This window comes from Oryza sativa, chromosome 6 (assembly GCF_034140825.1).
Source record: "Oryza sativa Japonica Group chromosome 6, ASM3414082v1".
Lineage (NCBI taxonomy): Eukaryota > Viridiplantae > Streptophyta > Magnoliopsida > Poales > Poaceae > Oryza > Oryza sativa.
The window spans coordinates 1,424,857-1,496,945 of NC_089040.1; the positions used below are offsets into that span (position 1 = coordinate 1,424,857).

The following is a 72,089-nucleotide window of genomic DNA, read 5'->3' on the forward strand; positions in this document are numbered from 1 at the left end:
GAGAGGTCGTGATTCTTTGTCTTGTGAATAGGACAATAGACACCACGAGTTGGAAAAACACGCTGAACTCCACGCTCCTTGTAGGCGCGGATCTCGGCGCGGGCGTTGAGGAAAACTGAGCAGGCTTGCAAAGTATGTTTCCTGGTTTTGTGGATAGGGCACCAGGACCCTGTCGCTTCGGAAGTTATTCTCGTCGGCTTGTGTTTCTTGTCGGAACGACAAGGTTTGGCCGCATTAGAATTCTTCTCGAGCTCGGATGTCGTCGATGTTCCATTCTCCGCTTCGGCGGGAGGATCTTTCGACGTGGAGTCATCTTGGGTTACAGCCACTGCGTTCTCGTTTCTGGTCCTAGACGGCCCAGCTGAGATCGGCGTCGTGGTGTAAACCGGAAAGACAATCTCGCTGACTTGAGTCGACGCAAGCGTCGTTGAGGCAGGAAGCCCGTAGTTAAGGTTGGCGTTGGCGCTGTTGTCGACGAGGCTGGATGATATAGTAGTAGAACCTTGAGCACCAAGTCCCCCTACCTGGTGCGCCACTGTCGTCGGGTGATACCCGTAGACCGGATATAGAGAGTATTGGGGTACGCTGGTACAAGGGTCTACGTAGTACGACATCAAGCAAACAGAAGACGAAGATTATACTGGTTCAGGCCCCTTGATAGGTAATAGCCCTAATCCAGTTGGTATGGGATTATATGATGGAAAATCACAGGTTACAAAGGGAACAAAGGAACTCGATGAAACCGACGAGATCGTAATCGAGTTAATTCGACTAGACCTCTCGGCGATCTGGCTTCCGCGGGCTCCGACTTCGTAGGCTGTGGTGGTGTTGGCTATATGCGATTCGATCTCTTAGGTCCTCCCAGGGGGTCCTTTTTATACCGCAGGTCAATCAGTCTCCAAGCAGGACTCGGAGACGTCGAACCGCACACGGTACGTTGACAACCTAGTCTTGTCCGAGTAGGTCTCTTTACATCTGCCAATTCCGCGAAGGATTTCCTTAACTCATACAGAGTATGTCCATGTATGCACGGGCATGCCATATCGACATGTGACATACATCGAAGGGTAAGGGGTATCCCTAACCCGTAACCCTGACACATATATCATAACAATACACAATGACGTTTTAAAAAAATAAAACATGAATTGTATTGTAATAATAGAAGCTATATATGAAGCCGCATTATCATCTATTTTGTATATACAAAGAGTTGCATCTAATCATTTAAAACATTAATTTTATTCGATGATAAAACTAGCAAATTCCACGGGAAGGTGCGGGGTGCCAACTTAAATATTATAAATATTATTATATTTTTCTATAAACTTAGTCAAACTTAAATTAGTTTGACTTTGAATAAAGTCAAAACGTTTTATAATCTGAAACGGAAGTATTTAGAGAAGAGTGCGTAATGACTCTATTTTGTGTAAACTTTACCATGCAAGGCAGTGTAGAATTTGATTGATCCTATTATTGGTTGCAAGAAGAAGATTGAAAGAGTATTTTAGATTATATGCATGTTGTTATATAAATAATCCAATTATTTTAGGTAAAGCAAGCATCAGTAAGGTTGTCATCGTTGAGGTTGGGTCATTACATTGAAGATGTTCCAATTTTCTAATTGTCTTAGCTATAACAATCCATACAAACGTTGCCATCGACATGGTTATTCATGAAAAATGTATATTTTCATTAGAATTTTTTTACCCGTTACAACGCACATGAATTTTATATATATATATATATATATATATATATATATATATATATATATATATATATATATATATATATATATATATATATATATATATATATATATATATATATATATATATATATATATATATATATATATATATATATATATATATATATATATATATATATATATATATATATATATTAAAAGTAAATTTGTTTGGTGCTTCATGGTGCCCGGGCTCCATGATTCAAATTGAGTATATACTCAATTCAAATGAGTATGAAATTTTTTTAAATGTTTAGTATTAATATTAACTACTTTACTAACTAGTTCAAAACAAGTTTGAACTAAATTTAAACATGTTTTTGTTAGATTTTGATTCTAGGTATATAGCATTCAAACATATAATTAGTTAGGTATGTAATATTGGATTGTGAAATAAAGTTAAATTTGAGTTGTTTTATTGTTAGGTATAGGTATGAATCGAATTTTTACAACTAGGTATATACACACAATTTGAAAATTTTGAAAAATTTGAATGAATTTGTGTATTTTATATTATGGTGCCCCATATGAGCGTCCTATATAGTAAATTTGTTTGGTGTATATATATATATACATATATATGCGGATTTGAGCTTGAGTTCACATTTACCTATAATCTCTGCCGTTCGACTGCGTTCAGATTCGTGCGTGTATTGTTTTTTGAGGGGAGCGACCGGAGTTGTTAGGGTGAGGGTACATATGGTTAACGTCAAAAAAGGACATATTCTCTACATGTAGATATACACTAAAACATAGTAAAATCCCAAAATGCCCTTTGCTGCTATCACTACTTGCTTAGACAGAGGCACAGAGCTAGGACACTCAAGAGAAAGTGCCTTCCACCTGCTCGCCTGCTTCACGCCAGCTCTGCTCGCGAGTCGCGACTGCTTCACGGCAAGCGTTCGGTCACGTGGGATGTGAGCAGTGAGCCAGCTACAATATCAAAAATTCAAAACTGTACGTATGATGCGATAGCATTGTGGATTTGATGTAGACAACACAAGCCGAAAGTAATTAACGTGACAGTATGCAGCTCATCAATGCATTGTCACCTTTGCATGAGCACACACATTGTGTTTTTGTCTGCTGGAGTACAAGTGAAAGTGACGAGTAATTTTTTACTTTGGCTGTGTGTTTTAGTTCAGCGCAAAGTTTAAAATTTGATTGAAATTGGAGATGATGTGACTGAAAAGTTGTGTGTGTATGACAGGTTGATGTGATGGAAAAGGACTGAAGTTTGGATCCAAATTTTGAATCTAAACACAGCCTTTGGTGCTTCATTGTAAAGCCATAGTGCCAGATCAATATTTACCGTCGAGCTAAAAATTCTCATATTAATAAAAAAATAACTACTAAATTAAGAGTTGTTATACCGAAATATACCGATTGTTATAGTTGTATATAAAATATAATAATATCTATAAAAATAAAACCTATCAAATATATATAAACCTATATAAATAAAATATAAGGTTGTGTTTGTTCATGAAGAACGTAAATGACAGTGAATATGAAGAGTTGAATATGAAATTTTAACCTTGTAAAAATAAGAGTTTTATATAAAATCTAAATATAATATAGTGATAAGAAATAAAACTTTGGAGTTCTAGTAGCACGTAGAACTGTATGGACAATTAATGTTATATTTTATAGTGCATTTATATGTTATATTTTAGAGTGGGAAAATATGCCCCTCCTCCCCTGACCTTTTGGGTCACCTGGCAATCGTACATTTTTTTTTTGCCAGTCCTGAACTGTCATCATCCATTGTACCTTCAGGCGGGTGCGCAAGGGCATCAGTGGAAAATCAGCAATATCATATATATGTATATGGCCTAGAGGGTAGGTACATTTCCCAAGCCGGGTTAGCAACTGAGGATGAGCCCTTGTTAATGCGAGGTGAGCACGTGTCACTCTGGGTCCTAGGGTGCACGTGAACTCGCGTCCAAAACTTCCAATTCCTCTCTCTCTCTTTATATATATATAAACCGGGTTACATTGATAAGGGACAGGTATGGAATAAAATTAGATATAATAAATTATGGCAATGAAGTTGCTAATTTTGTTTCATTTGAAAACATATGCTGGATTAAATCGGTACAACTGTATTTACTGTAATACCAATCGGGACTAAAGATCCCCGGGGGACTTGACAGTCTCTGACAAGCGGCGAACCGGGACTAAAGATCGTATAGTCCCGTTACACTTATAAACTGGGACTAAAGATCATCTTTAGTCTCGGTTTTTTATTAAACCGGGATTATTGTGAAATTTGGCCGGCCGACCAAATATCGTTTCTCCAGTAGCGATTGCAGGGAATAAAAGAATCAAGATCGTCGTTTTTCTTTTACCTCGTTTGATCTTTTTTTAGGGTTTAAACCGGATTACCAGAGGCAGAGGGAGGCTGCCGCTCGCCACCGCCTTAGCCTCCGTCACTACGTTGTTGCATGTCGTTGCCGCATACAGTGCGCTCTCTGATCTCGGATGACGCCGGCAAAGATTATGATGCCGGCCACGCCCACGGCCGCCACCGCCTTTACCTTTTCCGATCATAACTCGATCGATCTTATGGATGAACATTTTCGATCATAAATCGATCTCTTGCTGAATCAGCTGATATTCGGATCAGACAAATCTCTACAGCTAGTCCTACGATAGATCAGCATTTGGTCTATCATGAAAGATGGATCGAATTTGTTGTTAGCAAATAAAGCGACATCGAATTCAAGCTGATAATCATAAACCTTGCATAATACAGGGCCTTGTACATATTGTTGGTTCTGCCAATGGTAAGAAATTTTTTTTTGGTAAAGCCAGCCATAGGAATAGGCTCAAAGAGGATATTTTAACAATTCATGTTCTTACTAACATGTAAATCTCAAAAAATTAACATAAATAACATAACGGGAAATTAAAGGAGATGGGGATGACTTACCTAGTACTAGATATGTGGATGAACTACCGATACGGTACCTATGTACCTTCAACTAATATTCTAGACAATTATACCCTTTTTCATCTATAGCAAAATTGCCCTTTTATCCTTCCCACCTAAGTACCCATATGAATACTTAAATACTTTTTACATGGTACCTTTCATCGTGGAGCGTTGGATTTTTACTATTTTTTGAATGCAAACCCGGTAAAACTTCTCATTCGGTCTATCGTGTCATGGTGTCTGTATGGTGTTGCATATATATGATCGAATCGATCTCTTCTCTACTGCGTACTCCGTCCATCCAAGAACATAACAACAACGTATAACTGGAGGATATATATATATATATATATATATATATATATATATATATATATATATATATATATATATATATATATATATATATATATATATATATATATATATATATATATATATATATATATATATATATATATATATATATATATATATATATATATATATATATGAAAATACAGATTTGCACTCGAGCTCACATGCACCTACAATCTACACCATTGATGTGTTTCAAGATTTGCGCTGTAAAATGTACCTAACCTTGACCAAATGAATTCTTACTGTAGAAAGAAAAGATTAGGTTGGTACACAACACATATAATAAGTATGTTGCATTTTTTTACCAAATATTTTTTTCAATAACAATCATATATGAAATTTATGCATGTTATTTCTCTATCCCTTATTTTTTTATAAAATGATATTTAGTCAACATGAGAAAATGTTACATCTATTATATCACCAAATTATCATCTTGCAAAAATGATATATCCTACCATCCAAAACTACATAAACGAGGTAATTATATAAACAAGGTAAATTTGATCTGATAATTTGATAACCTCAATGTTTTACATATAAGAAAAAAATTACATCAACAAGGTATTTTGCACTTGTAAAAAATATTGTATAAAGTAAACATCATGTATGGTACATTTTGTTAGTACCTAATGTACCTGCCCTAAGATTCGTGCACCCTATATCTATATATATAGGGTGTAGATTGTGGGTTCTCGAGTGCAAAAAATCTAACTCATATATGTGTGTGTGTGTCAAAATTTTCTACAGGGCATAAAAAATGTGTAATTAGCTCATTGACATCGCAAGAACGAGAATTTGCTGTTCGGCATAAAAAAAACGTGTATTTAGCTAGTGGACAATCATAGCCTTATTTTATTATTTCCGGTGGATTTGGAGAGAGAAACACTAGTGAGAATACGATTTTGCCCCTGCCATCGTTCCACTTACAGAAAAAGGAGGAGCCCATGGCGTTTGTGGCTGCGACTGAGGACGAGGATGAGGAGGGGCCGATTGGTGCTGGGCCGGGGGCCCACAGAGGCGGAGGCGGAGGCAGTGTGATGCCTGCTGGTGGTGGAGCCTGCAGGAGTTGCGGGAAGTTGGCGTCCCTGAACAAGCTGGTTTGCTGATCGGCACCAGCAGCCGCGGTGGCGTTGCGGCTGTTGGCGGAGGTGTAATCGCACGCTGCTGGTGGTGGTGGTGGTGTGCTACGGTGCTGCCATGGCACGCTGCCGCTTCTGCTGTGTTGCCATCACTGCGTGTAGCCAATCCCAGTCCCACCGGTCGGAGTCGGAAGCAGTGGAGGAGAAAGCGCTGGCGACTGAGACTCCAGATCAGTCCTCGATGCTTTACGGGCGAGCTGGGGCGGAGGAGTTGATCATGGCATCTTCGGCCGAGGAGTTGGTCATGGCGTTGCCAGCAGAGTACTTGGTCAAGCGTCCCCGGCGGAGGACTTGGTCGTGGCGGCACGATGCATACTTGACGTCTTGACGTTGTAACAGCGAACAACACCATGAACTTGGGCTCCGCATCCGCCGGCGACACCACGATCAAGTCCTGCAGGCTCATCCACCAGCAGGTATCGTGCCGCCTCCGCCTTTGTGGGCCCCCGACCCCGCACCAACCGGCCCCTCCTCGTCCTCGTCCTCCGTCGTGGCCACCGGCGCCATGGGCTCCTCCTTTTTCTGTAAGCGGAACGATGGCAGGGGCAAAATTATACTCACCAGTGTTTCTCTCTCCAAATCCACCGAAAATAATAAAATAAGGACGAGTGTCCACCAGCTAACTACACATTTTTTGTGATGCCCGACAGCAAATTCTTGTTCTTACGGTATCCACAAGCTAATTACACGTTTTTCGATGCCCTGTAGCAAATTTTGCCAATAAAAATTTTATAGTGGACCACCCATTGAATTGACCTATTACATATAGATGGACCACCTTTACTCTAAATTCTAGCTACGCCACTGGTGGATGGCCTCCTTCCTCGTCGAGCCACCGCCGTGGAGCCACATCGACCAGCGTGGGCGGCGGATCCAGCCGCCAAACGGCCGTGGGAGCAGCACAGGCGGCGGATCCGGCCGCCGGACGGCCGCGAGTGGTGGATTCAGTTGCGACGACGACGGATCCTCGAACCCCCTCCCCTCTCCCGATGATGCGCCGCTAGTAAAAATTAATTTTCGCTGGCGGCCGACTGCCCGCTAGCACAAATGAATTATTTTCCCTGGCCTTTGGTTGCTGGCGGTATAGCCGGCCGCCAGCGAAAACCTATTTTGGCCGCAAGTGAAAACAGTTTTTTGTTGTGATCCTTGATCTTATGAATTTCATAAATAAAGCATAATTCATTTGCATAGTTATGAGCACTACGATCTAATTAGTGTTAGAATAATTGGGCTAGGCCCAACTTATAATATTAAATCTCAAAGGCCCATAATAAATGTTGAGGATAATAATACCACCTTAGGATTTAAGCGAGAAATATCTCAACCTAAATAGGGAGTTATTGGAGGCTCCCTGTTGACCAGTTGAGGTGGGGGTCGGAATGCCACACGCGCGCGCCGGGCCGGGCTGTGGGCGTGGCTGGCTGGCGGCGTGCGTACGTCACGTCGCTATCCTTTTGCAGCCACTAACCCACGTTCCCACGATTCCCTCCGCAACAGCGCGTCCACGTTCTTTCTCCTGATAGATAAGGAGCCCGCGAGCCCGATCCGTCTTCTTCGCTTCTTTCCCGGTGTTAGTTTCTCCTTCTCCGCGCCTGAGTTGCTCTCGCTTCCCCGCTTCTGATCTCTTGCGCGCACGAGAGATTGGAAGGAGCAGTGCCTCCGAAACCACACCTTCGCCTGAGATCTGCACCGGGTAGGCGGGTGATCAGGTTTTTGGGGAGTGCCTCCCGCACGACTGCTCGTCGCCATGTCTGGAGTTGCCGCCGCCACTGCTGGCGGAGGTGGTACGCCGCCGCCGCCGACAGGAGCTGGATCTGGATCTGGATCCGGAGCTGGTGCGCCAGGAGGTGCCGTGAACGACAACAACAACGGAGGCAATTCTGCCTCACCATCCAGCGGAGGGCCATTCTCGGGGTATAATCTTCTCCTCCTGCTACTGTTGTTAGCGCTATCGCTATACTATGTGCGCTATGTTGTTGTTCCTGTTCTACATGATGCCTCTAGCATATTATCGCGTTACTGGTATGTTCCTGTTTCTGACATTCATGATGCGCATAGTATTCTACTGGTTATGTTAAGATCACCCTACACTGCTTATGCCATGATCATTGTTTCAATTTCTTGGATTAAAATATGCCGATTAATGACTATATTTCCAACAATCCAAAAACCTGATAGGTCTTTTTCGGTAGTTGGCTTTGCTGCTGCACTGAAACCACATGCTTTTGATGGTTCAAACTATAAGAGATGGAAAGCACGTGCACTATTGTGGTTGACAGCGATGCAGTGCTTCTATGTTTCACGGGGCAAACGAAGTGAACCACCTCTTTCTCCTGAGGAAGAGGCCAAGTTCGAGGCTTCGGATTGCCTGTTCCATGGAGCATTGATCAGTGTACTTGCTGACAACATAGTGGACGTGTACATGCACATGCCTTCTGGGAAGGACATGTGGGATGCACTTGAGGCCAAGTTCGGAGTCTCTGACGCCGGCAGTGAGCTGTATGTCATGGAGCAGTTCTATGACTACAAGATGGTCGATGACCGTTCTGTAGTAGAACAAGCTCATGAGATTCAGATGCTGGCTAAGGAACTTGAGAACAACAACTGTGAGTTGCCGGACAAGTTTGTGGCGGGTGGCATTATTGCCAAACTACCACATTCTTGGTCGGACTTTGCCACTTCTCTAAAGCACAAGAGACAAGAGTTCAGTGTTCCTGATCTCATTGGCTCTTTGGTTGTTGAGGAGAAGGCGAGGGCAAAGGACGTCCGGGGCAAAAAGGTTGAGGGAGGTTCTAGTGCCAATATGGTACAGAAGAAGAACCCTCATGCATCCCACAACAACAAGAAAGTCAAGCCTGATGTCAAACCCAAGGCTGCAACCAATTTTAAGAAGAAGGGCAAGGGAAAGGCAAAGGGAGACTGCTTTGTGTGTGGCAAGTCTGGGCATTAGGCCAAGGACTGTCCTGAGCGCAAAGACAGGAAGTCTGCCAACATGATCATTAGCGAGGGCGGAGGAACATCAGGGTACGGTAAAATATTACCTACAGTTCTCTCTGTTTTTCATTCACCTGATTGGTGGGTGGATACTGGTGCTAATATTCATGTATGTGCTGACATTTCTCTGTTTTCTTCTTATCAGGTCGGGAGAGGTTCCTCCTTGTTGATGGGAAACGGGTCGCTTGCGGCTGTTCATGGTGTTGGTACGGTCGATCTGAAGTTTACTTCGGGAAAGACCGTGCAGCTGAAGAACGTGCAGCATGTCCCTTCAATAAAGAAGAATCTAGTTAGCGGCTCTCTATTGTGTAGAGAAGGTTTTAGACTTGTGTTTGAGTCCAATAAATGTGTCGTATCTAAATATGGGACTTTTGTTGGAAAAGGTTATGACAGCTGAGGCTTGTTCCGCTTTTCTTTGAATGACATGTGTAATAATCATAATGCTGTGAACCACATTAGTGAGAATGATGAGTCTAATGTGTGGCATTCGCGACTCTGTCATGTGAATTTCGGTTGTATGACGCGCTTAGCTAACATGAGTTTAATTCCAAAATTCACTTTGGTCAAAGGTTCCAAGTGCCATACTTGTGTTCAATCGAAACAACCTCGCAAGCCTCACAAGGCATCTGAGGCGAGGAATTTGGCACCTCTAGAACTTGTTCATTCCGATTTGTGCGAAATGAACGGCGTGTTGACTAAAGGGGGAAAGAAATATTTCATGACACTGATAGATGATTGCACTAGATTTTGCTATGTGTATCTATTGAAAACAAAGGATGAGGCATTGCATTACTTTAAAATCTATAAAGCTGAGGTAGAAAACCAACTTGAAAGGAAAATCAAACGGTTGAGGTCTGATAGAGGTGGGGAGTATTTTTCTATTGAGTTTGCATCCTTTTGCGAAGAGTTTGGAATTTTTCATGAGATGACGCCACCCTATTCACCCCAATCAAATGGGGTGGCCGAAAGAAAGAACCGTACTCTAACTGAGATGGTGAATGCAATGTTAGACACTGCGGGGCTTTCCAAGGAATGGTGGGGTGAGGCAGTTTTGACTGCGTGTCATGTCCTGAATAAAATTCCAATGAAGCATAAGGAAGTAACACCATTCGAGGAATGGGAAAGGAAGAAATTAAATCTCTCATACCTACGAACATGGGGCTGTTTGGCCAAGGTAAATGTACCTATAGCCAAAAAGCGGAAACTTGGACCAAAAACTGTTGATTGTGTGTTTCTTGGTTATGCTATCCACAGTGTGGGTTATAGATTCTTAATAGTAAACTCTGGAGTACCCGACATGCATGTTGGTACAATTCTTGAGTTCAGAGATGCTACATTCTTTGAGAATGAATTTCCTATAAAATATACACCTAGCACTTCTAGTAAAGAAACTGTCATGCCCCATGAGCACTTTGCACCGATAGAACACAGTGATCAAACGCCTGAGGAAAATCCTGAGGAGGACAACATTGTAGATACTCGCAAGAGTAAGAAACAAAGGGTTGCAAAATCCTTTGGAGATGACTACATTGTATACCTCGTGGATGACACCCCAAGAACCATAGAAGAGGCATATTCATCTCCTGACGCTGACTACTGGAAGGAAGCAGTACGCAGTGAAATGGACTCGATTATGTCTAATGGTACTTGGGAAGTCGTTGAGCGTCCATATGGGTGCAAGCCCGTAGGATGCAAATGGGTTTTCAAGAAAAAGCTTTGCCCGTAGGATGCAAATGGGTTTTCAAGAAAAAGCTTAGGCCTGATGGTACAATCGAAAAGTACAAGGCAAGGCTTGTGGCCAAGGGTTATACCCAAAAGGAAGGCGAGGACTTCTTCGACACATACTCACCAGTTGCTCGCTTGACCACGATTCGAGTATTACTTGCTCTAGCAGCCTCTCATGGTCTTCTCGTCCATCAGATGGACGTTAAGACAGCTTTCTTAAATGGAGAGCTGGAGGAGGAGATCTATATGGATCAACCAGACGGGTATGTACTAGAAGGTCAGGAGGGAATGGTGTGTAAACTATTGAAATCCTTGTATGGCCTCAAGCAAGCACCTAAGCAATGGCATGAGAAGTTTGACACCACGCTTACATCTGCAGGCTTTGTTGTGAACGAAGCTGACAAATGTGTATACTATCGCTATGGTGGGGGAGAAGGGGTGATCTTGTGCTTATATGTCGATGACATACTGATCTTTGGGACCAGCCTTAATGTGATTGAGGAGGTCAAAGACTATCTGTCCATGTCACGCCCGGAAATTCACTAGTAATTTCCGAACTTATTTGTGCATAAAATCCTCGTCCAGGAATCAGCCGAGGTACACAAACTGACAATTTTAATATACAAACCCATCATAATAATAACGTTACATACTTACAAAAGAAAAGAAAACAGCAGCGGAATTAACGGTCTAGCGATGGCTTCAGCTCCACTCCCACAGGCAGCTCAACTGGGGTATAAGCCAAACGTCTTCTCCTTCTGGATCCTTTATCTTCAACTGAGGTTTGATGATTATTGCAAGAATGAGCATATGACATACTCAACAAGCCACACAGCAAATATGCAAGTGCACAAGGATTCCAAAGGATGGCATAATATAGGCTCATTTGCAAAAGCAGCATTTAGCAAAGATTTAAGATAAGTAAAACAGTAGAGTAATTAATCATCAATTTTAATCAACACTGAACAGCACACCCATGCTGCTTAGGCCCAACCAAACCTGAACAACCAACCCCGGTCGTACAGATCAAACCTCCAAACCAGGAATTATCCATTCCAAACCAGGAGTCAAATTAATTATCACATTATTAACATTGATGAGTAGTGTGAGACTAATCACGAAAAACATTGCTCAACTCGCCCATAACCGCGGGCACGGCTATTCGAATAGTTTTACTCTGGCCAGAGGTGTACCACTGTACCCACAAGACACGATTCCACACATGTTGCCATGCCCCGAAATACCACTACGGCATTGCAAAGGGGGAAATCGTGACCATACCCTTTGCACAACACAACTCAAAACAGTGCACCGTTCCTGGATCATAATCTCCCCCTCAAAACCAGAGGCAATGGACTCTCCAGCGACCCCCACGGACTTCTCGCCGCTTCACAGTCTGGCACACTATAATGAACCATGCTATACAAAAGGTAAAGCCGTTGCCCATGCTGGCTTGTGGTTGGCACGGTAAATGTTTCACAACAGTAGCTCGCGAACCGGTCCTTAATTGTCATGAGCACAACCATCAAAACCATATGCTCACAACCCACCTTAACCAGATTTTAATTATCAATTAATTAACATCACACGATTAACCATCGTGAGCGACCATTAAATATAACCATAATAATAATATAATATAATATAGTTTATAATTAACCCCTTTAGTTAGCTAATGTTTCTAAGCATAGCTAAGCAAACTTACATATAGCATTTAGCTGAACCAATCCAATATATAAGGTTCATGCTAATCAAATTATAACCCATAGGAAAATAAGATCATCTTCGGCCATTAATTAACGGGGAAAGGTTCACCACCCGATGACATTCAAAAATAATGCATAGTTGAAATAAAATAATAGCTTTAAACGGGTTCAACATGCTCAAAGGGTTGTTTGGGATCTGTGTGACTTGCCTTGCAATAATCGGTCTTCAATTAATCTTCTTGAATACTTCCGGCGTACTCGCGAACCTTCGCAATGACGGAAACGACTAACTATCACGCAAAACGAAGAAAAAGACTAATAAAAACCAAATAAACAATACATAAAAAGTAAACAAACATGTAGATCATAATTTTAGATGAATTTAGCAACTTGAACCACTCAAAACCGAGTTACAATGATTTAGTTATGATTTTCAGAAGATTTAATCGATTAGAAAAACGGGAAAAAGAAAAACCGATGATGTCATGATGACATCATCAATGGCCGGACCAAGATGGCGACCTCGCCGGAGATTGGATGGTCGGCTGCGACTTTGGAGGACATGAACACGTAGAGGACGACGAGACGAACTCAACTGTGCTCACCAGCACGTCTACCGACGAACGACGACGGCCGACGACGAGATGAACGACGGCGGCAGCTCGGACCTCGCCGGCGACGGAGCTCCGGTGGTCGGCGACGGCGGAGAACGGGCGGCCGGGCTTCCCCTCACCACGGCGCACCTGAACGCGGCGGCGGCAAGCGGCGACGACGACGGAGATGGCGGCGCTACCTTGCCGGAGATGGCCGGCGGCAACCGGTGAGCTAGGCGGTGGTGGCGGCGAGGCTACGGGACACGGGAGACCACGGGAGAGGGGGCAAACGAAAGAGGAGGACTAGGGGGTCCTATTTATAGCCTTGGATTGAAGAGGTCGGACTCCTCTCGCAAGAAATCGATCCGGGAAATCAAAAACTCGGTTTTGGAGATAAACTCAAAAACGAGTTCGATTCGGATAAGATACTCAACGAAATGCTCCTATTCTTGAGGGGAAAGGTAGAGGAGAACGAGAGGATAAAAACCCCTCAAACAATCGGAAGAAAAGGGGAGAGATTGGGGAGGAAACGGCGCGGCAAGGCGGCTCGGCTCAGCTACAGCCGGCGGCTGGAGCTGGAAGATGAACAGTAGCGTGGGGAAGGGAAAGTAGACTTCTTGCCGGGCTTTTCTTTTCTCAGCTTGATTAGAAGAGGGAGCAAAACCGGACTTTGGATGAGAGAAGAAGAGAGGATGAAGGCTCGGGTTGGGCCGGCGGAAGAGAGAAGAAGGAAAGGAAGGAATGGGCCAAAAATGGCCCAAGCTGAGGAGGAGGATTTTTATTATTTTTTCCAATTAAATTAATCAATGAAATGATCTTTGAATTGTTAAAAATACTTCCTATGCTCAAATAATTCCAAGAAAAATCTTGAAAATACTTGGACACTCAAAGTACTTAACAAAATTATAATCAGACCATTTAATGATTAATTTAATATGTGGATTATTACTGAAATGTTCTTTGTATTATTAAAATTAGGAATTGAGCTCCGAAAAATCCGAGAATATTCCAGAGAGTATAATTAACCATGGAGAATTTAATAAAAAAAATTAAATCCATCCATGCTTTATATTTAGGAAATTTTATTTCCCACATTTAACTTCACTTGTAAATTAATTAACATTTAATATAAATTCTAATAATAATTTATTAAATAATCTATAAATCCTGAAACAAAAATCAGGATGTGACAGTCCAAGAGTTTTGAAATGAAGGATTTGGGAGAGGTTGATGTTATTCTTAACATCAAACTACAAAGAGGAGATGAGGGTGGGATTACACTTGTGCAATCCCACTATGTGGACAAGGTTTTGAGTCGCTTTGGATATAGTGACTGCAAGCCAGCTCCTACTCCTTATGATCCCAGCGTGCTATTAAGGAAAAACCGAAGAATAGCAAGGGATCAACTGAGATACTCTCAAATCATTGGTTCATTGATGTACTTGGCTAGCGTAACGAGGCCTGACATCTCATTTGCTGTAAGCAAGCTGAGCCGGTTTGTCTCAAATCCGGGAGATGATCATTGGCAGGCTCTGGAAAGAGTAATGCGCTATCTAAAGGGCACTATGAGCTATGGAATTCACTATACCGGGTACCCAAAAGTACTAGAAGGGTATAGTGACTCAAACTGGATATCTGATGCTGATGAGATAAAAGCCACAAGTGGATATGTGTTCACACTTGGAGGTGGCGCTGTTTCCTGGAAGTCTTGCAAGCAGACTGTCACGCCCGGAATTTCTATCCAAAATTCCAAACGCTTACATGTGTGTTAAACCCTCGTCCAGGAATCAGCCGAGGCACACAATGACAATATTGATAATAGAGTACAAATGAATAACTATCGAATATTTGCAAATAATAAATTATTACAGAGGTGGATAGTTCCTCTCAATCAAAAATAACATTCTACGCAGCGGAAAAAATAAAACTATAACAATCTACGGAACAGCGATGGCAACTCCACTCCATAGGCATCTTAACCGAGAACAAGCCTAATCCTCCAGATCATCACCTTCACTGAAGTACTCCTCTTCTGATGAATGAATATTGAAAGAATGAGCATATAATATACTCAACAAGCCACACAGCAAATATGCAAGTGCACAGGATAACAAAGGATGGCACAATATAGTTCATTTGCAGAAAACAGAATTTAATAAATATTTAAGAGAATAGTAAAACAGTTGTATAATTAATCAATATTAAATAAACACCATACAACACACCCGTGTTGCATAGGCCCAACCACATTTGAACAACCAACCCCGGTTGAACAAATTAAACCTCCAAACCAGGAATTGTCCATTCCAAACCAGGAATTAAATTAATTACAACATTATTACCATTGATGAGTAGTGTGAGACTAATCACAAAAAACATTGCTCAACTCACCCATAACCGCGGGTACGGCTATTCGAATAGTTTTAAACTCTGATCAGAGGTGTACCACTGTACCCACAAGACACAACCCCACATCATGTCACCATGTGCCTCAATACCACCACGGTACCTCGGAAAGGAGTCGTGACAATACCCCTCGCATAACACAACTCACCACAGTGCACCGTACCTGGATCATAATCACCCCCTTATAAACAAGGCATGGACTCCCCAGCGACCCCCATGGACTTCTCGCCACTTCTCAGTCTGGCGCACTATAATGAATTACGCTATACAAAAGGTAAAGCAGTTGCCCACGCTGGCTTGTGGTTGGCACGATAAATGTTTCACAACAGTAGCTCGCGAACCGGTCCTTAATTGTCATGAGCACAACCATCAAAACCATATGCTCACAACCCACCTTAACCAGGTTTTAATTATCAATTAATTAACATCACACGATTAATCATCGTGAGCTACCATTAAATATAACCCTAATTAATAATAATTATTATGTAATATAATTATATTTAACCCCTTTTAATTAGCTAATGTTTCTAAGCATGACTAAGCAAACCTATATATATAGCATTTAGCTGAACCAATCCAATATATAAGGTTCATGCTAATCAAGTTATAACCCATAGGAAAATAAAGTCATCTTCGGCCATTAATTAATAGGGAAAGGTTCACCACCCGATGACATTCGAAAACAATGCATAGTTGAAATAAAATGATAGCTTTAAACGGGATCAACATGCTCAAAGGGTTGTTTGGGATCTGTGTGACTTGCCTTGGGCTTCCACAAACGCTTCTGAACCTTCCTCAACGGAAACGCTCTCCTCCGGAACGTCGGAAACTAAAGCAAATAAACAAAATCAACAAAACAGTACAAAAACAAGCATAAACAGTACATGTGGATATTTTTAACATGTAGATCTTGATTTTAGAAGAATTTAGAAACTTGAACCACCTAAAACGGATCTACGGTTATTTAGTTATGATTTTCCGAAGTTTTAATCTATTAGAAAATCGGAAAAAGAAAAAGAAAAGGAGACGATGACGTCAGCCCTAATGATGACGTCAGCCCTGATGATGACGTCATGCTGACGTCATGCTGACGTCGGCAATGGCGGCCGATTAGGGTTTGCGAGCTCGCCGGCGCTAGAGCGATCGGCCGCGGAAACGGAGACCATCTACGCGTAGAGGACAACGAGGCGAACCCGTTGGTACTCACCACGACGTCAAACGGTGCACGACGGCGGCCGGTGACGAGAAGAGGCGGCGCGGCGGTTTGGGTCGACGGTGACGAGGGGGCTCCGGTGGTCGGCGGCGAAGGAGGATGGGCGGCCGAGGTTCCTCTCACCACGGCGCACCTAACGGCGACGGCGGCAAGCGGCGGCGACGGCGGAGACGGCGGCGCGACGCGGCCGAAAGATGGCCGGCGGCGGCGGCGACTAAATGCACGTGGCGGCGGCGCTACGGTGCACGGGAGAGCTCGGGAGATGGGGCAAACGGAAGAGGACGACGAGGGGAAGCTATATAAAGCATTGGATTGAAGAGATCAAGCTCCATACGAGAGGAATCGATTCGGGAAAGATTCAAACTCGGTTTTAGGGATAAAATCAAAACGAATTCGATTCGGATCCAATCCTCAACGATTCTCTTTGATTCTTGGGGGAAAAGAAAGAGGAGAACGAGAGGAACAAAACCCCTCTAACATTCGGACTCGAGGAGACCGGATTGGGGCGGATTTGGAGGTGGAAAACGGCGGCTCGGGCGGCTTGCGCGGCGGCGGCTGGAGGTAGGGGACGACCCTGACATGTGGGCCGCACATGTCAGCGGCTGAGAGAGAGGAGGGGCGGCGGCTGGCGACGGCTCGGCTGGGCCGGCTTGGGCCGCGCGGGAGAGAGAGAGAAGTTGGGCCGGAAACGGCCCAACGGCCTAGGAGGGGCTTCTTTGAACTTTTTCAATAAAAACAATTTGTGAAATGTTGTTTCAATTATTAAAATTACTTCCCTTGCTCAAATAATTCCCAGAAAAATCTAGAAAATAGAGGAGCAAGCATAGTATTTAATAAAATTTTATCTAGCTCATTTTTATATTGAAAATTTTCCTAGAAAATTAGGGTTTAGCTTGTAGGCTTTTAAAATAATTTCTAAAAATTCCAATTAAACAACAATTTATATATTTACGATTTTTAGGGCGTGACACAGACCATCTTAACGAGGTCAACAATGGAAGCAGAACTTACAGCACTAGATACTGCGACAGTTGAGGCCGAGTGGCTTCGTGAACTCCTGATGGATTTGCCAGTGGTTGAAAAACCAATGCCAGCTATCCTAATGAACTGCGATAATCAAACAGTGATTATTAAAGTGAACAGTTCAAAGGACAACATGAAGTCATCTAGACACATCAAGAGAAGACTGAAATCTGTCAGAAAAACTCCGGAGTGATAGCATTGGACTATGTCCAAACGGCTAGAAATCTGGCAGATCAGTTTACCAGGAGGCTACCACGTAATGTGATAGACAGTGCATCGAGGGAAATGGGCTTGATACCCACCTAAGGTTGCATAATAGTGGAAACCTGTCCGTGATCGGAGATCCCGTGAATTTGGATGGTGAAACAAACTATTGTGTGATTGAGAGAAGAGACCCTTGAAAAGGGCTCATTTTCATGATGTGCTTCTCTTCTTTCCTGCATGGTAGGATGGCTTAAGTCTTAATGTGATCCGAGTGGCTTTTCCAAGCAGAGATGTTGACCTGCAGAACATCTCAGAAGGAACACACCTATATGAGTTCGACTGCTAGTCACAGTCTATGAGGTTTGGGCGATCTCTAGATACTCATGAAAGGCCTGGAGTTTGACTTATATGCTCCAAACAGAGGGGATGCGAACGGCAGCCCAGTACCAGTCAAGGTTCTGAGTGAAACCTGATCACACAAAACATACAATTCAAGGCATAGTCCATTGTTCAGTTGTGGTCTGATGTAGCTCATTTCCTAGGTGGAAGTTCAACTTAACAGTCTCCACCAAAACCCTGGTATATCAAACAGGCACAACATTGAGAACATTTCTTATGAGCCTTGAAATTTGGTGGGGATTGTTAGAATAATTGGGCTAGGCCCAACTTATAATATTAAATCTCAAAGGCCCATAATAAATGTTGAGGATAATAATACCACCTTAGGATTTAAGCGAGAAATATCTCAACCTAAATAGGGAGTTATTGGAGGCTCCCTGTTGACCAGTTGAGGTGGGGGTCGGAATGCCACACGCGCGCGCGCGCGCGCCGGGCCGGGGGCGAGGGCGTGGCTGGCTGGCGGCGTGCGTCACGTCGCTATCCTTTTGCAGCCACTAACCCACGTTCCCACGATTCCCTCCGCAACAGCGCGTCCACGTTCTTTCTCCTGATAGATAAGGAGGCCGCGAGCCCGATCCGTCTTCTTCGCTTCTTTCCCGGTGTTAGTTTCTCCTTCTCCGCGCCTGAGTTGCTCTCGCTTCCCCGCTTCTGATCTCTTGCGCGCACGAGAGATTGGAAGGAGCAGTGCCTCCGAAACCACACCTTCGCCTGAGATCTGCACCGGGTAGGCGGGTGATCAGGTTTTTGGGGAGTGCCTCCCGCACGACTGCTCGTCGCCATGTCTGGAGTTGCCGCCGCCACTGCTGGCGGAGGTGGTACGCCGCCGCCGCCGACAGGAGCTGGATCTGGATCTGGATCCGGAGCTGGTGCGCCAGGAGGTGCCGTGAACGACAACAACAACGGAGGCAATTCTGTCTCACCATCCAGCGGAGGGCCATTCTCGGGGTATAATCTTCTCCTCCTGCTACTGTTGTTAGCGCTATCGCTATACTATGTGCGCTATGTTGTTGTTCCTGTTCTACATGATGCCTCTAGCATGTTATCGCGTTACTGGTATGTTCCTGTTCCTGACATTCATGATGCGCATAGTATGCTACTGGTTATGTTAAGATCACCCTACACTGCTTATGCCATGATCATTGTTTCAATTTCTTGGATTAAAATATGCCGATTAATGACTATATTTTCAACAATTAGAACCCATCATGAATTGCAATTGTATAACCACAGTTATGCAAGCGATCGATCAATGGCCAAAGTTATGCATTTGTAAGACTGTAAAAAACTAACATGGCCTATAATTTAGGAAAGGGGGAGTATAAACCTACGAGATTGTGGAGCTCTCTGTTTGTTCACACGCATAATAATATAGAGACTTTGGAGTACAAGCGCTAGTCCCATCAGGCACTCTTCATTCTAATTTTTTTCCATCTTATCTCTAATCATCCGGTCTAGCCCAAATAAAAATCATCCTAGTTTTTTCTCTTCACCCTTAATCTCTCTAAAAATGCTCTAATATAATATAAATCCCTTTTATTTATGGACGAGGGAGTATATGCGTTGTGAAAGGTTTTTAATTAGGAACAGAGATCAACTTATAGTTGATGAATACTCCCTCCGTTTCATAATGTAAGTCATTCTAACATTGTTCACATTCATATAGATGTTAATGAATCTAGACACACAGATATATTTAGATTCATTAACATCTATATAAATGTGGGCTATGATAGAATGACTTACATTATCAAATGAAGGAAGTAGCTTTTACCAATTAACTGATTTTAACTTTGGGGACCTCCTTTCTAAAAGAAAAATAGAAAAGAAGCCTCTATATGAGAGGAAGAGACATATATCTAGCCATCGTGCCAAAGATATCGATCTGTAGTGGTATACATTTAGTTTGCATCATTGCAGTGCATGTACCTTCCAGAGCTAAAGCATGCAAAATCTTGTTAATCACCAAAGCCATGTTGCATGCGTGTGGCAGAGCTAAGCAAATTAAAGGCAAGTAGTATCATATGCGAATTGTGCTATACAAGTAATAGTATATTTAGTCCTAAATACTACTCCATATAGTAGACTGATCACAATCTTTATTAGAATCGTTTAAGACACGTGAAATGAAAGTTAATTATCAAGGACACCGACCGGCTAGGGACCGCTGATCGATCTCCATGCATATAGCTAAAGAAAAAGCAAAAAAGAAAAGGAAAAAAAGAGAGGAAATGATTCAAGGAGAGGATTAATACCAAGACATGGATCTAAGCAACGTACCATATAACATGGATCGATCGATCGATCTGTCATGGCGTGAAATTAACTAAAGTATATATATGCACATGATCGAATAAATAAATGCGATGATCAATACAATATGTATGTATATATATATAACGGCATGCATAGAAGGCTAGGTAGCTAAGGTAGCTAGCAGGCGTAGCTTATTAGCTAAAACCCAAATTCCAAATTAAGATGGGCAGCGGTGGTGACTATGATACGTGCATAGATATGATCTTCGCCAACTATGTCCAAAACCTGACATCATCCTATGCCAACAAGAGCAATGAGACCTCCATTGTGGCCACCTTGTCCATCATGTTCATCCTCGCCTCTCTCTTCTTCATCCTCAGCCTCTTCAGCCGCTTGTCCGACGTGAGCGCGGTGCTCAACCCCACCGTCCGCTTGATCCTCTCCAGCTCACTCTCCCTCTTCCTCCCCGTCATGTCCTACCTCTTCTCGGAGGCCAAGAACGGCGATGCCACCGCGGGTAGTTCCGGCCAGCAAACGGAGCTCTCGTTGCGGGCACGGACGATCCTCACGTGGATGCTTCTTGTGGAGCTCCTCCGCAACAAGGTGGAGACTGCTCTTGTCAGCGACACTGGAGCGAAAGGATACTTGAGCACCATTCAGCAAGCTACCCGCGTTGCTTGGCAGGGCTACCTCGTCTTCTTCAACCTCAAGAGCTCTGGCCAGAGGGTAGTCTTTGGCTTCTTATGGGTGATCGCTGCTTCCCAGCTATTTCAGAGGATCACCATAAATGAGGTTCTCAAGTCCTCCTATGCCTATGGCAAGAACGCCCAACGTCTCCACTCCTACATGGCTCACATACTGCTACATCGTCGTCGTCAAGATTCCGATGAAGGAGGAGGAGGAGCCCAGCTGTTGAAGCTTTGCGACTACGCCGTGATGGGAGAAGAAGAGTTGGAGATGGAGGCTGGGCCGCCGGAGGACAGCGAGCTTAATATCCAGAAGATCATCTCTGCAAGAAATACTACGGATCATGTCATCACCGTTGGCAAGATATGGTCCCTGGCGGATGTGAGAGACTCTCCTCTCCAGAAAGACCATAGGCTCAAGAGGCTGTGCCTCTCCTTTGCACTCCACAAGCTGCTGCGTCGTCGCTTTGAGAATCTCCGCTTCACCGATGCGGAGGTTCATAACTGCCGCGACCTCATCTTCAGAGGTCTATGCCGAGACGGCACGGACAAGGAAGCCATCGCGGTTGCACTGTTCCAAGTGCTAAGGGACGAGATACTTTTCGTCAATGAGTACTACAACTCTGTCCTCCCCGTTGTGCTCTCAAGCCCCTTCTTCCTCCTAGCCAACTACTTCATGTCTCCCATCCTCGTATTGGCATTCTTCCTCCTCACCTTCATTGCTTGCAACAATGGGGACTGGTCCTACGCGTTGCAGAGTATCACGAGTGACAACCTACTTCTACATATTGGCATCATCAAGACGGTTAAATGCCTTTTCCACTACATTAGTACACCGCCAGCACTCTACACCACGGTGGACCTTGCCATCACCTTTCTTCTAGTGCTGGCTAACATCTATGAGGAGATTTGGGAATTCATTGTCTGCATCCTCTCTAACTGGTTCATGGTGTCTTTGATCCACCTCTACGCTAGGAACCCACAGAGGAGCCGTCTAAGCCCCACTTTCAAGGCCATCATCCGGAGGATCATATGGGTTCGGAACCTAATGAGCCAACCTAGGCTCCAGTTCAACCAGTTGTCCATGCTAGGAGGAGGTTTTCTCCCTTGCCGTCATCCTTTCTTGCTGCAACCCAAGATTGTACCCAAGGAGGTGAAGAAGTCCATCATGGAGTATCTGATGAACCACATTGACGGCCATGCCCCACTAAGCAACGGATGGTCCACGATGCAAGCAAACTACCCCGAGTACCACTCTAAGCTCTCATGGATGTGCCACAACGACAACGTCACGGAGGTGATGCTCACTTGGCACATCGCCACCACCATATTGGAGGCCAAATTCCCCAAGCAGACAGGAGCAACAGCTTCTTCTCAAGCTCACCGCACGGTGGCGACGACACTGTCCAAGTACTGCGCATACCTGGTGGCCTTCAAGCCAGAGCTACTCCCCAGCAACCTAGATGGGACACAGAAAATGTATGGAGCCCTGAAGAAGGAGCTGAAGGCGACACTCGGATGCTGGCGTTACTGCTTCCCAAAGGAGATTGTGGGACGACGAGTTGCAGTCGAGAAATTGATGCAAGAAGAATCCCAAGGGAAGCTAGAGGGGAAGATGCCATTGATGTGCAAGGGTGCCAGGGCTGGAAGGATTCTCTTCGAGAAGGCTACGCTCGTCGACAACGAGGAGCCCGTGTGGGAGGTACTGGCTCACATCTGGACGGAGCTCATTGTGTTCATAGCGCCATCAGGCGACGATGAGGTGCAGGTCAAGGCACATAGGGATGCATTGGGGCAAGATGCTGGGGAGTTCATCTCTGTGCTCTGGGCACTCACTACGCATACAGGTGTGACACGCCCGTGCGTTAAGCCGTGGGCATTAATCCCGGTCGAAAATCTAGCTTGACGCCAAGGACACCGGCCGGCCTGTTTGATTTATTGGTTTGGTTTATGCTAGCTTTAACCAGAAATATTGTGTGTGTGTGTGTGTGTGTGTGTGTGTGTTTATATGTTGGATTGCTTGTTTCTTCATAAGTAAAGTTTGGTCATTGCATGTGACATATGTATTTTTCTTTAAGAAAAAATATCTTGGTTGTTTTCATTTTAATTACTTTTTTGATCTCTCACACACACACCGGAGATCAGTGTGCGTCTGTGCGAGCGTGCCTGTTTGGTTTCTATTTACTTCGATCATATATAGACAAGTTAACTAAATTATATATGCGAAGTATATATGTGCTAGCTATTTCATCTAACACTAGACTCTGCATTGAAAATATGTGTTTGCATTCGTGACAAAACAATATGAACTGTAGTTCATATATACAGACTTGAATACTTGATTACGTGGCGGTCTTCTCGTTTGATCTTTAATTTTGGACGGACTATCTGGCAAACTAAACCTTGTGGTTGCGCTATCTATCTCTAGGTGCATGTCAACTGATTGCTAGGTTGCTAAGTCTTTTTTTTGGAACTTATTCATGTTTCGATACATCCACATGCACGCATGACATGTCAAATACGCACAACCATTCACACTATTCTTGTCTAAATTTAGCTAAGTTATGCACAACCACAAATTAAACATCTTATAAATAAGGAGCATTTGCTCCGCTTCCAAATCACCTCCACTTTCAAGGCCTCCTCGATCGATCGATCGATCGAATTGATCGATTAATCTCCTCCTCCACCAACCAATAATATAATCCAGTTGTCTCTGTTGGCCGCTCGTTGCGACCACGCCACTACAGTCGGGGCAACCATGGGTGCTTGTGCAACCAAGCCCAAGACGCTCGAGGGAAAGGCTCCCGAGGAGGCCACTCCCATTGAGGCAGCACCCAAGGTTGCCCTTGAGACCACAATGATCTCCAATAAGGAGGTTGTGGCTGATCAAGCACCTGAGAAGGTAGTGGAGGAGGCCACCGCGATGGCAGAGTTACCACCAAATGATGATGCCATTGTCATGCAAGACAAGGAGGAGGAAGTTGAAGAAAAGATCGTCGAGGAGGAGAAGCCTTCAGCCCCAGCTGCAGAGGTGAACAATACCGAGGTGGTCGAGGAGACCATAGAGGTAAAGAACACCGAGGTGGACAAGGGGACCACAGAGGTGAAGAACTCCGAGGAGGAGAAGCCAATTCAGAGCTGATAAACGACCATGTAAATTCGCTCCATGATTATATATGCTCATCCTTATGCGTGTAATCCATTAGGGTTGGCATATATATCTAGTTCCATGTGACATGGATGAACCATGTAATCTTTGATGTCACCCCTTTTTCCTCCACGGGATCTTAATGAAAAACAATGAACATATGTCGACCATCTAATTAAGGATAAATCAGCTGCACCTATATTGGCAGTACATGCCCAAGGTCCTAAAAAGAAGGAACTTTTTTCATACACATATATGATCACAAAATCACATCTCATGCGTGGGAACATATCATGCATGTGCACACAGGTTTAGGGTGCACTTACCATGCATATCAACTAACAAATATGTGAACATCAATAAATTTGATATCAAAAAATTGATCGATTGACCTGAACTGTTAAAATACATTTAGGAATTTTACCTTTCACATTCTAGTTATTTTTAAAAAAATAATCAAAACGTGAACCAAGAACAAGTAGAATTCACACCCAAAATTAAAACAACAACGCAAACCTATATATATGCTTTCATGTCTGAGCCGCCTGTAAAACAAATTGCTTGGAGCTTGCGAAAAATATTTCTATAGTAGTGACTAGGCATTTAAATTTAGTAAACCTAACTTAATGACATTGTCAAATTGTAAATTATAAATAATTTGAAAAGGGCCGGTAATGTAGCACTATTAGCAATCATCCACAAGGCTCAAGACCAAACACAATCATTTAAATTCTTTGTTTGGACCAAGACATGATTAGATCCTAGATGCAGCAATGAACCACAGACAATGAGTTTCACAATATCTGAAGTTTCATTGGTAACTTAAATGGTATGGATGATCAACTCGATCGAATTTCAAATTGGTAAGGAGGTTTCATCAAGATGTCCACAAATATATTGCGTTGTGCAACAATGTATAATGTTTTTTTTCTTGCAACTGAAAAATCTACATATAATGTCTAAATCTTATTGCTCACATACACACACATATATATATATATGTATGTAGGAAAATGGTTCTATACACCCAGGTGTACGTACTCCTGGTTCCATCCACCGTCCGTTCGCAACCAGCCGAGATCGATTATGCTAGCGGATCCACATACCGACCCGTTTTCATTTTTATCGTGAAAAAAAAATCGTGGTAAAATTTGTATCCCGCACAAATCGCAACCAGGCTGATACTCGCATAAATATCTCGTTCTGAATCTTCTGATTTAGTGCTAAACCGAACTATAAATCAACAGATCGGTCCAAAGGTGAGAGTGCGATATACGGGCAATTTGGAGGCGACGGCGACGGCGATGCGATCCATCGGCGAGGGCGTCTCAGGCCACGGCGGCGAGTAGCAGAAATCCATCAGCAAGTCTGTGCGCTGGTGGCATCGAATCCATCGTCGAGACGTCGATGCAGTTTGTCCACCTGCCGGCGGCGTGATTCCATCGACATGAGCAGCTTTTGCACCATTGGGATATTCCTGGTGATTGATTCCCGTTTTTCTCTCGTTCTGTATTTCTTGCAGATTGATCAAGGATTGATCTCTCTTTCTTTTTGTTGCAGATCGATCAAGGTATAAGCCAGCATGCAGGTCGCCAGCAGCGTCGTGATCCATCGGCATCGATGGCGGCGATTAGATCGATGTCCACAGCCATATTGCGCGCAGCCCATCGGCAAAGCCGAAGGCGACGACCAATCCATCAGCAAAAAGCGGTGCTGGAGACATCACAGCACCCGCTTACAGCATCGGCAACAGCCAGCCCCCTCGAAGGCTCCAACCGAATATCACGGCAGATCATCTAACGAATATATATACCAGGATTTGCCTGGTAGAAACACAAGCTTTTCTTCAGATTATAGTATCATTATGTGCACATCAGCACATGTATCGATCTAGTTGCCTGCACATACATCATCATCTCTTCTTAATTATACTCCATTAATCTCTTCTTGATTAGTGATTACTATATACTACTACGAGATCAACTAATTTCACATTATTTGTCAATATTACATACTACTGTGAAAAGTGTGTATATATGCAATAGTTAGGAATAAACCCAACGAGTATAGTCGAGTATGGCCAGTTTTGGAAATACATGCTGCTCTTCTGAAGCTTTCAAAATTTTGGAAATACATGCCGCTCAATTTTCTGAATCTTTGAAAATGCATGTATACTGATACTTTTGCATCTCATGAATGCAGCCTGTACTCTGTACAGCTACTGTGTAAAATCAAAATAGATAACAAAGTTTCCAATCATGTTGGGATTTCTGACACTTCCTTCCACTCTATGTCCATCCGGCACTGAAACATGCCGACGACGGCGATGCCGTCTTCTCTATGTATCTAGGATTGATGATTCTTGTTCTCTCATAATCTTAGTTGTAGTATCTAGTTGTATCTCTGTACTGGCTTCTGTAGCGCCCGTTCCGTCGTGGCGCCTAGCGGGAAAATTATCTCTTAAAAACTCTAATTGCGAAATTTGTTTCTTCGCTTGTTGTCTAGTGTCCGTGCCGTCTCAAGATCTCAAATCCCCGATCTATCGTCGAGTTCAATTCCGAATCCAAATCCCTCCAAATCAAATTCCTCCGCAAAAGTCTAGTTTGCATCCCCCGGGTTTGATGGGCCGAATCCCTCTCGGCCCATCTCCCCCTCCCTCCCCGGCGCTCTCTTTCTCTCTCTCTCTCTTGCTCTCTCCCCCGGCGCACTCCCGCTCTCTCCCTCTCTCTCTCCCTTCCTCCGCTCCGCCCGCGCGCCGCGCGCGCGTGCGCGAGAGCCACGCCCAGCGCCCCTCCCTCCGCTCTGCCCGCGCGCCGCGCGCGCGTGCGCGAGAGCCGCGCCGCCCGCGCCGAGCCGAGTCCTCCCTCTACGCTCCCTCGCTGCCGCTTCCCGCGCGCCGTGTTCGCGTGCGCGCGCCCGCGCGGACGCTGCCCGTTGCTTCCCGCGCGCGCGTGCCGTGGTGGCCGACCGCCCGGTCGCCGCCGCCGTCAGCTTCTGCACGCGCCTGTCGCCCGTGTCGTCGCACCGCTCCAAACCGCCCCGCCGTCATCGCCGTCGTCATCGCCTCGGCCCCGCCACTCCGCGCGCTAGCCTCTAAGGGGCGGAGGCAGAGCCCCCCCTCCCTCTGCCGCGTCGCCCCGCTCCCTCCTCCTTTTCCCCAAAGAGGCAAGGGGGCAAGCCCCCTTTTCTCTCCCTCTTTTTCTTTTCCCCTCCCCGCCGGCGTCATCCTCCCTCCGCCCTGACGCCGTTTTGGCCGCAAGCGCCGAGCGCCAGCTCGCGCCTTGACCGTCCAATGTCGGTTCCCCTCTCCCAAACCGACATTGCCGCCCATTTAAACCCAAGCCCTCCCCCTCCAATCTCCCTCGTTTTCGTCTCCCGCCGCCACCGTCGCTCCTGTTCGCCGTCGCCGTTCGTCGTCGCGTGTGTGCCGGAGGAGCCGGTGCACACTAGGACGCGGAAGGGGACTCCGGGCGCGCCCTCTTCTTCCTCTTCCTCGGACCGAGGCCGGAGAGATCACTCCCGCGCCGTCGGCCTCTCGTCACAGCGCCCTTCCTCATCGCGGTAGTGTCTCCCTCCGTTCTTCCTCCTCGCTCCATCTCCCCCCCTTAGCTTTCGGTGGTAGCACAAGTAGCCTCCCCGTAGCTAGCCGGCGCCACCCCGACCGTTGCCGTCGCTCGCCGTGTGCTCGCCGCCGTCGCCGCCCGAGCTCGGAAGCGCCGCTCGTCGCCGGCCTCGCTCGGCGTAGTTCCGCCCAATCCGACGCTAGCATCGGATTCCCGTAGCCGCGTAGATGCTCTCGCCGCCGGGAATTGGCCCCTCGCGACCTCGTCGCCGTTTTCCTCTTCTCCCGCCGCCGGTTGCCGCCGCCGCGATTCGCCGCCTTCAAGCTCCCTCCGGCGAATCCGAGCCGTTGGCTCGTCTCCCCTCGTCACGTGCAACCGCCCGGTGTGCTCGCTTTTGCCCGTATCACCGTGGTTCGCCCCGTCGCTCGCCGCTGTCGACCGCCGTCCGTTCCGGCCGGCGTCGTCGTCTACCTCCCGCCGGCCCGCGTGGCAGCCACGTAGGCGCCACGTCGGCGCCAGCACAGCCAAGGCCGGGTCGAGTCGACCCCGGTCAATCCCTTCCCGTGCGCGCGTTCCACCGCGAGCCGTGAGGCTGCGCGTGGGCCCGCCGCATCCGCGTCCACCGCGAACCGCGCGCGTGCACCGCGTCCCTCCCCGACCCTAGCGCCACGCCGCGTGTTCCCTCCGCACGGTGAGCCGAGCCGCTGACAAGCGGGTCCCACCCGGGACCGCGCGTGGTGAGCCCGGTCCACCGGCCCTCTCTCTCCTCCCCTCCCACGCGCGCGCGCTTGGGCCGTCTTGGGCCGGCCGGCCCATTTAGCTCGGCCGGACCGCCCCATCTCTCTCGGGCCGCACCCTAGCCACTCGAGGAAAAGTCTAATTTCCATCCCACTTTTCTTTCTTTTCTTTTTCTTTTTCAAAAAGGATTTAATTAAATCCTTTTTCCTTTAGACCAAAAATCCAATAATCTTAGAAATTCAATATCTTCCCAACCGTAAATCCGTTTGACTCCGTTCAACTTCCAAAATTCCTCAAATCTCGAGATCTATCTAATGGCACGCTTAGAAGTCATTAATAGGGCTTTATTTTCACCGTTTGTTGAGTTGTCCCGTATCGCGTGTAGTTTCGGAGCCCGAAGACCCGCAGTGCGAGGATTTCGAGGATCAAGCTCCAGATCTCGAGCAAGGCAAGCCACCTTTGAACATCTTGAGCCTATATTTGAATTTAATTATGTTGCTTGAAAAATATTATGCATTGATAGGATCGCACTTAATCTGTTGTCCCGTCTGCAAGGCAGATTGGCGGACTTACCTAATATTGTTGCATTTGATCCTTCCCTTGTTAATTGTTACATCATGTCCCCTTGTAACCACCTAGTTGCGTCTCGGTATTCGTGCACCCTGTGCGAGCATCGACGGACGCCTTCAAACTTAAATCTGAATAACAACTTGGGTAAAACTTGGGTTTACAAAAGACTTGGAAAACCCGACACCTGGGTCGGTGCTTGCGAACTAAATGAATTTCCAAAACCGCGGACCGGGGAACGTACCGGGTGTCCGGTTTCCCGCTCTCGCACTTAAGGACCGATTCCTTGGAATTTCATCCAAACATAAGACAAGTACGACCACATGGGTGGAATGGGACACCCCTGGCTGAGTAACTAGCTTATCAGGGGAGCCTTGATGCCGAGAGACATGTGGATTCACCGGGGTGGTGTCGGAGAGGACCCCTGGGCTTCCTGGCACAGTATGGTCTGGGACCTAACCTGTTGTTGGTCTGGGACCCCTCTCGTCGGCATATGGTAAACCTGTGTCGGCTTTGGAAATGCCTTGTCATGAAAGCTTGGAGATCTCCCGACGTGGCTGATCCCCACGGGCTGGGTGATCCGGGTTAGTAATGTCGTGTGGATAAAGTGTACCCCCTCTGCAGAGGTTAACAAACTGTTCGAACAGCCGTGCCCACGGTCATGGGCGGATGTGAGGTGATTCCTAGCGTAGTTTTGTTGACTACTGCTTGTGAAATTGCTGTTGTGAAAAGGGGTTCGATGTTTGAAAAATCTGCAGCTGATGGGATCAGCTAGGCCCGGGTGGCCGTTTGAAAAGTTGTTGGCCCGGGTGGCCGTTTGAAAAGCTGTTGGCCGGGTGCCAACCTTGTTTCAATCCTAAAGACTGATACATTGCACAAACTCCGACCGGACGAGACGCACTGTCTCATCCGAGTCGTTTGAGAAGCACTCACTTAGTTGTTTTTAGAAAAGAGTTCAAATAAAATCAATTGCAAAAACATCAGCCTTTCTTTGAAGCCTGCATTAAACACTTAATTCCCATGGCTTGCTGAGTACTCCCGTACTCACCCTTGCTCTATATAAATATCCCCCCCTCAGTTGCTGAAGAAGATGAAGCGGATCCTGCTGACGAGGAGTTCTTCCAGGAGCAAGCCGGCTACGATGAGTTTTAGGGTTTCGGCCTAGTTCCCAAGTCGCGCCTGTGATGTTTGGTCCTAGTCCTGGCTTCCGCTTTCCTTTTGTAATGCAGTTGTGAGCTCGGGGTCTGTCCGCAGCCCAACATGACTGTACTCCTACTCTATAATAAAGAGACCTCTGTTGCTGTGATATTCTGTCTTCCTGTGATACCAGCACTGTTTCCTGGGACTGGTATCGATTAACAGGTTAATTTGGAGCGTCATGGGCTAGTTCCAGTCGGGACTAGTTTGGGGCGTGACAAGAGATGGTATCAGAGCACAGGCTTGGCCCTAGGGCGAAACCCGACGCTTAGGACGACCCTAAGGATACTAAGTTCAAAACTACTTGCGAAAAACTAAGGTTTCTCTCTTTTTCTTTATTTTCAATAGTTTGTTTCTAAAATGGTTACTAATCTTTTCTCCCTCTTTCAAAATTGTAGATGGCAGTGAACGCCAGCTTCAGTTCCCACGGTTTTGGTGAGGGTCACCACGTCGCTCAGCTTCGTGACCTCGCCCGTTTCCTTGGCTTCTCGTGTCCCGAGTACACGGGGTACTCCGTGGACCGTGTTCCCCCTCACTGTGAGCTCTCTGTGTACCTTTACTCCCGTGGAGGTATACATGGAGCTGGCCTTCGCCCACACCACTTCACTGTGGCCAGGCCCACTCTCCAGATCGCGTACCAGGACCTCTCCTGGACTGCGCTTCGTCGCCTGGCCCACGACTACAGCCACCGTCTCGGAGGCTCCGCCTTCCGGCAGCTTCCACGCCTTCCTTCTGGCCACGCAGATGCCAGGTACCCTTGTCCGTACAGCGAGTCTCAGCCAGTGCTGACTCGCATGGTTGAGCTTTCGGAGGCTCAGGCCACTCAGCACGACCTACTCCTTGAGGCTTACCGCTCCCTTGCCCGCCGCTACGCCGCTTTGGAGGCCCGTCTGGCCGAGGAGGGTGTCACCTCAGTTGACACTATCTCTTGGGACTCAGGCCGCCTCTGCCACGCCAGCCACCTGTCCTCCCACAGCTCCCGCGGCTCTGCCCGCACTCCCAGTGGCCCGCGCTCCCCCAGCTCGCGTGAGCCGTACTCACCAGTGTACTCCCCCTACCCACACCCAGTTAGCCCTTCCTACACCCCCGGACACACCCCAGTTGCTTCCTCCCGCCGTGGCCCACGATTTATCCGCACTGCGCGGAAGCGTGTTGTTGGTTCTTCCACCGTGTTCCGTTTCCACTACCCAGCTCCCCCACCGCCAGCGGCCCGTGCTGCTGCCGGCCCTCGACAGGTTCCGCCGGTCCCTTCGCGTCAGCCGATCGACGTTTCTTCGACGGAGGAGCCGACTACAGGAGGCAGCCAGGCCGACGAGGAGTAGAGGAGGCAGTCTTCAGCAGCCGTCCGTGTGATAGGCCCTTTTGTTCCGCCGCCAACTCTTTCGGAGTCGTGGCGAGGTAGTGCGTGCGTGTGTTTGTTGTGGGTGTTGTTTGGTAGTGTCACGCCCGGAAATTCACTAGTAATTTCCGAACTTATTTGTGCATAAAATCCTCGTCCAGGAATCAGCCGAGGTACACAAACTGACAATTTAATATACAGATTCATCAAATTAACTAAAACGATAAGTACTTACTTAAGAGGCACTTAGTCCTCACCATGAAGACAACTGCAGCGGAAAATAAAATCTAGCGAAGCTCCGGCTCCACTCCCACAGGCAGCTCAACTGGGGTATAAGCCAAACGTCTTCTCCTTCGGGATCCTTATTCTTCAACTGAGGTTGATTGATTATTGCAAGGTGAGCATATGACATACTCAGCAAGCCACACAGCAAATATGCAAGTGCACAAGGATACCAAAGGATGGCATAATATAGGCTCATTTGCAAAAGCAGCATTTAGCAAAACATTTAAGAGAAGTAAAACAGTGGAGTAATTAATCAGAAATTTTAATCAACACTGAACAGCACACCCATGCTGCCCAGGCCCAACCATTCTGAACAACCATACCCGGCTGAACAGATCTAACTCCAAACCAGGAGCTAAGCAAATTATTACCAGTTATAACATCCATAATTATTGTGAGAGGTGTGGGACTAATCACGAAAAACATTGCTCAACTCGCCCATAACCGCGGGCACGGCTATTCGAATAGTTTTACTCTGGCCAGAGGTGTACCACTGTACCCACAAGACACAGCCCCACATCATGTCACCATGTGCCTCAGTACCACCACGGTACCTCGGAAAGGGGCTGTGACAGTACCCCTTGCATAACACAATCCACCGCAGCGCACCATTCCTGGATCATAATCACCCCCTTATAAAACAAGGCATGGACTCCCCAGCGACCCCCGTGGGCTTATCTCCGCCACTTCTCAGTCTGGTGCCCCGCAATGAACCATGCTATACAAAAGATAAAACCGTTGCCCACGCTGGCTTGTGGTTGGCACGGTTAATGTTTCACAACAGTAGCTCGCGAACCGGTCCTTAATTGTCATGAGCACGACTCTCAAAACCATGTGCTCACAACCCACCATTATCAAGTTTTAGTTGGCAAGTAATTAATTAACCAATCACGATTGACCATCGTGAGCTACCATTAAATATAACCATAAGTGATAGTGAAACATTAGTTATCCCAATTGTGTGCTAATGTTTCTAAGCATGGCTAAGCAATCATATCTAATATCTAGCTGAACCAATATATAAAGCCCAACTAGTCAAGTTAATAATAACCCAAGGTATCAAGGAATAAAGTAATCAATGCAAACAGGCCATAACAAAGGAATAGGTTCACACCACCCAGTGACATTCGAAAATAAATGCACAGTTGAAATAAATAGAGAATTTAAATATAGGATCAACATGCTCAAAGGATTGTGTTTGGGATCTGTGTGACTTGCCTTGCAATAATCGGTCTTCAATTAATCTTCTTGAACACTTCCGGCGCACTCGCGAACCTTCGCAACGACGGAAACGACAAGCTAACACGCAAAACGAAGAAAAAGACTAATAAAAACCAAGTAAACAATACATAAAAAGTAAACAAACATGTAGATCATATTTTTAGATGAATTATGAGACTTGAACGGCCTCATTCTGACTTCAAATGAATTTATTATGAATTTTACAAGATTAAATCTAATTAAAACACTTATATAGATTTTAATTGAATTATGACGCAATAATGAATTATTTTTGAAAAGGAAAAGAAGGATTATTGCGTCAGCGGCTAGGGTTTGCGGTGGACCGGGCGCACGGCAGCGGTTCACGGGAACGAACGGCCGAGATCAACCCTATCCAAAACGGACGGCCGAGATCGAACGGGTCTACGGCGGCTCACGGCAGACGACCCCGATGACGTCGGCAATGACGTCACCGACAGCGGCGGCGGCTCGGCGGAGCAGACGGCTAGGGCGGCGCACGCTCGCCGGTGAACGACGGCGCGAGGACGCAAACGGAGGGCACCAACGGGTAGAGGGCGACGCGGCGAACTCACCGATGACCAAAGCAACGGCGGAGGAGCAACGGACGGCGGCGGCGACGAGGAAGAAGCGGCGGCGGTCTTCGGGTCGACGACGGCTGTCACGCCCGGAATTTCTATCCAAAATTCCAAACGCTTACATGTGTGTGAACCCTCGTGCAGGAATCAGCCAAGGCACACAATAACAAATTGATAATAGAGTACAATTATTACTCTAATTAATAAGCGAATAAAATGTCATTACAGAGGTAGATAGTTCCTCTCAATCAATAAAGATCTAAGCAGCGGAAGATAAAAACTAGCGAAGCTCCGGCTCCACTCCACAGGCAACTTGACCAAGGCTACACCTAATCCTCCACTCCATTAGCTTCACTGTATAACTCCTCCTCTGATGAATGATTGCAAGGTGAGTATATGACATACTCAGCAAGCCACGCAGCAAATATGCAAGTGCACAGGATAACAAAGGATGGCATAATAGGGTTTCATTTGCAAAAGCAGCATTTAGCAAATATTTCAGAATTTAATAAAACAGTTAAGTATTAATCAATATTAATCCAACGCTATACAACATTCCCTGTTGTATAGGCCCAACCATTCTGAACAACCATCCCGGCTGCACAGTTCTATCTCCAAACCAGGAATATACCATTCCAAACCAGGAGCTAATCAAATTATTACCAATTGTAGCATCATTTACTAAGGTGAGAAGGGTGAGACTAATCACGAAAGACATTGTTAGACCCGCCCATAACCGCGGGCACGGCTATTCGAATAGTTTTACTCTGATCAGAGGTGTACCACTGTACCCACAAGACACAACCCCACATCATGTCACCATGTGCCTCAATACCACCACGGTATCTCGGAAAGGAGTCGTGACAATACCCCTCGCATAACACAATCCACTGCAGTGCACCCTCCCGGATCATAGTCACCCCCTTATAAAAAAGGTATGGACTCCCCAGCGAACCCCCGTGGGCTTATCTCCGCCACTTCTCAGTCTGGTGCTCCGAAATGAACCATGCTATACAAAAGATAAAGCCGTTGCCCATGCTGGCTTGTGGTTGGCACGATAAATGTTTCACAACCGAAACTCGTGAACCGGTCCTTAATTGTCATGAGCACGACCATCAAAACCATGTGCTCACAACCCACCATTACCAGGTTTTAGTTGGCACATTAATTAATTATCTAATCACGATTAACCATCGTGAACTATCAATAAACCATCATGAAATAATAGTGTGGCATTAGTTATCCCATAAATGTGCTAATGTTTCTAAGCAGGGCTAAGCAATTATATCTAATATCTAGTTGAACCAATATAAATAAAGCTCAACTAGTCAAATTATTATAACCCAAGGTATCAAGGAATAAGGTAATCAAGAACAAAAGGGCTATAACAAACAGTAGGTTAATTCCACCCAATGACATTCGAAAATAAATGCAATAGTTGAAAAGAGATAATAGCTTTAAATAGGATCAACATGCTCAAAGGGTTGTTTGGGATCTGTGTGACTTGCCTTGCTGGCCTTGGAACTCTTCAAACTCTTCTCCGGCGAAAACGGACTCTCCGGAAACGACGGAATCTAAGCAGAAAAGAGCAAAATCACCAAAACAGCACATAAACAAGCATGAACAGTATATGTGGATATTTTTAATGTGTAGATCTCAATTTTAGAAAAATTTAGAGACTTGAACCAACTAAATCGGAGCTAAGATGAATTAGTTATGAATTTTTAAAGATTAAATCGGATTAAAACACTTAAATCGGTTTAAATTGAATTATGACGCAATAATGAATTATTTTTGAAATGGGAAAGAGGATTTATTGCGTCAGCGGCTAGGGTTTCGGTGGACCGGGCGCACGGGCGGCGGTTCACACGAACGGACGACCGAGATTGATCCAATCCAAAACGGACGGCCGAGATCGATCGGGTCCACGGCGGCTCACGGGAGAGGACTCCGATGACGTCAGCGGTGACGTCACCGACAGCGGCGGCGGCTCGGCGGAGCGGACGGCTCGGACGGCGCACGCTTGCCAGCGAACGGCGGCGCGAGGACGCAAACGGAGGGCACCAGCACGTAGAGGACGACGCGGCGAACACACCGGTGACCAAAACGGCGGCGGAAGAACAACGAACGACGACGGCGACGAGGAGGAAACGGCGGAAACCTACGGGTTGTCGACGGCGACGAAGCTCCGACGATCTCCAGCGACTGCGAAGGGGCGGACGAGGACGGCGGCGACTTGGCGACGACGACGGTGGTCTTCCCGAGCGACGGCGACGGCTGAAACGACGGCGGCGCACGGCTGGAGCGGCGGCGGTGACGGCAAAGCTAGGGCACACGGCGCTAGGGCTCTTCCGGCGACGAGAGGCGAAGGCGAAGGGGGCGACGAGTAGAGGAGACACCGGGGGTCCTTTTAAAGGGGCTCGGAGGCGACGGCGGAGGCCCACGGCGACGGCAACGGCGAAGGAAAGCTCGGCTTGGAGAGAGGGAAACCGATCCGAAACGAACTCGATTTCACGAACTTCCAAAACGCTTTAGCCGAAGATTCCAAAGGAGAAAAGGTAGAGGAGATCCCGGAGATTGTTTCCCCTCAACCAATTCAACCGGAGAAGGAAAGGAACGGCCGGATTTGGAAAGGAAACGGCGGCGGCGGCGCTAGGGTTTGCGGGCGACGGCAGCCGGAGGAGGACGAAGGTCCTGACGGGTGGGACCCACCTGTCAGCGACAGCGCTCGCACGAGCGGGCGGCTGCGGACTGGGCCGGCTGGGCCGAGGAGAGAGAAGGGATTTTGGGCCGACTTTCGGCCCAAAGCCAAAAGAGACTTTTTAAAACCTTTTTCAATTTAAATTATTTCTTAAATGAAATTCCATTTATTAAAAATACTTCCTTAGCTCAAATAAATCCCAGAAAAATCTAGGAATTATAGAATTAAGCAAAGTATTTAATGAAATTTTATCTGGCCCAATTTTATATTGGAATTTATTAATTAAAATTAGATTTTCTTTTCAAGACTTTTAAAATTATTTCTAAAAATTCCAATTAAACAACAATTTATAAATTTTGAATTTTCAGGGTGTGACAAACCTACCCCCCTTAAACAGAATCTCGTCCTCGAGATTCGGAAGAACCGGCGAACAGATGCGGATGAGCTGACTTCAATTCATCTTCTCGTTCCCAAGTTGATTCTTCTTCCGAGTGATTACTCCATTGAACTTTGCAGAAACGGATAACTCGATTCCTGGTTCTTCTCTCATTTGTTTCCAAGATACTGATTGGTTTCTCAACATAGGTCAAATCCTCTTGGACTTCTATCTGTTCAAGATTAGCTTCTTCGGTAGGTACTCTTAAACACTTCTTCAATTGCGACACATGGAACACATTATGGACTCCTGCCAAAGATTGAGGTAACTCTAACTGATAAGCAACCTCTCCCCTTCTACTAACGATCTTATAAGGTCCCACAAAACGCGGTGCCAATTTCCCTTTGGTGCGAAAACGATGAACTCCTCGAAAAGGCGTGACACGAAGATACACATAATCTCCTTCTTCAAAACTCAAATCTCTACGGCGATTGTCGGCATAACTCTTATGACGAGACTGAGCCACTCTCAATCTTTCTTGAATGATTTTCACCTTTTCTTCTGCTTCTCTTAGAATATCCGTCCCAAAAACCTGACGTTCTCCCGTTTGATCCCACAAAAGTGGAGTGCGGCACTTACGACCATACAGTGCTTCATAAGGGGCCATCTGTATACTAGCTTGATAACTGTTGTTGTATGAAAATTCTGCATAAGGTAGATTCTTATCCCAACTTCCACCGAAATCTAAAGCACAAGCTCTCAACATGTCTTCCAGAATCTGATTCACCCTTTCGGTTTGTCCGTCTGTCTGCGGATGATAAGCAGTACTAAAGTTCAGCTTAGAACCCATCTCTTCCTGAGTTTTCTTCCAGAAATTTGAGGTAAACTGACTGCCTCGATCAGACACTATTTTCTTAGGGACGCCATGCGAACACACAATCCTTGCCATGTACAATTCTGCCAAGCGGCTTCCGGAATAAGTTGTCTTTACTGGAATAAAATGAGCCACTTTGGTAAGTCTATCGACTATCACCCAAATAGAATCATGGCCTGATGACGTTCTGGGTAAACCGGTGATAAAATCCATACCGATTTCTTCCCATTTCCATTCAGGAATCTTTAAAGGCTGCAGCAAACCGGCAGGTTTCTGATGTTCTGCCTTGACTCGCTGACAAACATCACATACTGCTACGTACTCTGCGATTTCACGCTTCATACTCGCCCACCAAAATCTTTCCTTGAGATCCTGATACATCTTAGTACTACCAGGGTGAATGGAGTATAAAGTATCATGAGCTTCTTTCAGAATTGCATCCTTTAAATCTTTGTTGTCGGGGACACAGATTCTCTCGCCCAACCATACAGTTCCTTGCTCATCCTCCAAGAAACCGATAGCTTTTCCTCTTCTCATATTCTTCTTAATTTCTTGAATATCAGGATCACTAATTTGGGCTTCTCTAACTTGATCAATTAGAGTGGGCTTCGCTTCTAAAGCTGTAACGAAACCTCTACTGACAATTCCCAAATTTAATCTTTCAAAATCCTTGCATAATTCCAATGGCAATTGTCGTCCTTCTGTAGCATTGCAATAGCCTTTCCTGCTAAGAGCGTCTGCTACAACATTAGCCTTTCCCGGGTGATAATGAATTCCCATGTCATAATCCTTAATTAATTCCAACCATCTCCTTTGTCTCATGTTCAGATCCGGCTGAGTAAAGATATACTTTAAACTCTTATGATCGGTGTACACTTTTGTACGAGTACCGAAAAGATAATGACGCCAAATCTTCAACGCATGAACTACTGCAGCTAACTCAATATCACGAGTAGGGTAGTTCTTCTCATGCGGACGCAACTGACGAGATGCATAGGCAACCACCTTCCCATCTTGCATCAGAACACAACCTAACCCAAGTTTGGATGCATCGCAATACACCTGGAAACCTTTCTTTGGATCAGGCAAAATCAAAATAGGAGCTGATACTAAGCGACTTTTCAACTCTTGAAAACTCTTCTCACATTCTTCCGACCACTTGTACTTCACATCTTTCTGAAGCAGTCGTGTCATGGGCTTAGCAATCTTGGAAAAATTCTCTATAAACCTCCGATAATAACCTGCGAGGCCTAGAAAACTGCGAATCTCTGAAACTGTCTTTGGTTGCTTCCAATTGGTTACGGATTCCACATTACTAGGATCGACGGCAACTCCTCCGGCTGAGATGACGTGACCAAGGAACTTCACTTCAGACAACCAAAATTCACACTTGCTAAACTTAGCATACAGTTGATGTTCTCGTAGCTTCTCCAATGCAAGGCGAAGATGTTCTTCATGCTCTTCTTTGGTTCGAGAGTAGATAAGAATATCATCTATAAAGACCACCACAAACTTGTCTAGGTATTCCATAAACACTTTATTCATCAGGTTCATGAAGAAAGCGGGGGCATTGGTAAGTCCAAAAGACATAACAGTACATTAAAACAATCCATACCTAGTGGTAAAAGCTGTCTTAGGGATATCTTCCTCTTTGATTCTCAACTGGTGATACCCTGATCGAAGATCTATCTTGGAGAAAACAGTGGCACCTTTAAGCTGATCAAACAAATCATCAATTCTGGGTAACGGATACTTATTCTTGATAGTCACATCATTTAGAGCACGATAATCCACACACATTCTCTGGGTATGATCTTTCTTTTCCACAAAAATAACCGGAGCTCCCCATGGTGATGAACTCGGTCTGATGTATCCTTTCTGAAGCAAATCGTCTACTTGCCTTTTGACCTCTGCCAACTCATTGGCTGCCATTCTATAAGGTCTCTTATGGATCGGAGTTGTTCCTGGTACCAGATCTATTCTGAACTCTATATCCCTTTTAGGCGGCATACCAGGTAAATCATCTGGGAACACATCGGAATACTCCCGGACTATAGGAATTTCTTCCAAAGTTATCTGATTCAGTCTTGACCTTAAAGACTCAGAAGACAATGCATGAACAGTTACAACTCGACCATCATTACTGGTGAGAGTTATTTTTCTGTTAGCACAGTCTATAACGCCTTTATGTCTGGCTAACCAGTCCATCCCTAGGATGACATCAAGGTCTTTGGATTCTAACAAGATAAGATTGGCCAGAAATGGTACTCCCTTAATTTCTATTCTGACCAAGGGGCTACGTTGCAAAGAGAGTGCTTGATTACTTGGGGTACTAACCATCAAAGGACGTCTAAGATCTTCTACTTCCATCCCATGATTTCCCGCAAAACTCATAGATAAGAATGAATGTGTAGCACCAGAATCGAAAAGTACTGTTGCAGGAACTGAGTTAACAGGGAACATACCCAAAATCACATCTGGAGCATCTTGAGCTTCTGCAGCAGCGACATGATTGACACGGGCCTTGGATACTGGTACAGCAGAGTTGTTCTGTGCAGGGACAACCTTCACGCGTCGGGGCTTCGGACACTTGTCAGCGTAATGTCCTGGGTCTCTGTCACGTCCCAAATCGACTCTAAAATACATCCTCGAAATTGTGCCGAGAATAATTAAAATTCAGGTGAAAGCCTCCAACAATTAAAATGTGCAAATCTAAAAGTCAAATAAGGCTTGGAGGATTTCTGTATATTTCCTAAAAGCCTAAAATGCGTAAATAAATTTTAGTGGAATTTTCAGAGCACAAATAATAATTGAAAAGAAATAAACAAAGTTAAAAAGGTTTATAAATAGAAAAACCCTAAAAGAAGTCTTCTTTTCCCCCCCTTCCCTCTTGGGCCGGCTCGGCCCAATCTTCTCTCCCTCCCTCTCACTCCTCTCCCCCGCGGCCCATCGGCCTCCCCCGCGCGCGCGCCGCTGACAGGCGGGCCCGCCCGCCTGTCCTCGCTGACGGGTGGGGCCCACCTGTCATCGCCTTCCTCCCGCCGCTCCCGCCGCTCGCCCGTGCCCTAGCGCCGCCGCCGCCGCGGATTCCGCCGCATCCCGCCGTCCCCGCGCGCCATAATGAGGGGGGAATCATTCCCCGCGATTCCCTCTCCCGTTTCGCCCGTTTTCCCCTCTCTCTCTCCCTCGGATTCGTCCGGATTCATCCCGCAAACCTCGCCGGCGCTTTCAATGGACCCGAGATCTCCGCGCCCGTTTCCTCTCTCTCCGGCCGCGCTCTCCTCCTCCCGGTGCTATTTAAACGTTCCCCGTGCTCTCCTCCTCCGTTTCCGCCGTTCGCCGCTCGCTCTCACCGTCGGAATCGCGCCCGCGCCATCTTCCTCTCTCTCCGCCGTCGCCGACGAGTTCCGGTTCGCCGCCGCCGTCGCTCCGGACTTCCTCCCCACTCGGCGTCACCTCCGTCGGCTTCGCCGCGTCGTCGTCGACCCCGTCCGCTCCTCCGTTTCGCTCGCCGACCGCCGGAGCACCGTCGCCCTCGCCGTCCCGAACCGCGCCGCCGCCTTCCTCCGCTTCGGCCGCCGTTCCCGTCGTCGCCGTCGACCGGGGTGAGCCGAAGACCGCTCCATTCGCTTCCCCCTTCCCTCCTCTCTCTCGGGTGCCGCTCCGCCGCGCCGGAGGTCGCCGCCGGTGACCATCGGGGCGCGGGCGCGTCCCCCTCCCGTCGGCCGTGCCGGCGAGGCCACCTTCGGGCGCGCCCTCGCGGCTGCCAAGTGGGCCCGGCCGTCAGCCGCCCGCGCCCGCGGGTGCGGCTGACGCGTGGGACCCACGGCGCCGACCGCCGCCAGCCGCGTGCTCCCGGTCCACCGTGGACCGAGGGGCTGACGCGTGGGCCCCACTCCTGTGGACCCGGTCCGCGCGCCCTCTCCCCCGGCTGACGCAATAAATGAGATTTTTAATTAAAATTTAAATGAAGAAATTCGCAAATATCCATTCAAAGAGCATATAAACTTCAAATGGCCATATCTTGGCCATTTGAACTCGGAATTGGACCGTTCAAGTCTCTAATTTTTCCTTAAGAAGTCAAGAACCCATTTTTGTGCTTTGTTTCTGCTGTTATGTGGAGTTTAGTAGTGTAAAAGCCTTTTTCTTTTCCGTTGGTCGTGTAGACGCTGCAGCTTCGGAAGATCCGCTCTTCGTGGAAGTCGAAGCCGTCGGTTGGGAAAGCGAGCAAGGCAAGTCACATCATCTTTGAACATATTGAATCCCAGTTTGTAAAATTATGTTGATTTAAATTATTGCATTATCGCTTTATTTAAATTCCCGCGTTATCACTGTTTTATTTAGCCATGCCTATTTACCTTTGTTATGACCATATTATTATTGTTATTGTTATTATTATTACCTTGTTCACCCTAGATTAAACAAAACCTCAACTAGTGGACACTCTACTCGTGGTATCCCTAGTTTAAACTTAGGTAGATGCTTCGCAATTTAATTAGGTAACATTAGATGGTTTTATAACTTAGACTTGGGAAATTCTCATATCACCTGGACACTATGGAATTGTTGGAGTATTGTGGAATTGGCTTCACCCCGCCCCCTCTATTCAAAATCCCCTAAAATGGTTTTAGGCTGGGCTCGGGGTGCATGGTTTTGATGGTAGCACCTCGGCCATATAAGGACCGGTCTTCGGGCCTCTGTTGCAAAGCACTACCGTACTTCCACATGTCTAGTGGGTAAGGCTTAGTTTGTGGCTCAGTCTAGTCATAAACAAAAGTACACGGATTGGAGATGGATGAAGTCGGGGGTCGATGGACATTCTCCAGGGCAAATGAAGGCTACACGAGCTGCGGCCCGGTAGTCGAGATGTCATTGGCAGAGGGTTGGTGCCCTGCTGCTAGGGGCTCAGTCTTGCCTGCCTGTCCCGGGGGTTCCGGCCGTAGGCAGGATTGGGTCGGTACTCTTGTCTATGGCTAGGATGGGTTGGAAACTATGTCACGTCTTCCGTCCGTATACCGTGGTGGTATGTGGCACGTGGTTACACGTGAGGAAGATGTGTCTTGTGGGTAAAGATGTACACCTCTGATCAGAGTATAATCTATTCGAATAGCCGAGCCCTCGGTTATGGGCAAGCCGAGCAATGTACCCAAGTTAGTGTTTTAATTCTTAAAACTTGCTTAACAACTAAAATATGGAATGGTTGGCCTGGGTTGGCTTAGGACGAGCTGGGACCCAGGGTCGGGTTGCCAGTTCGGTCTGAATCATCATAGGCCTTGGGTTAAGGCAGGTTCGTGTGGTTTCACGGCCTTGATTAATAACATTGTATAGTTCTAAGATCGTGTTTACAAAATAGCCCTGAGCAACTAAATGTCTTTAAATGCTGTTTACTGCAACCCTAACCCTTTACATTATAATTCCCTTGTACTCCCTTGCATTTATTCTGCATTTGTGGGTGTGTCTTGTTGAGTACGGTGGTTGTACTCAGTCTTGCTCAATTTTTCCCAAGCCCAGAAGAGGAGCTCCTTGAAGATGAAGGCTTCGGTGTCTAGCTCGTGCCTGCCGTCAAGCGCCTGTGGTCGTCGCCCTAGTCTTCCGCTGTTTTTCGTTTGTCTCTGTGTGTGCTGGGCCTTCGCTGCCCATGTAATAAGTTATCTATTTACGCTTCCGCTTGTTAAACTATGAATTGTATCAACTTATGGTGTACCTTGCCTCCTGGGACAAGGATTAATGCACGCACGTAAGGAACGCCCGTTGGGTTAATTCCGGTCGTGACAGTCTCCACAGTTGAAACACACCACGGGCTTGCTGCCTTGCTCCCTCTTGGCAGGCTGTTGCTGGGTTGGAGCTGCAACAGGACGTGGAACTTGATTGCGGATGTTGTTGCCAGCATTGTTGTTGAAGAACTGGCGCTGCGGACGAACAACAGACGAAGAACCTCCCTGTGGCACAGATTGGGGTCCTATAGTAAGACGCGGCTTCTGATTATTCCCCTGTTGTGCCTTGAAGTGAGCAATCCGGCGTTTCTTCTGCTCCATGAAATTGTACTTGTCCTCCTGACGAATAGCCTTATCCACTAACTTCTGGAAATCAGGATAATCTCCAACCATAAGTGGGTAAGAAAGCTCATCATTGAGTCCTCCCAAAAACTTCTCCTGGCGCTCTTCATCATTGCGCACATCTTCCGGAGCATAACGTGCAAGACGATTGAACTCGTGTAAATACTCCGTGACAGAGCGAGATCCCTGGGTAAGCGACCTGAACTCCTTCTTCTTAAGAGACACCACTCCCGATGGTATATGCGTCTTCCGGAAAGCAGCGGTGAATTCAAGCCAAGTGATAGGTTCAGCATTAATCCTATTCAAGCGGAAGTGATCCCACCATTCAGAGGCAGGGCCATGCAACTGATGGGATGCAAATGAGACCTTCTCCTGATCAGTGCACTGAAGCAAATCCAACTTCTTCTCTATGGCATGCAGCCAATCACCAGCTTCAACAGGATTAGTGGTACTAGAGAAAACAGGCGGCCTCAGACGAAGAAATTCTGCTAACTTGCTCTGGGGAGGTACATGGTTATTTCCTTGGTTCTGCTGATTCTGAAATTGCTGCATCATCATGTTCATTAGCTGAGTCTGTTGAGCAAGAACTTGGGCCAGAGTTGGGTTCTCTCCATTGTTATTGTTATTGGGGTTGTTGGGACCATTCCCGTTGCTGCGAGTATTCACCATCTGGCATGGACAGGGCACAAGAAGAGAAAGGGAGGGAAACTACTTAGGATAGAGAATTACTTTAACTTTTATTGATCTTAACTGAGTTTCATTATTACAAACTGAAGGCTCTCACACTTCTAAACTCACCAACTACTAACACTCAAAAGCAAACAAACACATGCAATTACATCCCACCACTGATGTAAATTACATGAAAACCCCACACACACAACCAAACTTAAAGCAAGCAAACTAACACAATGATCTGAGACAACGACTTAACAAGTCACTCTAGTTCTTCTGAGCATAGGAGGTTGATTGAAGGCTCATTCGGCTCGTCTTCATCATCTTGAGTTGCTACCCACTCAATCTTGGAATGGTTGCGCTTGGATTCTTCTCCTTCATCACTACTTATAATAATTACCGGAGTATCTGCTGGGGCAACTTCTTTCTCCACTACACGAACCTTTGGCGCCAATTGATAACGAGGGACAAATAGAGCTCTCTTCTGTCACGCCCAGAAATTCTCGAACCAGAATTTCTAAGCTGAATGTGCATTAAATCCCTGTCCAGGACCAGCCAGGGTACACAAACGACAATTGTTGACATACAGATCCACATCTTACAAAAATAGAAAAGATTACAAATGCAGCGGAAAAGATAAAAGCGAGCTAAACCGGGAAGCTTGACTTCAGCAGCGAGCGGCTCCACTCCACAGGCAATCCTTGACGGCAGCGACGAAAACAACTCTTCAAGACATCTCCAACTGAGAAGAACTTCAACTCTGGGGTGGGGGAAAAGAGAGCAAGACTGAGTACTACCCACTGTACTCAGCAAGTCATACCGGAAGAGGAGGTATGATGCAGGATATAACCAAAGGAGGCTAGAGGTTCTTTTGCATAAAGCTAGCATTTAAAAACAGTAGTTGAAGGCAGTAAAACAGTTGTAGTAATTAATCAATATTAACCAATCACTGTCCAACGCTACACCACGTTGCAACAGGCCCAACCAACCACCTGAACTACACCGGTTCATTAAGCTAAACTAGGGGTGAGACTAATCACGGTGAATCTGGTTGATCGCCCATAACCGCGGGCACGGCTATTCGAATAGTTTTACTCTGGCCAGAGGTGTACAACTGTACCCACAAGACACGATTCCACACATGTCGCCATGCCCCGAAGTATCACCATGATACTGCAAAGGGGGAAAATCGTGACAAGACCCTCCACATAACCCTCCCCTAACCATCCACACCACGCTAAGGTTTCACCCCCACCCCTCAAAAGGCAGTGGGCGGTCCCCTCTTGCGCCGCGGTGAATCCGGCAGCTGGACAACCGGACACCCCGGCCGACCCAACTCCATCACGCCCACCCTCGCCACCGGTGCCTAGGAAAGGGTCGAGCTATACTTCAGATCAAGCAGTTACCCACTCCCGCTTGTGGTAAGCACGGTAAGTCTCCCAGGGTTTCCCGTGAACCGGTCCTTAACTGCCATGGGTGCGACCAGCAAAACCATGCACCCACAGCCCACCATTCAGTGTATTTTAATCGGTGGTGCCAATCTAAAGCTATGCCAATAGACAAAGTCTATGTAATAAGGTGATCCCCATTTGTGTGCTAGTTGAACTAAGCATGGCTAAGCATTTCCTAAACCAACATCTAGTCATTTTGATACCCAAGTTATCAATGGCATAAGGTAAACAATATATGGCTGAGTAATAGGACCCATCCCACATTACATTGTAAAAGAATGCAACATTTAATAGAAATGCGGGATATTTGTAAATTGGGTACAATATGATCAAGCGTATTGCATGACTTGCCTTGCTCTCGCACTGATGAGACCTCAGCAACGTCTTCGAGAAACCGCGGATCGACGAAACGGCCGAAATCTACGCGACAAACAAAGCACACAAGCAAAACATGCTATAAGCCTACTGAAACAGGAAACAAAACCATTTTTAATGGATTCTTTGCATTTTTCTTGATTTACTGAGACTTGAATGGACTTAAACGGAGCTCGGATGAATTACTTATGAATTTTAGAAGGTTCACTGTGTTTTTACTAATAAAGAAAAGTCCTTAATTAATTATTGCGCAATAAAGCCCAGGGCTGACGTCATCCAAGGGGAGGGGGTGGCGCCGACAGGCGGGCCCCACTGGTCAGCGGCACTAAGGGAGGGAGAGGGGGCGCCGGCATGTGGGCCCCACGGGCAGTGGCTCAAGGGGGAGGGAGTGGGCGGCGGCATGCTCGGCACGGCTCAAGCCGGCCGGCCAGCCATGGGGCGGCGGCGGCGGCACGCGCGGTCACCGGCGGTGACCGGCGACGCGGGAGACGGCGGCGGCCGGCGCGAAGGCGGCGGCGGCAGCCGAAGACAACGGCGCACGTGCGGAGGGCGGCGGCGCTCACGGGGGAGAGGAAAGGAAGGAGGAAAGGGGATTCCTCACCGGGGCGATGGCGGCGACCGGCGCGGGAGGGGATGAGCGGCGGCAGCGCTTCGGAAAACGGCGGACGGGAGCAGCGCGACCTGGGAAAAGGCGGTGAAGGGGTTAGGGAGAAAAGAGGAGCCGCGGCACGGCGAGGAGAAATGGCCGGAGATGGAAACAATGGCGAGCTCACCGGCGGCGCGAGGGAATCGGAGCTCCGGCGGTGATTCGCGGCAACGAAGCGGCGGCCGAGGTGCGGGCGGGCTCGGTGAGCGCGACGGCGGCGACTGCGCGGCGCGGCGGTGGCTATAGTGGCGGCGGCTCGCGGCCGAAGGCGGCGGCAAGCGGCGGAGCTCGGGTGTGACGGCGCGAGGGCGGTAGACGGCACGGGAGAGCGCGGCGAGTGCGAAAAACGAGAGAGGAAGACGCGGGGAGCGATTTATAGGTGCGGGAGGGGGCGGACGTGGCCGGGGAGGTGGCCGATTTGGCCGGCGATGTGAGGGAGTGGGGAGGAAGAGAGAGAGAGAGAGGGGGATTCAAATCGAATCCCGCCCTCTCAAGCGCGCGCGCGGGCCGGGAGATGCAGGGGGAAGAGGCGGCGACGTGGGGGGGGATGCGGGAGCGGCGCGGCGTGGGCGCGGGAAGAGCGGAGGAGGCGGCGGCGTGGCGGATTCGGCGGCGGTTGCCGTCGGAGGCGGGTGGCTGGAGGAAGGGGACGACCTGACAGGTGGGCCCCACCTGTCAGCGTCCCGGAGAGAGGGGGAAGGAGAACGGGCCGGCCCAAACGAAGGAGGCCGAGCGCGGGAGGGAGTGGGCCGACGGCCCAATAGAGAAAAAAAAAAGGAAAAGAAAAGGAAAAAGAAGAAAGGATTTTTCCTGGGATTAAAAATTGCACTTTGGTGATTTTTAATTGGTTAAAATTATTTCCAAGGCTCTGAAAATTCCACTAAAAATCCTGTTAACATATTTTGACATGTAGAATCCAAGAAAAATTCCACATGCCGATTCCGATTATTATTTACATTTATTAATTATGGAATTAGCTCTAGGTTAATTAAGATAATTTCTTCGGGCAATTTATTTAGCCAAATTTTTTTTAGCAAGAAAAGGGGGAAACTTCAGGGCGTGACATCTTCCTTGCGGTAAGACGAATCCTGGCCTTCTGCGGCGGCGCTTCTCCCTTCAATGCGGCTATTTCCTTCTCCAAACGATCCACCTTGTCTTCTAACTTGCAAATCTTACCACGATTCCGGTCTTCACGATCTTGAGCCGCTAACACAGTCTCCGCACGACTTTCATCCATAGCCCACAACATCTCAACCAAATGCCTCGTGGTAGCATCATTCTCAATTCCTTCAGTCTCTAGGTAGCTGCCACGATCACTTCCCTGGGGTTGACGAGGATGGTAGCGATACTCAGTGTCGGCCAACTGATCACTGTAGCGCTCGCGGAGCTCTCCTATGGCGATCCTTGCCACTTCCTGACATGCATGGATGTAATTCCTTCCTCCTGCTTCAAACATCACTGAGGGGACATCTTCACTATTGCTGTTCAAGGTGACTTTGACTCGGCACTTCTCTTCATGACGATCATGAGGAATCTGGGCATAGAAAGGGGCAGTCCCAAATCCAATGACAAAGGACATCGTACGCAACTCCTGAACAAAACCCTCAACACCAAACAGGTACTCAGGCTTGTAACGCAGCATCTAAAGACAAGTGAAAGGAGGGAGTTAAGACCTTTATCCAATTAATAGCACAAGTTTTTGGGTTGATTTGAATAAAGTTTAGAAATCAAAGTAAAAAGGTAAGTAAATAAAGTAAACCAAGCTTGCAAGATAATTTTAAAACAGTTGGAAATGAGGTCACAATTTTTGTATTTTTGAACAACAGGTTTCAAAAGAAACAAGGGAAAGTTATAAAGTCAACTTGCTAAATTTATTTTATTGCAGCAAGATTAAATAAAACAACACTGTAAAACTTTTTGTTGGAAAATGAGCCATCAGTACAGTAATAGATGTACAGTACTAATATCACTGGAATAAATTTTGAATGAGAACCATTAAAAGAGATTATGAAGTGCATGTGCCATTAGTTTGGTTTAATTAAAAGAGAAAGGGAGGAGAACAGTTCTACTTTTTCAATATTTTTAGAAGGCTCCTATGGGTTACCATTTGGCATAACCTAGGGTCAACGAGGCTCTGATACCAACTTGTCACGCCCGGAATTTCTATCCAAAATTCCAAACGCTTACATGTGTGTGAACCCTCGTGCAGGAATCAGCCAAGGCACACAATAACAAATTGATAATAGAGTACAATTATTACTCTAATTAATAAGCGAATAAAATGTCATTACAGAGGTAGATAGTTCCTCTCAATCAATAAAGATCTAAGCAGCGGAAGATAAAAACTAGCGAAGCTCCGGCTCCACTCCACAGGCAACTTGACCAAGGCTACACCTAATCCTCCACTCCATTAGCTTCACTGTATAACTCCTCCTCTGATGAATGATTGCAAGGTGAGTATATGACATACTCAGCAAGCCACGCAGCAAATATGCAAGTGCACAGGATAACAAAGGATGGCATAATAGGGTTTCATTTGCAAAAGCAGCATTTAGCAAATATTTCAGAATTTAATAAAACAGTTAAGTATTAATCAATATTAATCCAACGCTATACAACATTCCCTGTTGTATAGGCCCAACCATTCTGAACAACCATCCCGGCTGCACAGTTCTATCTCCAAACCAGGAATATACCATTCCAAACCAGGAGCTAATCAAATTATTACCAATTGTAGCATCATTTACTAAGGTGAGAAGGGTGAGACTAATCACGAAAGACATTGTTAGACCCGCCCATAACCGCGGGCACGGCTATTCGAATAGTTTTACTCTGATCAGAGGTGTACCACTGTACCCACAAGACACAACCCCACATCATGTCACCATGTGCCTCAATACCACCACGGTATCTCGGAAAGGAGTCGTGACAATACCCCTCGCATAACACAATCCACTGCAGTGCACCCTCCCGGATCATAGTCACCCCCTTATAAAAAAGGTATGGACTCCCCAGCGAACCCCCGTGGGCTTATCTCCGCCACTTCTCAGTCTGGTGCTCCGAAATGAACCATGCTATACAAAAGATAAAGCCGTTGCCCATGCTGGCTTGTGGTTGGCACGATAAATGTTTCACAACCGAAACTCGTGAACCGGTCCTTAATTGTCATGAGCACGACCATCAAAACCATGTGCTCACAACCCACCATTACCAGGTTTTAGTTGGCACATTAATTAATTATCTAATCACGATTAACCATCGTGAACTATCAATAAACCATCATGAAATAATAGTGTGGCATTAGTTATCCCATAAATGTGCTAATGTTTCTAAGCAGGGCTAAGCAATTATATCTAATATCTAGTTGAACCAATATAAATAAAGCTCAACTAGTCAAATTATTATAACCCAAGGTATCAAGGAATAAGGTAATCAAGAACAAAAGGGCTATAACAAACAGTAGGTTAATTCCACCCAATGACATTCGAAAATAAATGCAATAGTTGAAAAGAGATAATAGCTTTAAATAGGATCAACATGCTCAAAGGGTTGTTTGGGATCTGTGTGACTTGCCTTGCTGGCCTTGGAACTCTTCAAACTCTTCTCCGGTGAAAACGGACTCTCCGGAAACGACGGAATCTAAGCAGAAAAGAGCAAAATCACCAAAACAGCACATAAACAAGCATGAACAGTATATGTGGATATTTTTAATGTGTAGATCTCAATTTTAGAAAAATTTAGAGACTTGAACCAACTAAATCGGAGCTAAGATGAATTAGTTATGAATTTTTAAAGATTAAATCGGATTAAAACACTTAAATTGGTTTAAATTGAATTATGAAGCAATAATGAATTATTTTTGAAAAGGGAAAGAGGATTTATTGCGTCAGCGGCTAGGGTTTCGGTGGACCGGGCGCACGGGCGGCGGTTCACACGAACGGACGACCGAGATTGATCCAATCCAAAACGGACGGCCGAGATCGATCGGGTCCACGGCGGCTCACGGGAGAGGACTCCGATGACGTCAGCGGTGACGTCACCGACAGCGGCGGCGGCTCGGCGGAGCGGACGGCTCGGACGGCGCACGCTTGCCAGCGAACGGCGGCGCGAGGACGCAAACGGAGGGCACCAGCACGTAGAGGACGACGCGGCGAACACACCGGTGACCAAAACGGCGGCGGAAGAACAACGAACGACGACGGCGACGAGGAGGAAACGGCGGAAACCTACGGGTTGTCGACGGCGACGAAGCTCCGACGATCTCCGGCGACTGCGAAGGGGCGGACGAGGACGGCGGCGACTTGGCGACGACGACGGTGGTCTTCCCGAGCGACGGCGACGGCTGAAACGACGGCGGCGCACGGCTGGAGCGGCGGCGGCGACGGCAAAGCTAGGGCACACGGCGCTAGGGCTCTTCCGGCGACGAGAGGCGAAGGCGAACGGGGCGACGAGTAGAGGAGACACCGGGGGTCCTTTTAAAGGGGCTCGGAGGCGACGGCGGAGGCCCACGGCGACGGCAACGGCGAAGGAAAGCTCGGCTTGGAGAGAGGGAAACCGATCCGAAACGAACTCGATTTCACGAACTTCCAAAACGCTTTAGCCGAAGATTCCAAAGGAGAAAAGGTAGAGGAGATCCCGGAGATTGTTTCCCCTCAACCAATTCAACCGGAGAAGGAAAGGAACGGCCGGATTTGGAAAGGAAACGGCGGCGGCGGCGCTAGGGTTTGCGGGCGACGGCAGCCGGAGGAGGACGAAGGTCCTGACGGGTGGGACCCATCTGTCAGCGACAGCGCTCGCACGAGCGGGCGGCTGCGGACTGGGCCGGCTGGGCCGAGGAGAGAGAAGGGATTTTGGGCCGACTTTCGGCCCAAAGCCAAAAGAGACTTTTTAAAACCTTTTTCAATTTAAATTATTTCTTAAATGAAATTCCATTTATTAAAAATACTTCCTTAGCTCAAATAAATCCCAGAAAAATCTAGGAATTATAGAATTAAGCAAAGTATTTAATGAAATTTTATCTGGCCCAATTTTATATTGGAATTTATTAATTAAAATTAGATTTTCTTTTCAAGACTTTTAAAATTATTTCTAAAAATTCCAATTAAACAACAATTTATAAATTTTGAATTTTCAGGGTGTGACAACGGCGACGGCGCTCCGGCGGTCTCCGACGGCGGCGAAGCGGTAGACGGGGACGGCGACGACCTTGCGAACCCGATGGCGGTCTTCCCGAGCGATGGCGATGACCGGAACGGCGGCGAAGGACGGCTGGAGCGGCGGCGGCGACGGCGGCGCAAAAGCTCACGAGGCTAGGGCGCTACACACGACGGTGGGCGAAGGCGAGAGAGGCTGCGGGTAGAGGAGACACCGGGGAAGCTTTTATGCACAAATTGTGTACCTCGGCTGATTCCTAGATGAGGATTTTATGCACAAATTAGTTCGGAAATTACTAGTAAATTTCTTGGCGTGACATTCTCTAAGCTAGCCAGACCTATGACCGAGCTGTTAAAGAAGGAAAAGAAATTTCAATGGTCTGCAGCCTGTGAAGACAGCTTTCAAGAAATGAAGAAAAGGTTGACCACTGCCCCAGTTCTCACCTTGCCAGATATCCGAAAAGATTTCGAGATCTTCTATGATGCATCAAGACAAGGCCTAGGATGTGTCCTAATGCAAGAACGAAAGGTTGTGGCCTATGCTTCCAGGCAGCTCAGGCCTCATGAAGTCAATTATCCCACCCATGATCTCGAGTTGGCAGCCGTAGTTCATGCTCTTAAGATCTGGAGGCACTATTTAATCGGGAACAGATGTGAAGTATACACCGATCACAAAAGTCTTAAGTATATCTTCACACAGACCGAGTTAAATATGAGACAGAGAAGATGGTTGGAACTAATCAAAGATTACGATCTTGGAATCCATTATCATCCCGGTAAAGCTAACGTGGTCGCTGACGCGCTAAGTCACAAGGCCTATTGCAATATAGCTCAAATACGGCCTGACCAAGATCGCCTGTGCAGAGAACTGGAGAAGTTAAGGCTGACCGTGGTACAGTCAGGTGTCCCTGCCAGCTTGACAGTACAGCCTACCCTAGAGTCGCAAATCCGGGAAGCTTAGAAAGACGACGAAGGGATAAAAGAGTTAATAAAAAGAATACAGGAGAAGAAAGACACCAATTTCTCCATAGACGATCAAGGCACAGTTTGGTGCGGTCCACGCATCTGTGTACCGGCCAAGAAAGAGTTAAGAGATCTCATCCTAAAGGAAGCTCATGAGTCCGCCTACTCCATTCATCCAGGAAGTACGAAGATGTACCAAGATATCAAGGCGTACTTCTGGTGGGCTGGAATGAAGCGAGATGTCGCAGAATACGTAGCCCTGTGCGACATTTGCCAAAGAGTCAAGGCAGAGCACCAGAGGCCAGCTGGTCTGCTGCAACCCCTACCGATTCCCGAGTGGAAATGGGAAGAGATCGGAATGGATTTCATCACCGATTTGCCAAGAACCCCTAGCGGGTACGACTCCATCTGGGTAATCGTGGACCGACTCACGAAATCAGCTCATTTCGTGCCAGTGAAAACCACCTTTGATGGAAAGAAACTAGCAGAACTCTACATGACCCATGTCGTATGTAGATTTGGCTGTCCCAAGAAGATTGTGTCAGACCGAGGCACTCAGTTCACCTCAAGGTTCTGGAAACAATTGCATGAAGCCCTCGGAACCGATCTAAACTTTAGTACGGCCTACCATCCGCACACCGATGGTCAGACTGAAAGGGTAAACCAAATCCTAGAAGACATGTTACGTGCATGTGCCCTGGATTTCGAAGGCACTTGGGATCGTTGTTTGCCGTATGCTGAGTTCTCATACAACAACAGTTATCAGGCCAGCATTAAGATGTCGCCGAATGAGGCAATGTTCGGAAGAAAGTGCCGCACTCCCTTGTGCTGGAATGAGGTGGGCGAAGCACTGGTATTCGGTCCTGACATACTCAAGTCAGCAGAAGAACAAGTTAAGCTGATCCGAGAACGTTTGAAGACAGCACAGAGCCGTCAGAAGAATTACGCTGACAATCGGAGGCGTGACCTTGAGTTCGAAAAAGGAGATCATGTATACCTGCGGGTATCACCCCTCCGTGGTATGAGAAGGTTTGGGATGTCCAGCAAGTTAGCACCCCGCTACATCGGCCCCTACCTCATAACCGCCAGACGTGGCGAAGTGGCTTATCAGCTTGAGCTACCTGAAGGTCTCGCAGATGTGCACAACGTGTTCCACGTATCCCAGCTAAAGAAATGTCTTCGAGTTCCAGAAGAGCAAGTCCCCCTGGGTAATATCGAGCTGGAAAGGAATCTGACCTACAAGGAAAGACCGATCAAGGTTCTTGAAGAGACAGAACGTCAGACTCGAAGGAAGACCATCAAGTTCTACAAAGTCCAATGGAGCAACCATTCTGAAGATGAGGCAACCTGGGAGCGAGAAGATCTTCTCCGCGCCGAGTTCCCGGAGCTGCTCCCTTAGGTGCTGAATCTCAGGGTCGAGATTCTTGTTAGGGGGGTTGGTCTGTAGCGCCCGTTCCGTCGTGGCGCCTAGCGGGAAAATTATCTCTTAAAAACTCTAATTGCGAAATATGTTTCTTCGCTTGTTGTCTAGTGTCCGTGCCATCTCAAGATCTCAAATCCCCGATCTATCGTCGAGTTCAATTCCGAATCCAAATCCCTCCAAATCAAATTCCTCCGCAAAAGTCTAGTTTGCCTCCCCCGGGTTCGATGGACCGAATCCCTCTCGGCCCATCTCCCCCTCCCTCCCCGGCGCTCTCTTTCTCTCTCTCTCTCTTGCTCTCTCCCCCGGCGCGCTCCCGCTCTCTCCCTCTCTCTCTCCCTCCCTCCGCTCCGCCCGCGCGCCGCGCGCGCGTGCGCGAGAGCCACGCCCAGCGCCCCTCCCTCCGCTCTGCCCGCGCGCCGCGCGCGCGTGCGCGAGAGCCGCGCCGCCCGCGCCGAGCCGAGTCCTCCCTCTACGCTCCCTCGCTGCCGCTTCCCGCGCGCCGTGTTCGCGTGCGCGCGCCCGCGCGGACGCTGCCCGTTGCTTCCCGCGCGCGCGTGCCGTGGTGGCCGACCGCCCGGTCGCCGCCGCCGTCAGCTTCTGCACGCGCCTGTCGCCCGTGTCGTCGCGCCGCTCCAAACCGCCCCGCCGTCATCGCCGTCGTCATCGCCTCAGCCCCGCCACTCCACGCGCTAGCCTCTAAGGGGCGGAGGCAGAGCCCCTCCTCCCTCTGCCGCGTCGCCCCGCTCCCTCCTCCTTTTCCCCAAAGAGGCAAGGGGGCAAGCCCCCTTTTCTCTCCCTCTTTTTCTTTTCCCCTCCCCGCCGGCGTCATCCTCCCTCCGCCCTGACGCCGTTTTGGCCGCAAGCGCCGAGCGCCAGCTCGCGCCTTGACCGTCCAATGTCGGTTCCCCTCTCCCAAACCGACATTGCCGCCCATTTAAACCCAAGCCCTCCCCCTCCAATCTTCCTCGTTTTCGTCTCCCGCCGCCACCGTCGCTCCTGTTCGCCGTCGCCGTTCGTCGTCGCGTGTGTGCCGGAGGAGCCGGTGCACACTAGGACGCGGAAGGGGACTCCGGGCGCGCCCTCTTCTTCCTCTTCCTCGGACCGAGGCCGGAGAGATCACTCCCGCGCCGTCGGCCTCTCGTCACAGCGCCCCTCCTCATCGCGGTAGTGTCTCCCTCCGTTCTTCCTCCTCACTCCATCTCCCCCCCTTAGCTTTCGGTGGTATCACAAGTAGCCTCCCCGTAGCTAGCCGGCGCCACCCCGACCGTTGCCGTCGCTCGCCGTGTGCACGCCGCCGTCGCCGCCCGAGCTCGGAAGCGCCGCTCGTCGCCGGCCTCGCTCGGCGTAGTTCCGCCCAATCCGACGCTAGCATCGGATTCTCGTAGCCGCGTAGATGCTCTCGCCGCCAGGAATTGGCCCCTCGCGACCTCGTCGCCGTTTTCCTCTTCTCCCGCCGCCGGTTGCCGCCGCCGCGATTCGCCGCCGTCAAGCTCCCTCCGGCGAATCCGAGCCGTTGGCTCGTCTCCCCTCGTCACGTGCAACCGCCCGGTGTGCTCGCTTTTGCCCGTATCACCGTGGTTCGCCCCGTCGCTCGCCGCTGTCGACCGCCGTCCGTTCCGGCCGGCGTCGTCGTCTACCTCCCGCCGGCCCGCGTGGCAGCCACGTAGGCGCCACGTCGGTGCCAGCTGTCACGCCCGGAATTTCTATCCAAAATTCCAAACGCTTACATGTGTGTGAACCCTCGTCCAGGAATCAGCCGAGGCACACAATAACAAATTGATAATAGAGTACAAATATTACTCTAATTAATAAGCGAATAAAATGTCATTACAGAGGTAGATAGTTCCTCTCAATCAATAAAGATCTAAGCAGCGGAAAATAAATAAACGGCGCAGACGGCTCCACTCCACAGGCAGCTTGACCAAGGCTACACCTAATCCTCCACACCATCAGCCTCATTGCAGAACTCTTCCTCTGATGAATGATTGCAAGGTGAGTATATGACATACTCAGCAAGCCACGCAGCAAATATGCAAGTGCACAGGATAACAAAGGATGGCATAATAGGGTTGCATTTGCAAAAGCAGCATTTAGCAAACATTTGAGAATTTGATAAAACAGTTAAGTAATTAAACAATATTAATCCAACGCTATACAACATACCCTGTTGTATAGGCCCAACCATTCTGAACAACCACCCCGGCTGCACAGTTCTATCTCCAAACCAGGAATATACCATTCCAAACCAGGAGCTAATCAAATTATTACCAGTTAAAGCATCTTTTATAATGATGAGAGGTGTGAGACTAATCACGAAAGACATTGTTAGACCCGCCCATAACCGCGGGCACGGCTATTCGAATAGTTTTACTCTGGCCAGAGGTGTACCACTGTACCCACAAGACACAACCCCACATCATGTCACCATGTGCCTCAATACCACCACGGTATCTCGGAAAGGAGTTGTGACAATACCCCTCGCATAACACAATCCATTGCAGCGCACCTTCCTGGATCATAATCACCCCCTTATAAACAAGGCATGGACTCCCCAGCGACCCCCGTGGGCTTATCTCCGCCACTTCTCAGTCTGGTGCCCCGCAATGAACCATGCTATACAAAAGATAAAGCCGTTGCCCATGCTGGCTTGTGGTTGGTACGATAAATGTTTCACAACCGAAACTCGTGAACCGGTCCTTAATTGTCATGAGCACGACCATCAAAACCATGTGCTCACAACCCACCATTACCAGGTTTTAGTTGGCACATTAATTAATTAACTAATCACGATTGACCATCGTGAACTATCAATAAGCCATCATGAAATATTAGTAAGTCATTAGTTATCCCGAATGTGTACTAATGTTTCTAAGCAGGGCTAAGCAATTATATCTAATATCTAGTTGAACCAATATAAATAAAGCTCAACTAGTCAAATTGTAATAACCCAAGGTATCAAGGAATAGAGTAATCAATGCAAACAGGCCATAACAAAGGAACAGGTTCACACCACCCGGTGACATTCGAAAATAAATGCACAGTTGAAATAAATAGAGAATTTAAATATAGGATCAACATGCTCAAAGGATTGTGTTTAGGATCTGTGTGACTTGCCTTGCTGGCCTTGGAACTCTTCAAACTCTTCTTCTGCGAAAACGGACTCTCCGGAAACGACGGAATCTAAGCAGAAAAGAGCAAAATCACCAAAACAGCACATAAACAAGCATGAACAGTACATGTGGATATTTTTAATGTGTAGATCTCAATTTTAGAAAAATATAGAGACTTGAACCAACTAAATCGGAGCTAAGATGAATTAGTTATGAATTTTTAAAGATTAAATCGGATTAAAACACTTAAATCGGTTTAAATTGAATTATGACGCAATAATGAATTATTTTTGAAAAGGAAAAGGGGATTTATTGCGTCAGCGGGCTAGGGTTTGGTGGACCGGGCGCACGGGCGGCGGTTCACGCGAACGGACGGCCGAGATCTAACCGATCCAAGATGGACGGCCGAGATCGATCGAGTCCACGGCGGTTCACGGCGGACGACCCTGATGACGTCAGCGGTGACGTCACCGACAGCGGCGGCGGCTCGGCAGAGGAGACGGCTCGGGCGGCGCACGCTCGCCGGCGAACGGCGGCGCCAGGACGCAAACGGAGGGCACCAAGACGTAGAGGACAACACGGCGAACTCACCGGTGACCTAAACGGCGGCGGAAGACCAACGGACGGCGACGGCGACGAGGAGGAAGCGGCGGGAACCTTCGGGTCAACGACGGCGAAGCTGCTCCGGTGATCTCCGGCGACGGCGAAGGGGCGGACGAGGACGGCGACGACTTGGCGAGCACGACGGTGGTCTTCCCGAGCGACGGCGACGGCTGAAACGACGGCGGCGCACGGCTGGAGCGGCGGCGGCGACGGCAAAGCTAGGGCACACGGCGCTAGAGCTCTTCCGGCGACGAGAGGTGAAGGCGAGGGTGGCGGCGAAAAGAGAAGACTCCGGGGGTCCTTTTAAAGGGGCTCGGAGGCGGCGGCGAAGGCCCACGGCGACGGCAACGGCGAAGGAAACCTCGGCTTGGAGAGAAAGAAAACCGATCCGAATCGAACTCGATCCCAAAGCTTTCCAAAGCGATTTAACCGATGATTCCAAAGGAGAAAAGGTAGAGGAGATCACGGAGATTGTTTCCCCTCTTTTGATTCGACCGGAGAAGGAAAGAAACGGCCGGATTGGAAGGAAACAGCGGCGGCGGCTCGGCGGCGGCGCGCTAGGGTTTCGGCCCGAGGAAGACGACGGGCCTGACAGGCGGCTGCGGACTGGGCCGGCTGGGCCGAGGAGAGAGAGAAGAGAGGTTTTGGGCCGACTTTCGGCCCAAAGCCAAAAGAGACTTTTTAAAACCTTTTTCAATTTAAATTATTTCTTAAATGCAATTCCATTTATTAAAATACTTCCTTAGCTCAAATAAATCCCAGAAAAATCTAGGAATTATAGAATTAAGCAAAGTATTTAATGAAATTTTATCTGGCCACTTTTTATATTGGATTTTATTAATTAGAACTATATCTTCTTTTCAAGACTTTTTTTTAAAATAAATTCTAGAAATTCCAATTAAACAACAATTTATATAATTTGAATTTTTAAGGTGTGACAAACCTACCCCCCTTAAACAGAATCTCGTCCTCGAGATTCGGAAGAACTGGCAAACAGGTGCGGATGAGCTGACTTCAATTCATCTTCTCGTTCCCAAGTTGATTCTTCTTCCGAGTGATTACTCCATTGAACTTTGCAGAAACGGATAACTCGATTCCTGGTTCTTCTCTCATTTGTTTCCAGTATACGGATTGGTTTCTCAACATAAGTCAAATCCTCTTGGACTTCTATCTGCTCAATATTAGCTTCTTCGGTAGGTACCCTTAAACACTTTTTCAATTGCGACACATGGAACACATTATGGACTCCTGCCAAAGATTGAGGTAATTCTAACTGATAAGCAACCTCTCCTCTTCTACTGGCAATCTTATAAGGTCCCACAAAACGCGGTGCCAATTTTCCTTTGGTGTGAAAACGATGAACCCCTCGAAGAGGCGTGACACGAAGATACACATAGTCTCCTTCTTCAAAACTCAAATCTCTATGGCGATTGTCGGCATAACTCTTATGTCGAGACTGAGCCACTCGCAATCTTTCTTGAATGACCTTTACCTTTTCTTCTGCTTCCCTTAGGATATCCGTCCCGAAAACCTGACGTTCTCCCGTTTGATCCCACAAAAGCGGAGTGCGGCACTTCCGACCATACAGTGCTTCGTAAGGAGCCATCTGTAGACTAGCTTGATAACTGTTGTTGTATGAAAATTCTGCATAAGGTAGATTCTTATCCCAACTTCCACCGAAATCTAAAGCACAAGCTCTCAACATGTCTTCCAAAATCTGATTCACCCTTTCGGTTTGTCCGTCTGTCTGCGGATGATAAGCAGTACTAAAGTTCAGCTTAGAACCCATCTCTTCCTGAAGTTTCTTCCAAAAATTTGAAGTAAACTGACTGCCTCGATCAGACACTATCTTCTTAGGGACGCCATGCAAACACACAATCCTTGCCATATACAATTCCGCCAAGCGACTTCCGGAATAGGTTGTCTTTACCGGAATGAAATGAGCCACTTTGGTAAGTCTGTCGACTATCACCCAAATAGAGTCATGGCCTGATGACGTTCTGGGTAAACCAGTAATAAAATCCATACCTATTTCTTCCCATTTCCATTCAGGAATCTTCAAAGGCTGCAACAAACCGGCGGGTTTCTGATGTTCTGCCTTGACTCGCTGACAAACATCACATACTGCCACATATTCTGCGATTTCACGCTTCATACTTGCCCACCAAAATCTTTCCCTGAGATCCTGGTACATCTTAGTACTACCAGGGTGAATGGAGTATAAAGTATCATGAGCTTCTTTCAGAATTGCATCTTTTAGATCTTTGTTGTCGGGGACACAGATTCTCTCACCCAACCATACAGTTCCTTGCTCATCCTCCAAGAAACCGATAGCTTTTCCTCTTCTCATATTCTTCTTGATCTCTTGAATATCAGGATCATTAATTTGGGCTTCTCTAACTTGATCAATTAGAGTGGGCTTCGCTTCTAAGGCTGCAACGAAACCTCTACCGACAATTCCCAAATTTAATCTTTCAAATTCCTTGCATAATTCCAATGGCAACTGTCGTCCTTCTGTAGCATTGCAATAGCCTTTTCTGCTAAGAGCGTCTGCTACAACATTAGCCTTTCCCGGATGATAATGAATTCCCATGTCATAATCCTTAATTAATTCCAACCATCTCCGTTGTCTCATGTTCAGATCCGGCTGAGTAAAGATATACTTTAAACTCTTGTGATCGGAGTTGTTCCAGGTACCAAATCTATTCTGAACTCTATATCCCTTTTAGGCGGCATACCAGGTAAATCATCTGGGAACACATCAGGATACTCCCGGACTATAGGAATCTCTTCCAAAGTTATTTGGTTCAGTATTGACCTTAAAGACTCAGCTGACAATGCATGAACAGTTACAACTCGACCATCATAGCTGTTGAGAGTTACTTTTCTGTTGGCACAGTCTATCACACCTTTATGTCTGGCTAACCAGTCCATCCCTAGGATGACATCAAGGTCTTTGGATTTTAACAAGATAAGATTGGCCAGAAATGGTACTCCTTGAATTTCTATTTTGACAGAGGGACTACGTTGCAAAGAGAGTGCTTGATTGCTTGGGGTACTAACCATCAAAGGACGTCTAAGATCTTCTACTTCCATCCCATGATTTCCCGCAAAACTCATAGATAGGAATGAATGTGTAGCACCAGAATCGAAAAGTACTGTTGCAGGAACTGAGTTAACAAGGAACGTACCCAAAATCACATCTGGAGCATCTTGAGCTTCTGCAGCAGCGACATGATTTACACGAGCCTTGGATGCTGGTACAGCAGAGTTATTCTGGGCAGGGACAACCTTCACGCGTCGGGGCTTCGGACACTTGTCAGCATAATGTCCTGGATCTCCACAGTTGAAACACACCACGGGCTTGTTGCCTTGCTCCCTCTTAGCAGGTTGTTGCTGTGCTGGAGCTGCAACAGGACGTGGAGCTTGATTACGGATGTTGTTGCCAGCATTGTTGTTGAAGAACTGACGTTGCGGACGAACAACAGACGAAGAACCTCCCTGTGGCATAGACTGGGGTCCTAAAGTAAGACGTGGCTTCTGATTATTTCCCTGTTGTGTCTTGAATTGAGCAATCCGACGTTTCTTCTGCTCCATGCGATTGTACTTGTCCTCCTGACGAATAGCCTTATCCACTAATTTCTGGAAATCAGGATAATCTCCAACCATGAGTGGGTAAGAAAGCTCATCATTAAGTCCTCCCAAAAACTTCTCCTGGCGCTCTTCATCATTGCGCACATCTTCCGGAGCATAACGAGCAAGACGATTGAATTCGTGCAGATACTCCGTAACAGAGCGAGATCCCTGAGTAAGCGACCTGAACTCCTTCTTCTTGAGAGACACTACTCCCGATGGTATATGCGTCTTTCGGAAAGCAGCGGTGAATTCAAGCCAAGTGATAGGTTCAGCAGTAGTCCTGTTAAGGCGGAAGTGATCCCACCATTCAGAGGCAGGGCCATGCAACTGATGTGATGCAAATGAGACCTTCTCCTGATCAGTACACTGAAGTAAATCCAACTTCTTCTCTATGGCATGCAGCCAATCACTAGCTTCAACAGGATTAGTGGTACTAGAGAAAACAGGCGGCCTTACACGAAGAAATTCTGCTAACTTATTCTGTGGAGGTACATGATTATTTCCTTGGTTTTGCTGATTCTGAAATTGCTGCATCATCATGTTCATAAGCTGTGTCTGTTGAGCAAGAACTTGAGCAAGAGTGGGATTCTCTCCATTGTTGTTGTTATTGGGGTTGTTGGGACCATTCCCATTGCTGCGAGTGTTCACCATCTGGCATGGACAGGGCACAAGAAGAGAAAACGGGGAAACTACTTAGGACAGAGAATTACTTTAACTTTTATTGATCTTAACTGAGTTTCATTATTACAAACTGAAGACTCTCATACCACTAAACTCACCAACTTCCTAACACTCAAAAGCAAACAAACACATGCAATTACATCCCACCACTGATGTAAATCACATGCGAGACCCACACACACAAGCAAACTTTAAGCAAGCAAACTAACACAACGATCTAAGACAACGACTTAACTAGTCACTCTAGTTCTTCCAAGCATCGGAGGTCGATTGAAGGCTCGTCTTCATCATCTTGAGTTGCTACCCACTCAATCTTAGAATTGTTGCGCTTGGATTCTTCTTCTTCATCACTACTTATGATGATGACCGGAGGATCCGCTTGAGCTGGGGCAACTTCTTTCTCCACCACACGAACCTTTGGCGCCAGTTGATAGCGAGGGACAAATAGAGCTCTCTTCCTTGCGGTGAGACGAATCCTGGCCTTCTGCGGCGGTGCTTCTCCCTTCAATGCGGCTAATTCCTTCTCCAAACGATCCACCTTGTCTTCTAGCTTGCAAATCTTACCACGATTCCGGTCTTCACGATCTTGAGCTGCTAACACAGTCTCCGCACGACTTTCATCCATAGCCCACAACATCTCCACCAAATGCTTCGTGGTAGCATCATTCTCAATTCCTTCAGTCTCAAGGTAACTGCCACGGTCACTTCCCTGAGGTTGGCGAGGATGGTAGCGATACTCAGTGTCGGCCAATTGATCACTGTAGCGATCACGGAGCTCTCCTATGGCGATCCTTGCCACCTCCTGACATGCATGGATATAGTTTCTTCCTCCAGCTTCAAACATCACTGAGGGGATATCTTCACTATTACTGTTCAAGGTGACTTTGACTCGGCACTTCTCTTCATGACGATCATGAGGAATCTGGGCATAAAAAGGAGCAGTCCCAAATCCAATGACAAAGGACATCGTACGCAACTCCTGGACAAAACCCTCAACACCAAACAGGTACTCAGGCTTGTAACGCGGCATCTAAAGACAAGTGAAAGGAGGGAGTTAAGACCTTTATCCAATTAATAGCACAAGTTTTTGGATTAATTTGAATAAAGTTAGAAAATCAGAGTAAAAAGGTAAGTAAATAAAGTAAACCAAGCTTTGCGAGATAAGTTAAAACAGTTGGAAACGAGGTCACAAATTTTGTAATTTTGAATAACTGGTTTCAAAAGAAATGAAAGAAAATTATAAAATCAACATGCTAAATTTATTTTATTGCAGCAAGATTAAATAAAACAGTATTGTAAAACTTTTGCTGGTAAATGAGCCATTAGTACAGTAATAGATGTACAGTACTAATAACACTGGAATAAATTTTTAATGAGAACCATTAAAAGAGATTATGAAGTGCATGTGCCATTAGTTTGGTTTAATTAAAAGAGAAAGGGAGGAGAACAGTTCTACTTTTCCAATATTTTTCAGAGGGCTTCTATGGGTAACCATTTGGCATAACCTAGGGTCAAAGATGCTCTGATACCAACTTGTCACGCCCGGAATTTCTATCCAAAATTCCAAACGCTTACATGTGTGTGAACCCTCGTCCAGGAATCAGCCGAGGCACACAATAACAAATTGATAATAGAGTACAAATATTACTCTAATTAATAAGCGAATAAAATGTCATTACAGAGGTAGATAGTTCCTCTCAATCAATAAAGATCTAAGCAGCGGAAAATAAAAAAACGGCGCAGACGGCTCCACTCCACAGGCAGCTTGACCAAGGCTACACCTAATCCTCCACACCATCAGCCTCATTGCAGAACTCTTCCTCTGATGAATGATTGCAAGGTGAGTATATGACATACTCAGCAAGCCACGCAGCAAATATGCAAGTGCACAGGATAACAAAGGATGGCATAATAGGGTTGCATTTGCAAAAGCAGCATTTAGCAAACATTTGAGAATTTGATAAAACAGTTAAGTAATTAAACAATATTAATCCAACGCTATACAACATACCCTGTTGTATAGGCCCAACCATTCTGAACAACCACCCCGGCTGCACAGTTCTATCTCCAAACCAGGAATATACCATTCCAAACCAGGAGCTAATCAAATTATTACCAGTTAAAGCATCTTTTATAATGATGAGAGGTGTGAGACTAATCACGAAAGACATTGTTAGACCCGCCCATAACCGCGGGCACGGCTATTCGAATAGTTTTACTCTGGCCAGAGGTGTACCACTGTACCCACAAGACACAACCCCACATCATGTCACCATGTGCCTCAATACCACCACGGTATCTCGGAAAGGAGTTGTGACAATACCCCTCGCATAACACAATCCATTGCAGCGCACCTTCCTGGATCATAATCACCCCCTTATAAACAAGGCATGGACTCCCCAGCGACCCCCGTGGGCTTATCTCCGCCACTTCTCAGTCTGGTGCCCCGCAATGAACCATGCTATACAAAAGATAAAGCCGTTGCCCATGCTGGCTTGTGGTTGGTACGATAAATGTTTCACAACCGAAACTCGTGAACCGGTCCTTAATTGTCATGAGCACGACCATCAAAACCATGTGCTCACAACCCACCATTACCAGGTTTTAGTTGGCACATTAATTAATTAACTAATCACGATTGACCATCGTGAACTATCAATAAGCCATCATGAAATATTAGTAAGTCATTAGTTATCCCGAATGTGTACTAATGTTTCTAAGCAGGGCTAAGCAATTATATCTAATATCTAGTTGAACCAATATAAATAAAGCTCAACTAGTCAAATTGTAATAACCCAAGGTATCAAGGAATAGAGTAATCAATGCAAACAGGCCATAACAAAGGAACAGGTTCACACCACCCGGTGACATTCGAAAATAAATGCACAGTTGAAATAAATAGAGAATTTAAATATAGGATCAACATGCTCAAAGGATTGTGTTTAGGATCTGTGTGACTTGCCTTGCTGGCCTTGGAACTCTTCAAACTCTTCTTCTGCGAAAACGGACTCTCCGAAAACGACGGAATCTAAGCAGAAAAGAGCAAAATCACCAAAACAGCACATAAACAAGCATGAACAGTACATGTGGATATTTTTAATGTGTAGATCTCAATTTTAGAAAAATATAGAGACTTGAACCAACTAAATCGGAGCTAAGATGAATTAGTTATGAATTTTTAAAGATTAAATCGGATTAAAACACTTAAATCGGTTTAAATTGAATTATGACGCAATAATGAATTATTTTTGAAAAGGAAAAGGGGATTTATTGCGTCAGCGGGCTAGGGTTTGGTGGACCGGGCGCACGGGCGGCGGTTCACGCGAACGGACGGCCGAGATCTAACCGATCCAAGATGGACGGCCGAGATCGATCGGGTCCACGGCGGTTCACGGCGGACGACCCTGATGACGTCAGCGGTGACGTCACCGACAGCGGCGGCGGCTCGGCAGAGGAGACGGCTCGGGCGGCGCACGCTCGCCGGCGAACGGCGGCGCCAGGACGCAAACGGAGGGCACCAAGACGTAGAGGACAACACGGCGAACTCACCGGTGACCTAAACGGCGGCGGAAGACCAACGGACGGCGACGGCGACGAGGAGGAAGCGGCGGGAACCTTCGGGTCAACGACGGCGAAGCTGCTCCTGTGATCTCCGGCGACGGCGAAGGGGCGGACGAGGACGGCGACGACTTGGCGAGCACGACGGTGGTCTTCCCGAGCGACGGCGACGGCTGAAACGACGGCGGCGCACGGCTGGAGCGGCGGCGGCGACGGCAAAGCTAGGGCACACGGCGCTAGAGCTCTTCCGGCGACGAGAGGTGAAGGCGAGGGTGGCGGCGAAAAGAGAAGATTCCGGGGGTCCTTTTAAAGGGGCTCGGAGGCGGCGGCGAAGGCCCACGGCGACGGCAACGGCGAAGGAAACCTCGGCTTGGAGAGAAAGAAAACCGATCCGAATCGAACTCGATCCCAAAGCTTTCCAAAGCGATTTAACCGATGATTCCAAAGGAGAAAAGGTAGAGGAGATCACGGAGATTGTTTCCCCTCTTTTGATTCGACCGGAGAAGGAAAGAAACGGCCGGATTGGAAGGAAACAGCGGCGGCGGCTCGGCGGCAGCGCGCTAGGGTTTCGGCCCGAGGAAGACGACGGGCCTGACAGGTGGGACCCACCTGTCAGCGACCGAACGCGCACGCGCGCGCGGGCGGCTGCGGACTGGGCCGGCTGGGCCGAGGAGAGAGAGAAGAGAGGTTTTGGGCCGACTTTCGGCCCAAAGCCAAAAGAGACTTTTTAAAACCTTTTTCAATTTAAATTATTTCTTAAATGCAATTCCATTTATTAAAATACTTCCTTAGCTCAAATAAATCCCAGAAAAATCTAGGAATTATAGAATTAAGCAAAGTATTTAATGAAATTTTATCTAGCCACTTTTTATATTGGATTTTATTAATTAGAACTATATCTTCTTTTCAAGACTTTTTTTTAAAATAAATTCTAGAAATTCCAATTAAACAACAATTTATATAATTTGAATTTTTAAGGTGTGACACCAGCACAGCCAAGGCCGGGTCGAGTCGACCCCGGTCAATCCCTTCCCGTGCGCGCGTTCCACCGCGAGCCGTGAGGCTGCGCGTGGGCCCGCCGCATCCGCGTCCACCGCAAACCGCGCACGTGCACCGCGTCCCTCCCCCACCCTAGCGCCGCGCCGCGTGCTCCCTCCGCACGGTGAGCCGAGCCGCTGACAAGCGGGTCCCTCCCAGGACCGCGCGTGGTGAGCCCGGTCCACCGGCCCTCTCTCTCCACCCCTCCCGCGCGCGCGCGCTTGGGCCGTCTTGGGCCGGCCGGCCCATTTAGCTCGGCCGGACCGCCCCATCTCTCTCGGGCCGCGCACTAGCCGCCCGAGGAAAAGTCTAATTTCCATCCCTCTTTTCTTTCTTTTCTTTTCTTTTTCAAAAAGGATTTAATTAAATCCTTTTTCCTTTAGACCAAAAATCCAATAATCTTAGAAATTCAATATCTTCCCAACCGTAAATCCGTTTGACTCCGTTCAACTTCCAAAATTCCTCAAATCTCGAGATCTATCTAATGGCACGCTTAGAAGTCATTAATAGGGCTTTATTTTCGCCGTTTGTTGAGTTGTCCCGTATCGCGTGTAGTTTCGGAGCCCGAAGACCCGCAGTGCGAGGATTTCGAGGATCAAGCTCCAGATCTCGAGCAAGGCAAGCCACCTTTGAACATCTTGAGCCTATATTTGAATTTAATTATGTTGCTTGAAAAATATTATGCATTGATAGGATCGCACTTAATCTGTTGTCCCGTCTGCAAGGCAGATTGGCGGACTTACCTAATATTGTTGCATTTGATCCTTCCCTTGTTAATTGTTACATCATGTCCCCTTGTAACCACCTAGTTGCGTCTCGGTATTCGTGCACCCTGTGCAAGCATCGACGGACGCCTTCAAACTTAAATCTGAATAACAACTTGGGTAAAACTTGGGTTTACAAAAGACTTGGAAAACCCGACACCTGGGTCGGTGCTTGCGAACTAAATGAATTTCCAAAACCGCGGACCGGGGAACGTACCGGGTGTACGGTTTCCCGTTCTCGCACTTAAGGACCGATTCCTTGGAATTTCATCCAAACATAAGACAAGTACGACCACATGGGTGGAATGGGACACCCCTGGCTGAGTAACTAGCTTATCAGGGGAGCCTTGATGCCGAGAGACATGTGGATTCGCCGGGGTGGTGTCGGGGAGGACCCCTAGGCTTCCTGGCACAGTATGGTCTGGGACCTAACCTGTTGTTGGTCTGGGACCCCTCTCGTCGGCATATGGTAAACCTGTGTCGGCTTTGGAAATGCCTTGTCATGAAAGCTTGGAGATCTCCCGACGTGGCTGATCCCCACGGGCTGAGTGATCCGGGTTAGTAATGTCGTGTGGGTAAAGTGTACCCCCTCTGCAGAGGTTAACAAACTGTTCGAACAGCCATGCCCACGGTCATGGGCGGATGTGAGGTGATTCCTAGCGTAGTTTTGTTGACTACTGCTTGTGAAATTGCTGTTGTGAAAAGGGGTTCGATGTTTGAAAAATCTGCAGCTGATGGGATCAGCTAGGCCCGGGTGGCCGTTTGAAAAGTTGTTGGCCCGGGTGGCCGTTTGAAAAGCTGTTGGCCGGGTGCCAACCTTGTTTCAATCCTAAAGACTGATAGATTGCACAAACTCCGACCGGACGAGACGCACTGTCTCATCCGAGTCGTTTGAGAAGCACTCACTTAGTTGTTTTTAGAAAAGAGTTCAAATAAAATCAATTGCAAAAACATCAGCCTTTCTTTGAAGCCTGCATTAAACACTTGATTCCCATGGCTTGCTGAGTACTCCCGTACTCACCCTTGCTCTATATAAATATTCCCCCCCCCCTCAGTTGCTGAAGAAGATAAAGCGGATCCTGCTGACGAGGAGTTCTTCCAGGAGCAAGCCGGCTACGATGAGTTTTAGGGTTTCGGCCTAGTTCCCAAGTCGCGCCTGTGATGTTTGGTCCTAGTCCTGGCTTCCGCTTTCCTTTTGTAATGCAGTTGTGAGCTCGGGGTCTGTCCGCAGCCCAACATGACTGTACTCCTACTCTATAATAAAGAGACCTCTGTTGCTGTGATATTCTGTCTTCCTGTGATACCAGCACTGTTTCCTGGGAGTGGTATCGCTTAACAGGTTAATTTGGAGCGTCACGGGCTAGTTCCAGTCGGGACTAGTTCGGGGCGTGACAGCTTCTTACTTTGACCGAGTACTCAATGGTTACATCAAGTTCTTGTCATCAGTATGATTACATACTGCATGTTCTTCTAAAGCAGTATGTCTGTTTTTTTTTTATATACTGTTTTTTTACATCCCTTATATATTGACTGGTATATACTGTTCTTTTTAATCGCTGATACTACTACTATGTAAAAAGTAGTATATACTCATTCCAAAAAAAAAATCAGTATCATTCAAAAAAAAATCAGTACATACTCATTCCGAGAAAAATCAGTATATACTCATTCCGAGAAAAATCAGTATTTACTCATTCGGTCGTTCCAGCAGTATATACTGCACGTACCAATAAAGAGAAATAATCAGTATATACTCATTAATTCTGAAGTAAGTATATACTGCTGCTAACAAAAAGAAGTATACACTGCTACAACAAAAATATAAGCTGGTACTCCTATCTATGTACTGCTCATCACTAGAAATAGTATATATACTGCGGCCTTAAAAACAGTATATACTGTTGCTAATTAGAAAATGGGGATATCCAGGTGCGTTCAAATTTGAAAGCAAATGCATGCCAACACTCTTCTTATCTGCATCAAATCTGGTGTGTAGCTATGTCACATGCATGCAGTGATTTCGAAACTAATATTTTTTATCTTTTTTATGGCTAATTTAAATGCTAATGGATCATCTATTAATAAAATGGAGTACATACACTTGGGTGTACAGAAGAGCCGTCCTATATATATATATATATATATATATATATATATATATATATATATATATATATATATATATATATATATATATATATATATATATATATATATATATATATATATATATCCACACATAGATGTAGTTTCGAATGTTTTTTGTAAGCTTTGCAAATTTATGTCTGAATTTTTTTATACTTATTAAGTGCATTAAATGGACATACTTGGGGTGTAAGAGTGACCGCTACAGGATAGACTAAAGACTGAAATGAGCTGAACTGAAATACCTTTTTTTTTTTGCTCTTAACTTTAATTTCTGGTTTTCCCAAAAATGTTTTAGTCATGGTTACGGATAAAGCATACCTCCTATCCTATGACTTATGGAATATACGAGTATGGTATATCTTCACGTACACGGTTGTTTTCGTATGCGTTATAGGGATTTGTTACAAACTATGAAAAATATCTCCATGAGTCAAGTGATTTCCAAAGTCCTACTCGGAGAGGATATAGTTTCTATTATATCGTACGGGGTCCGATGTCTCCGAGTTTTACTTGGAGATCAAGATGATCCACGGTATAAAAGGAACCCCCGGAAGAGGGGTGAAAGGCATCGAATCTCATCGCCAACACACCCACCACAGTTTGCAAAGCCGGAGAATGCGGAGCCAAGTCGCCGAGAGATCTCGTCAAATGCTTCGACTACTATCTTATCGGTATCATCGAGTTCGTTTACTTCCATTGTACTATGTGGTTTTTCATTATCAATCTTATATAAACTGGACTAAGGCTATTACCTGATAAGAGGCCTAAACCAGTATAATCCTTGTCTTCTGTTTTCTTGATGTCGTATTACGTAGATCCTCGTTCCAACGTACCCCAATACCTTAATCATCCGGTCTACGAGTATCACTCGTCGACAGTTTTAGTATCTTTGGTTTATATTTAGTCGTTCGGTTTTTTGCTAAATTTCATGTTTAGGGTGTTAAAACCCAATAATAACCAACTTTTAGTTGTCCTTCACATGTGCCTTTGTATGCATTGGGCCAGTTTCACAACGGCCTATATGAGGATTGTTAATTAGTGCACGTGCATTCCCAAAACACACACTCTTTTCCCTACGGTTAGCACTAAGTGTTGTTTGTAAATTTCTATCATAAAAATATAAATAGTCGAGTTAAATGTTTTAAATTTTGAGCTGAAAGTTTCAAAAGTAAGTTACAATTTTCATATTTGAGTTGAAAATTTTAAAAACGGAGTTGAAAGTTTTGAAATTTAGGTAGAGCATTCAAAATATAAATTTTGAGTTGAAAGTTTTATGTGCATGGGTGTGGGCCGAGTGTGTGCTTCCAACGGTTAATAACATTTTTGCAACTGTATAGGGATATCAATTTATTTGTTGAGAGTAGAGGACCCGACCATATGTGAGTTTTTCAACCCGCATGGCTAGCAGGTCGAGGGTGGAGGAGCAATTCCACCCACAAGGATCCACAGTAATGTGAAATAGGAAAACGAAAGGAGAGGTAGCTCCTAGTACTCCATCCTTCTCAAATTGATCATCATATAAGTTTATACACCAAGACCAAGGACAATTTAAATCACATCAATTAAGATATCATGCACACATTCTCCCACAATGCATACATCGATTAAAACTCCATGCCAATTACACTCTAGCATGCACATATTCTCCCATACCGCATTACTTGTATTTCGATGAAATTCGTGTCTATACAGTTATATCATGATCAATTTAAGAAATTTTGGTTTCTATTACATGATGATCAATTTGGGAAGGAGGGAGTAGCTCTTAAGAAAAAAAAATCCCATTTAGTGGCCCAGTCTAAT

The 72,089-nt window shown here is 46.7% G+C and overlaps 2 protein-coding genes and 1 long non-coding RNA gene across 3 annotated transcripts; 2 read left to right on the top strand and 1 right to left on the bottom strand.

The window, feature by feature from the left end:
- Positions 1-12,515: 12,515 nt before the first annotated feature.
- On the bottom strand, positions 12,516-14,133 carry LOC136356934 (uncharacterized). The gene is made up of 2 exons (XR_010741967.1): positions 13,224-14,133; positions 12,516-12,908 (listed from the first exon to the last, which is right to left on the bottom strand). It is a non-coding gene; the product is annotated as an uncharacterized lncRNA (long non-coding RNA).
- A 6,747-nt stretch (positions 14,134-20,880) lies between these two features.
- LOC9266274 (uncharacterized) lies at positions 20,881-23,458 on the top strand. Its single transcript, XM_015787349.3, has one exon. It carries the CDS (start codon positions 20,935-20,937, stop codon positions 23,302-23,304), a length of 2,370 nt encoding a protein of 789 aa, XP_015642835.1. The 5' UTR covers positions 20,881-20,934; the 3' UTR covers positions 23,305-23,458.
- Positions 23,459-24,005: 547 nt separating this feature from the next.
- Positions 24,006-24,724, top strand: LOC4339956 (uncharacterized). Its single transcript, XM_015787221.3, has one exon. The coding sequence runs from the start codon at positions 24,160-24,162 to the stop codon at positions 24,541-24,543; it is 384 nt and encodes a 127-aa protein (XP_015642707.1). The 5' UTR covers positions 24,006-24,159; the 3' UTR covers positions 24,544-24,724.
- Positions 24,725-72,089: the final 47,365 nt, after the last annotated feature.

Bases quoted from the DNA above. Each gene is read 5' to 3' on its own strand.
- LOC9266274 (XM_015787349.3), top strand. From the start codon at position 20,935: ATGGGCAGCGGTGGTGACTATGATACGTGCATAGATATGATCTTCGCC.
- LOC4339956 (XM_015787221.3), top strand. From the start codon at position 24,160: ATGGGTGCTTGTGCAACCAAGCCCAAGACGCTCGAGGGAAAGGCTCCC.